The sequence below is a fragment of the Plecotus auritus genome, assembly GCF_963455305.1.
Source record: "Plecotus auritus genome assembly, chromosome: 1".
In the NCBI taxonomy this organism is placed as follows: Eukaryota; Metazoa; Chordata; class Mammalia; order Chiroptera; family Vespertilionidae; genus Plecotus; species Plecotus auritus.
In genome coordinates this window covers 149,561,995-149,634,083 of record NC_137770.1, presented here as the reverse complement: position 1 = coordinate 149,634,083, position 72,089 = coordinate 149,561,995, and the positions used below count along the sequence as shown (strand labels likewise).

Here is a 72,089-nt window from a genome sequence, read left to right as displayed (position 1 = left end):
CTAGAAGAAGGATGGCCTTGAATAAGTTGCTTTAACCTCTGTGAACTTGAGACAATTTACCAGTAAAGTGAGATTATGGCACTATATTATGTCTGTCATTAAAATAGCAATTAGAGAAGGTTTTATATACCTAAGACTGATCCTATAATTTTAATACTCCCACACACAGTAATATGGCTTTATGTATAATTCCATTATATTTTAAAATCTGTTTTCTCTTTCTATTAACAGTAATGGAAAAAAGCTGCATATCAACCTCAAGTAGATGCCCTAATGATATTATTATGTTCAGTTCAAGGAACTGAATGTGTATTAACATCTTAATAATTCTAATGCCTATAAGCTTCCAAATGTACCCAAACTATCACATTTTTTAAGTCAAAAACATAACTTATTTTTAAAAAGTCTTACATTCTGTTCTGCCCATGAATAAATAAATTGTGGAAGAATGTCACTCTTGACAACTGCTTCTGCTTGGTCGTCATTATAACTAGCCAGTCTCCCAAGAGCCCAAGCAGCCGTCTGTTGAATTGTTGCGACCATGTCCAGAAGAGGCCTCAGCAAAGACATTACACCTGTGTGAAATTATGAAAGCACACACACCAGCAAAACTTAAATTAAAAAGCAAACCCTACAATTCAGTATATATGCAAATAAGACAATTAAGGGAAACAATGAGCAAAAATAATTAGTTACTAAAAACTAATGGGATATTTAGAAGCATATAATTGGCCAAGACACAGAATAATATAACCTGTAATTATCAAAGCAGCAGCATAGTGTGGAAATAAGAATGGCTGTGGGGCTAGAGAGGATTTTAAATGCCTGATTGGTAAATACTAGCTATGTGACCTGACAGGGCAGTCAGGAAGAATGAGGAATGAAAAGAAAGGTTGGGAAGCACACAGTAAAATGCCTAGCACCTGGTGGGGGAGGGGGCTGATTCCTGGAAGTCCACCCCAGCCTTTGCAAATCCTATCTTTCAGGGCTCAGTTCAGATCCTTTCCTCTCAATGAAGTTTTTCTTTTTGTTTTTTTCTCTGACCCTAACTGTTGGGATTTTTCTCTAATTCCAAATGAACTTAAGAGTTTATTACAGAAATTTATCAGGAACTATCTCAGGACCAGGGGAGCAGGAGGGCCATTTGGCTAGGACCTAACATTCATGAAGGGCTGCAAATCATATTTCTGACATTATCTCCAAAAAATAAAATCTTTGATATAAGAAATTGTATCGTATTATCAGGTCTCAAAAACATTCATTTTAAAATTGAATACAGAGTAGGAAAATCAATAAACGTGATATATCACATAACCAAACTAAGAGACAAAAATCACATAATCTTATCAAGTGATGCAGAAAAGGCATTTGAAAAAATCCAACACCCTTTCCTGATAAAAATTCTCAGCAAAGTGGGAATAGAGGGATCATACCTCAACATAATAAAAGCTTTATATGACAAACCTACAGCCAACATCAATGGGCAAAAACTAAAACCATTTTCCCTAAGAACAGGAACAAGACAGGAACAAGACAGGGATGCCCCTTTTAAACACTCCTGTTTAACAGAGTACTGGAAGTACTAGCCATAGCAATCAGATAAGAAAAAGAAATAAAAGTTATCCAAATTGGAAAAAAAGAAGTAAAATTGTCATTACTCGCATATGACATGAGATTGTACATAGAAAATCCTAAAGACTCCATAAAAAACTACTAGAATTAATAAATGAATTAGGCAATGTAGCAGGATACAAAATTAACATCCAGAAATTTATACCTTTTTTATACACCAATAATGAACTCACAGAAAGAAAACTAAAAAAAATAAAATAAAAAATCCCATTTACCATTGCAACAACAACAACAAAAAAGATACCTAGGAATAAATTTAACCAAGGAGGTAAAGAATCTGTACTCAGAAAATTACAGGACGGTGAAAAAAGAGATAGAGGAAGACATAGACAAATGGAAGAATATACCATGTTCATGGATTGGTAGAATCAACATCAATAAAATGTCCATACTACCCAAAGCAATCTATAGATTCAATGCAATACCCATTAAAATACCAATAGCATATTTCAAAGACTTAGAGCAAACTCTCCAAAAATTCATCTGGAATAAAAAAAGACTCTGAATAGCTGCAGCAATCTTGAGAAAGAACAAAGTTGGAGGGATCACAATACCAGATCAAGCTATATTACAAAGCCACTGTTCTCAAAACTGCCTACTACTGGCACAAGAACAGATATATAGACCAATGGAAAAAACCAGAGAACCCAGAAATCAATCCAAGCCATTATGCTCAATTAATATTTGACAAAGGAAGTGAGAGCATGCAATGAAGTCAAGACAGTCTCTTTAATAAATGGTGTTGGGAAAACTGGACAGATGCATGCAAAAAAATGAAAATAGACCACCAACTTACACCATACACAAAAATAAACTCAAAATGGATAAAGGACTTAAATGTAAGAAGGGAAACCATAAAAATACTAGAGGAATCCACAGGCAGCAAAATCTCAGACATATACTGAAGCATTATCTTTACCGATAACAGCTCCTAGGGCAGTGATTCTCAACCTTTCTAATGCCGCAACCCTTTAATACAGTTCCTCATGGTGTAGTGACCCCCAATCATAAAATTATTTTCACTGCCACTTCGTAACTGTAATTTTGCTACTGTTAATGAATCGTAATGTAAATATCTGTGTTTTCTGATGGTCTTAGGCCAGTGGTTGGCAAACTGCGGCTCACGAGCCACGGTTTGCCGCTCTGTTGACTAATGAGTTTGTTGACCACTGTCTTTTTTTTTTTTTTTTTTTAAATATATTTTATTGATTTTTTACAGAGAGGAAGAGAGAGGGATAGAAAGTTAGAAACATCGATGAGAGAGACATCGATCAGCTGCCTCCTGCACACCCCCTACTGGGGATGTGCCCGCAACCAAGGTACATGCCCTTGACCGGAATCGAACCCGGGACCCTTCAGTCCGCAGGCCGACGCTCTATCCACTGAGCCAAACCGGTTAGGGCGACCACTGTCTTATACGACCCTACTAGCATTTCTCAACCTGTGGGTCATGACCCACAGGTTGAGAACCACTGCTGTAGAGCCTAACCATCGGAAAACACAGATATTTACATTACGATTCATTAAAAGTAGCAAAATTACAGTTATGAAATAGCAACGAAAATAATTTTATGGTTGGGGGTCACCACAACATGAGGAACTGTATTAAAGGGTTGCGGCATTAAAAAGGTTGAGAACCACTGTCCTAGGGCAATGGAAACCAAAGAGAAATAAACAAATGGGACTACATCAAAATAAAAAGCTTCTGCACAGCAAAAGAAACCATCTAACAAAACAAGAAAGCCCACTGTGTGGGAGAACATATTTCCCAATGTTATCTCCAATAAGGGTTTAATCTCCAACATTCACAGGGAACTCATACAACTTGACAAAAGTAAGATAAATGACACGACCCTGTAAAAAAATGGGCAACGGACCTAAATAGACACATTTAGAAAGAGGACATAAGGAAGGCCAAGAGACATATGGAAACATGCTCAAAGTTACTAATCACCGGAGAGATGCAAATCAAAATGACAATGCAGTACCATCTCACACCTGTCAGAATGGCTATCATCAACAAATCAACAAATGACAAGTGCTGGTGAGGATACGGAGAAAAAGGAACCCTCATGCACCGCTGATGGGAATGCAAACTGAGGCAGCCACTGTGGAGAACAGTATGGAATTTCCTCAAAAAACTAAAAACTGAAATCCCATTTGACCCAGTGATCCCACTTCTAGGAATATATCCCAAAAACTAGAAACACCAATCAGAAAGAATATATGCACCCCTATGTTCATAGCAGCACAATTTACCATAGATAAGATTTGGAAACAGCCTAAGTGCCCAACAGCAGATGAGTGGATTAAAAACCCTTGGCAATGGGGGGATAATGACACATGTGTAATACCTTAATCAATAAAGAAAACAAACAAACAAACAAAAAAATATATATATATATATACTAGAGGCCCGGTGCACCCGGGGGTGGGGTGTCCCTCAGCCCAGCCTTCACCCTTTCCAATCTGGGACACCTTGAGGGATGTCCAACCACCCGTTTAGGCATGATCCCAGGGGGACATCCCTCTCACAATACAGGACTGCTGGCTCCCAACCGCTCGCCTGCCTCTGCCTGATTGCCCCTAACCGCTTCTGCCTGCCAGCCTGATCACCCCCTAACCACTCCCCTACCAGCCTGATCAACCTAACTGCTCCCTGGCTGCCCCGATTGCCCCTAACTGCCCTCCCCTGCTTGCCTGGTCACCCCTAATTTCCCTCCCCTGCAGGCTTGGTCACCCCTAACTGCCCACAACTGCCCTCCCCTGCAGGCCATCATGTGGCAGCCATCTTGTGTCCACATGGGGGCAGCCATCTTGTGTCCACATGGGGCAGCCATCTTTGACCACATGGGGGCGACCATCGTGTGTCTTGGAGTGACGGTCAATTTGCATATTACTCTTTTATTAGATAGGATATAAAAAGAATGAACCATTTGGCCATGGCTGGTGTGTTCAGTGGTTAGAGTTTCAGCCCATACACTGATGGTTGAAGGTTCAATCCTCAGCCCTGCTGGAGTCAACTAATCAATGTCTTTCATGTCTTTCACATCAAAGTCTCTCTCTCTCTTTCTCTCTCTCTCTCTCTCTCTCTCTCTGTGTGTGTGTTTTTTTCTCTCTCCCCCTCCCTCCTTTCCATTGTCTCTAAAAATCAATGGAAAAAATATCCTTGGATGAGGATTAACAACAACAACAAAAGAATAAACCATTTGAATGTTTAACTTAATTGACTATTAAGAAAAGTTTTCATAATAAAGCTTACAGGTTACTTTTTTAATTAAAAGAATAAATATATTGCAATATTCATTATCTGCCTCAATTCATATATAACTAAAGAAGTGCTTAAATTAATTAAAAGAACAAATACATTGCAATATTCATTATCTGCCTCAATTCATATATAACTAAAGAAGTGCTTAAATTTAATGTAGATAACATGAAATATCTTCACTAATAAAAGAGAAAGATGCAAATTGACCGTACCTTCATGACACCCACCAGCCAATCAGGAGTGAGTATGCAAATTAGCCCAACAAAAATGGTGGGTTAATTTGCATACACCGGTGCTGACCGCCCCAGTCGCTCGGGGCCTCTGGGCAGTGTGGCAAGGTGGAAACCTGGCTCTGGCCATAGCAAAGGTGGTGCTGGCAGCCAGGGGAAGGAAGGCCCATTCTTGCACTAATTTTCATGCATCAGGCCTCTAGTTTTAAAATAAACTAAGGAATAGAAAAACCTTAGTGTTCCCTCAAGATATTATTAAAGTGCAGATAACTTTAGGATATATTTATATTCCTTTTGTTTTACATTCCTTCATGAATGGAAATAGGTGGCTGTATAAAATGTCATATCAGCCCTGGCTTGAGTAGCTCAGTAGGCCATTGGTCGGAAAACTGTGGCTCACGAGCTACATGCGGCTCGCGAGACGCAGTTTGGTGCTCTGTTGACTAACGAGTTTGCGGACCACTGGGTTAGACCATTGTCCCAATGGCCAACCTTGTGGGTTCCATCCCTGGTCAGGGCACATACAAGAATCAACTTATGAATGCATAAATAAGTGGAACAACAATTCGACATTCCTCTCTCTCCCCTTTCTTCTCTTTCTGAATTTAATAAATAAAAATTAAAAATAAAATGCATATCTAAGTCACTTATACTTGAGAGATCACTTTGCCTATTAGGATTGATTACATTCCATACAATATTCTACACTGTCCACCTATGGAAAGAGAAAACCTGCCACTATTATACTAAAACATGATATTCTTTATTTTAAGGGTTATCTATACTTCCACATTTATGTATCAAATTATTAATATAATGTCAATCAGATTCCCCTTTTTAAAATGTCTTACTTTAGCTGTATATTGTCCCAAAACTAAAATTTATAAATAGCAAGTGTCCATTCACAAAGGGCATGAAGAGGACTGAGAGAAGAAAAAACACATAAAAAATAAGTGCATTTTAAAAATGTAATATGCTCTAATAAAATTTAACTAATCAGTCAGTACACATGGGTTCTGAATTTAATCAGAAGGAAGTCATTCTCCTAAAAACACCAGAACCAACCAATACTACATCCTGAACCTAATCAGTTCATTTAACTGTCAGTTGTGAATTTGATACCATCAGAGATGAAAGTTTGTAAAACTATAAATATAGTGACCTGAGGTAAATGTACTTAATCAGTAACCTAACTGAGATAATACACTCTAAATCACCTGAAAAGTATTTTTGTGTTACTTTTTCTGCCAAATAACTAATTTGATCTTTACTTCTTGAGATGAAATCCTAATAATGCACTTAACTGAAAACTGGTCTTTTGCCCTGTGAAAAATATAGGCTATTACATGGTAATCAATGACTTAAGCAACATTCTATAAAAACATAATTACAAAAAATGGTGGTGGAGTAAGTGGATTCTACACAGACATGCTCCCAGGACCAAACTGGAATTACAACTCAAATTAAAAAAGAAAAAGAAAAACACCACCTTGAGAAATCAACTGAAGACTAGCTGGAGAGAACCCTGATAACCAAGGACAGAAAGTGGAGACCGCATAGAGACTGGTAGGAAGGGTAGAGGGGTGACGGGGCTGGCTGGGCTCTCACAGACAGCAGCTGAAGATCCAGAGAGATATCTCAGCTGTGGAGGCGGGGAGGTTGCCCCTGAGAATTCTGGTGTCTAAACCCCAAACTGGGCCCCCCAGGTGAGAGCACCAGAACAGAGAAAGGTGCCCACATAACATCTGGCTATAAAATGCAGAAGGGTTGTTATCTCTCAAGGAGATATGGCAAGAAATGCAGGCACCCTCTTAAAGGGCCATCACACAAAATATCGTGAGCAGCCACTCAAATTGGGTTTCAGAAGAGAAAGGCCAGAGTGGACTGGAGCTGTGTGAGCAGAAGCCAGAGTTGGGGGCTCTGGGGTTAGAGTTCAGAAGGCAGACACATTGATTTCCCATGCTGAGTAATTCCATCACACTCCTAAGGATATCTTTCTCTGGCAGACCTTTGCTATCCAGGGGATTTTGCCTGGGGGAAGGCAGTTGCCTCATTCTATTGGAAAGAGCCTTCCTCCACACTGTGGAGTTTCTCAGGCCCATTAAGAGACTGAGAATAACAATTAGCCTCCAGACAGAAGCAATTGCCTGAGTCTGCTGAAAAAGCTCTCACCCCCACCTGTGGGTGAGAGCCTAAGGCTACTCATAATTGAATACAATTAGTCTGAGGCAGAAGTGGGTCTCTGAAGGCTTTGAGTCTTTGCCTGATTTAATTAGTCAGAAATAGCTTTTGACACTGTCCTACAATAGAGATTGGGAGGGGTAGTGGATCTACCTAACATATAGTCACAAAACCAACAGGCATCCAAAATGGAGACAGAAAACAACAACAACACCCAAATGAAAGAACAAGAGAATTCTCCAGAAGAAAAGCTAAATGAAATGGAGAAAAGAAATTTATAAGCCATAGAGTTCAAAATAATGATGGCAAAGATGCTCACAAGCATTAGAAAAGACATAGTTAACTATGAAGAATCATATAGCACAAATAAAGAACACAGGGGAATGAATATACAGCAAATTACAAGAAGCCAAGGATTGGGTCAGTGAATTAGAAAACAGGGTAAAAAAAATCAATCAATCAGAGAACCAAAATGAAAAAACAAATAAAAAACAGGAGGTCAGGTTAAGGGGGCTGTGGGACAACATGAAATATAACACTATTCATATAATAGTGCCGGAGGCTAAGACGAACAGTAGTTAGCATATCAATGCGATATTCAGCAGGGCTGAAAATCAGCATAATATTGCCCTGCTGTTGGCAAATGGCTCAAGGCAATCCCCCCCGAACCTGATAATCCTTTTACTGTTTACCAAAATTTTACCTTTGATATGCCTGTATGCATTCCTAAAGGGCAAAGTGTATTCAAGTGAATAAAAGCAAATTGGACTGAGAAGTCAGGGAGCTTCGCCACTAGACAGAGGTTTCCAGCCTGGCCCACCCAGCCTTCTAAATTTATATTTCTTGTCTAGTGCATTTGTTTGTGCATCAGCCCCTTCTCCAGATCCTGAATCCTTGCTGCAAAAGGTTGCGGAATAGATGTGTCATCAGGAGAAGAAAGTGAGTAAGGGATACAGAATGTGTTTGAAGAGCCAAAACCGGTTTGGCTCAGTGGATAGAGCGTCGGCCTGCGGACTGAAAGGTCCCGGGTTCGATTCCGGTCAAGGGCATGTACCTTGGTTGCGGGCACATCCTCAGTGGGAGGTGTGCAGGAGGCAGCTGATCGATGTTTCTCTCTCATCGATGTTTCTAGCTCTCTATCCCTCTCCCTTCCTCTCTGTGAAATATCAATAAAATATATTTAAAAAAAAAAAAAAAAAGAATGTGTTTGAAGAAATAATGGCAGAAAATTTCCCTAACCTGGTAAAGGAAAAAGTCAAAAGTCCAGGAGGCACAGACTCCCAAGCAAGAAGAATCCAAACAGGCCCACACCCAGACACATCATAATTAAAATGACAAAAATTAAAGTCAAGGAGAGAATCTTAAAGGCAGAAAGAGTAAAGCAATTTGTTACTTTCAAAGGAGCTCCCATAAGGCTGTCAGCTGATTTTTCATCAGAAATTCTATAGGCTAGAAGGGAATGGCATAGAGTACACAGGTAATGAAAAGCAAGAATATGCAACAAAGATTACTATATTCAGCAAAGCTGTCATTCAAAATAGATGGTGAAATAGTTTCACAGACAAAAGACAAAAGGAGTTTGTCACCACCAAACCAGCACTGCAAAGAAATGCTAAAGGGACTCTGTCATGAGAAGAAATAGAGAGAGAAACAGGCATACAGAATTAAAGTGGCAATAAATAAGTACCTGTCAATAATAACCTTAAATGTAACTGCATTAAATGCTCCAATCAAAAGACATATGGTAGCTGAATAGATTAAAAAATATGACCCAATTATATGCTGTCTATAAGAGACTCACCTCAGAGCAAAAGAATCACATAGGGTGACAGTGAAGGAATGGGAAAAGAATATTCTATACAAATGGAATTGAAGAAAAAATAAAAACACAACAACCTGGATTGGTAATAGTCATATCTGACTAAAGAGACTTCAAAATGAAGGCCATCACCAGAGACAACAAAGGTCACTACATAATACTAAAGGGATCGATCCAACAAGAGGGTATAACCATAAACATATATGCACCCAATATAGGAGCACCTAAATATATAAAAAATACTTCTGGGGGACTTTAATTGGAGACATCGATAACAATATAGTCATAGTAGGAGAATTTAACACCCCACTGACTTCACTGGATAGATTTCCTAGAAAAAAATTAACAAGGAAATAGTGACTCTAAGTGACACACTGGATCAGATGGATATAATTACCATTTATAGAATATTTTACCCAAAAGCTACAGAATATACATTCTTCTCAAGTGCACATAGGACATTCCCAAAGACAGACCACATGTTAGAACACAAACAAGTCTCTAGTTCAAGAAGACTGAAATCATATCAAGTATCTTCTCAGATAACAATGGAATGAAATTAGAAATCAACTACAGTAAAAACAGCCCAAAGCATTCAAACACATGGAGACCAAATAGCATGTTATTAAACAATGATTGGCTCACCAATGAGATCAAGAAAGAAATCAAAAACTTCCTGGAAACAAATGAAAATGAACACACAACCACCCCAAATCTTTGGGACATGGCAAAAGCAGTCCTGAAAGGGAAGTTCATAGCACTATAGCCCTGTCTCAAAAAACAACAAAAATTAACAATAAACTATTTAACCTCACTACTTAAATTAGCAAGAAAAAAAAGAAAAGCCCAGAGTAAGTAGAATGAAGGAAATAATAGATTCAAGCAGAAAGATGACACAGAGACTAAAAAACAATACAAAAAAAATCAATGAAAATAAGAGCTGGTTCTTTGAAAAGATAAACAAGATTGATGACCTGTTAGCCAGACTCATCAGGAAACAAAGAGAGGACCTAAATAAATAAAATCAGATACAAAAGAGGCGATACACTGGTAACAATGGACAGCACAGAAATACAAAGGATTGTAAGAAAATACTATGAACAACTATATGCCAACAAGCTGCACAATGTGCATGAAATTGACAAATTCCTAGAAAAACACAATCTCCCGAAACTGAATCTGGAAGAATCAGAAAACCTGAATAGGCCAATAAGAACTGATGAAATAAAGCAGTAGTCAAAAAACTCCCAGCAAATAAAATCCCAGGCCCAGATGGCTTCACAGGGGAGTTTTACCAAACATTCAAAGAAGAACAAACACCTATATTTTTCAAACTATCCAAGAGGAAGGAACACTTCTATGCTCTTTTTATGAGGCCAGCATTATCCTAATTCCAAAACCAGACAAAGACACTACAAAGAAAGAGAATTACAGACCAATATCCCTAATGAACACAGTTGCTAAAATCCTTAACAAAATATTAGCAAATTGGATCCAGCAATATATTAAAAAGGTCATACACCATGACCAAGTGGGATTTATTCCAGGATGTCCACTTTCACCACTCTTATTCAACACTAAAGGTCCGGTGAACGAAATTCGTGCATGGGGGTATGTGTCCCTCAGCCCAGCGTGCACCCTCTCCAATCTGGGACCCCTCAAAGGATGGCTGACTGCCTGTTTAGGCCCGATCCCACCGGGGAGTTGGACATCACTCTCACAATCCAGGACTACTGGCTCCCAACTGCTTGCCTGCCTGCCTGCCTGATTGCCCCTAACTGCTACTGCCTGCCAGCCTGATCTCCCTCTAATCACTCCCCTGCTGGCCCGATTTCCCCTAACTGACCTCCCCTGCCAGCCTGGTCACCATTAACTGCCCTCCCCTGTTGTCCTGGTTCCCCTTAACTGCCCTCCCTTGCAGGCCTGGTCACCCCTAACTGCTCTCCCCTGCTGACCCTCCCCTGCAGGCCTGGTTGCCCCCAACTGCCTTCTGCTGCAGGCCTTGTCCCTCTCAACTGCCCCCCCTACAGGCCTGGTCCCCCCTAACTGCCCTCCCCTGCAGGCCTGGTTGCCCCCAACTGCCCTCTGCTGCAGGCCTTGTCCCTCCTAACTGCCCCCCCCCGCAGGCCTGGTCCCCCCTAACTGCCCTCCCCTGCAGGCCTGGTTCCCCCCAACTGATCTCCCCTGCTGTCCTGGTTCCCCCCCAACTGCCTTCTCCTGCTGGACTGGTCATCCCTAATTGCCCTCCCTTGCCAGCCTGGTCACCCCTAACTGCCCTCTCCTGTAGGCCTGGTTCCCCCTAACTGCCATCCCCTACAAGCCTAGGTCTCCCCCAGCTGTCCTCCCCTGCAGGCCTGGGTCCCCTCCAACTACCCTCCCCTGCAGGCCTGGGTTCCCTGTAACTGCCCTCCCCTGCAGGCCTGGTCATCCCCAACTGCCCTCCCTTGCCGGCCCAGTCAACCCTAACTGCCCTCCCCTGCAGTCCTGGACCCTCCCACCTGCCCTCCCCTGCTGGCCATCTTGTGTCCACATGGGGGCAGCCATCTTGTGTGTTGGAGTGATGGTCAATTTGCATATTACCTGTTTATTATATAAGATAGTACTGGAAGTCCTATCCATAGCTATTAGAGAAGAAGAAGTAATAAAAAGAATCCAAATTAAAAAGGATGAAGTAAAAGTCTCATTATTTGTAGATGACATGATATTGTACATAGAAAACCCTAAATACTCCACCAAAAAACTACTAGATTTAATAAATGAATTTGGCAAGATAGCAGGATACAAAATTAACATCCAAAATCAACAGTTTTTTTTTTATATACCAATAATGAATTCTCAGAAAGAGAAACTAAACAAACAATCCCATTTACCATTGCAACAAAAAAAATTAAGATACTTAGGAATAAACTTAAACATAGAGGTAAATTTACTCAGAAAACTACTGGAGAAAAAGAGATAGAGGAAGATATTAACAAGTGAAAGAATATACTGTGTTCATGGATTGGTGCAATAAACATAATTAAAATGTCCGTACTACCCAAAGCAATCTACAGATTCAATGCAATCCCTATTAAAATACAAACAGCATATTTCACAGGTCTAGAAGAAAAACTCCAGAAATTTATATGGAACCAAAAAAGACCCCAAATAACTACAGCAATCTTGAGAAAGAAGAGCAAAGTTGGAGGAATCATAATACCAAATATCAATTTATACTACAAAGCCACTGTAATCAAAACAGCCTGGTACTAGCACAAGCACAGGCATATAGATCAATGGAACAGAACAGAGACTCTAGAATTTGACCCACACCATTACACTCAATTAATATTTGACAGGGGAAATAAGAGCATACAATGGAGTCAAGATAGTCTCTTCAATAAATGTGTTGGGAAAATTGGACAGATACATGCAAAAGAATGAGACTACATAATACTATACCAACTTACACCAGAATGAACTCAAAATGGATAAAAGACTTAAATATAAGAAATGAAACTATAAAAATCCTAGAAGAAACCATAGGCAGCAAAATCTCAGACATCTCATGAAGCAATATGTTTGCGGATACATCTTCTAGGGCAAAGGAAAGAAGGAGAAGACAAACAAATGGGACTACATTAAAATAAAAAGTTTCTGGCCCAGCTGGCTTGGCTCAGTTGTTGAGCTTCAACCTATGAACCAGAAAGTCACTGTTCAATGCCTTCAGAGCACATGCCTGGCTTGTGATATTGATCACCAGTGTGAGGAGTGTAGGAGGCAGATGATCAATGATTCTCTCTCATCATTGAAGTTTCTATATCTCTCTCCCTCTTTCTTTCTCTCTGAAACCAATATAAAAGATTTTAAAAAATAAATACAAAGCTTCTGCACAGCAAAAGAAACTATCAACAAAATGAAAATGGAGCCCTCTGTATGGGATAACCTATTTGGTAATGATACATCTAATAAAAGGTTAATATCCAAAATATATAAGAAACTCATTCAACTTAACGAAAGGAAGAGAAACAATCCAATTAAAAAATGGGCAAGGGACCAAAATAGACATTTCTCCAAAGTGGACATACAGATGTCAGAGAGACATGAAAAAATGCTCAAAGTCCCTGATCCTCAGAAATTAAAAATGATAATGAGGTATCACCTCACACCTGTCAGAATGGCTACCATCAACAAATGACAAGTGCTGGCAAGGATGTAAAGAAAAGGGAACCTGCTAGGGGAATGCAGACTAGTGTTGCCATTATGGAGTTTCCTCAAAAAATTAAATATGGAAAAACAATTTGACCCAGTGATCCCACTTCTAGGAATATATCCTAAGAAAACTGAAACACCACTCAGAAAAAATGTATGCATCCCTATGTTCAGAGAATCACAATTTACAATAGCTAAGATCTGGAAACAGCCCAGATCAGTAGATGAATGGAAAAAAAGCTGTGATACACTTATCCCATGGAATACTATGCAGCATTAAAAAAAGAAAAATCTCTTACCCTTTAAGACAGCATGGAGGGATCTAGAGAGTATTATGCTAACCAAAATAAACCAGCCAGAGATGGCCAAGTATCACCTGACCTCACTCATATGTGGAATCTAATGAACAAAATAAACTGATGAACAAAATAGACCCAGAGACACAGAAGCATAGAACAGACTGCAGAATCTCAGACAGAAGATGGGGGAGGATGGTGGTTGTGAAAAGACATCAACCAAAGAATTTATATGCATATATGCATAACCCATGGACACAGACATTAGGGTGGTGAAGGCCTGGGGTAGGGGCAGGGGCAGGATAGAAGGGGCCAATGGGGGGAAATATATAATACTTTCAACAATAAAGATTTAATTAAAACATAAAAATAAAAACAGAAAAGAGTTTATCAAGCAAAAAAGAAAAAGTCAGATTACATCCTGTACCTGCAATGCACATCTACAAGGGGCAGTGGAAAAAGATTAAAAAGAAAAAAAGCATAAACCACAATGAAGATAATTATGGTTAGCTGTAGTGAAAAAGTAGAAAAGAGAAAAGGAAACCAATATTCACTTAAAAAGTTAAAGCTATAGGAGACAAAATGGCGGCGGAATAGACAGACGTGTCCTGAGCCTTGTCCCGGAGCAAATAGAGGGAGCAGCTGAAACGAACTGGCGAAGGAGGCGCAGCTGGTGAGACAGTTTGCAGCCGGGAAGGGCAGAGATCCCCCTGATAAAGGTGCAGCAGTGAAAGCTGAGTCTGCCTACCCCATAACTACAGAACTCTGGGCATCACAGTCACGCCTTTCCAGAGCGCAGGCCCCCTGAGACACATTACCCCGACAGACAGTTCCTTGGTGCCACTGTGAGTCGCCACTGGGCACGCGTGATTTCAATTAAGGGTGCAAGACAGCAAAAATTGGGATACTCCCCTCCACGGCTGCTGATTTCTAGAAACCGCAGTTGTGCCTCTCAAGCTCGGAGGCCTACATCAAGAGAACCCAAATAGCTCAAGTAGGGAGCTACACTAGATTACCAAGCCCAGGAGAACTGAGAGATTACACCAGTAGCACCATCACCAAAAGAAACTGGGTAGCAAAGCAATGGGATCTACAATTAAAACATTACAGGAAAACAAGGGGAGACAAAAAAGCAATTCCCAAAGGAAAGAAAAAGAGGAATCACCAGAAAGGGAGTTAAATGAAATTGAGGCTAGCAGCTTAACAGAGAAAGAATTCAGAGTAATGGTTATAATGATGTTTAAACAGATGGATGACAAATACACACAACTCAATGACAAATACAAACAACTCAATGAGAACTATAAGGAGCTGAATGAGAATGTCACCAACATGAAAAGAAACCAAGAGGAGATGAAGAACAACATAGTTGCAATAAAGAACACATTGGAAGGTTTAAACAGTAGACTAGAAGAGGCTGAGGACCGCATCAGCGAATTAGAAGACAAGGTAGGAAAAAACACAAAAACACAGCAGCAACTGGAAAGAAGACTTAAAAAGCAAGAGGAGAGCCTAAGGGAGCTTTGGGACAACACAAAATGAAACAATATTCGAATAATGGGGATACCAGAAGGAGAGGAAGAGAAGCCAGGAATAGAAAACCTGTTTGAAGAAAATAATGACAGAAAACTTCCCTGATATTGGCAAGAAAAAAAATATGCAAGTCCAAGAAGTACATAGAGTCCCAAACAAGTTGAAACCCAAAAGACCAACACCAAGACACATAATTAAATTGACAAACACTAACGACAAAGTAAGAATCTTAAAGGCTGCCAGAGAGAGAAAGAAAGTTACCTACAAGGGATCTCCTATTAGAATATCAACTGATTTCTCAACAGAAACACACCAGGCCAGAAGGGAATGGAAGGAAATATGCAAAGTGATGCAAAGCAAGGGTCTGAATCCAAGAATACTATACCCAGCAAGGCTATCATTCAAAATTGAAGGTGGAATCAGGAGCTTCACAGACAAAAAAGGGCTAAGAGAGTTTATCACTACCAAGCCAGCAATGCAAGAAATGCTAAAGGGACTGCTGTAAAAAGAAGAAAGAGAAAGGCAAAAAGAAACACAAACACTAAGGAAAAATATGACAACAAACATGTACTTGTCAATAATAACATTAAAAGTAAATGAATTAAATGCACCAATCAAAAGACATAGGGTAGCTGAATGGATAAGAAAACATGACCCATATATTTGCTGTCTACAAGAGACCCACCTCAGAGCAAAGGATTCACACAGACTGAGAGTGAAGGGATGGAAAAACATTTTTCAGGCAAATGGAAATGAGAAAAAAGCTGGGGTTGCAATACTTATATCTGATAAAATAGACCTCAAAGTAAAGGCCATAACAAGAGATAAGGAAGGCCACTACATAATACTAAAGGGAGCAATTCAACAAGAAGATATAACTCTGGTAAACATATATGCACCCAATGCAGAATCACCCAAACACATAAAAAACTCCTGGAAGATATCAAGGGAGAGATCGACAACAATACAATCATAGTAGGAGACTTTAATACACCATTGACATCACTGGATAAATCCTCTAGACAAAAACTCAGCATAGAAACGGCAATTCTAAATGATGCACTAGATCAAATGGACCTAACTGATATCTTCAGGGCATTTCACCCCAAAGCCACGGAATATACGTTCTTCTCAGGTGCACATGGGATATTTTCAAAAACAGACCACATATTGGGTCACAAGCAAATTCTCCCCAAATTCAAAAAGACTGAAATCATATCAAGCATTTTCTCAGACCACAATGGCATAATATTAGAAATAAACTATAATAAAAACATTCCAAAAAAATTCAAACAGTTGGAAGCTGAATAGCATGCTAGTAAACAATGATTGGGTGATCAATGAGATCAAAGAAGAAATTAAAAACATCCTGGAGACAAATGACAATAAAAACACAACAATGCAAATGCTATGGGACACAATGAAAGCAGTCCTGAGAGGGAAGTTTATAGCTCTACAGGCCTACCTCAAAAAACAAGAAAAAATGGTAATAAATCATCTAACTCAACAACTCAAAGAATTAGAAAGAGAGCAACAAAAAAAGCCCACAGTGAGCAGAAGGAAGGACATAATAAAGATCAGAGCAGAAATGAATGACATAGAGACCAAAAAAACAATACAAAAGATCAACAAAACCAAGAGCTGGTTCTTTGAAAGGATAAACAATATTGATGAACCTCTAGCCAGGCTCACCAAGAAGCAAAGGGAGAGGACCCAAATAAACAAAATCAGAAATGAAAGAGGTGAAATAACAACAGACCCCACAGAAATACAAAGGATTGTTAAAAAATACTATGAACAACTCTATTCTAACAAACTACACAACCTGGAGGAAATGGACACATTCCTAGAAAATTACAACCTTCCAAAACTCACTCAGGAAGATTCTAAATATCTCAATAGGCTGATAACTATGGAAGAAATTGAAGCAGTCATGAAAAAGCTTGCAGCAAACAAAAGCCCGGGGCCAGACAGCTTCACAGGGGAGTTTTACCAAACATTCAAGCAAGAATTAAAACCTATCCTCCTCAGACTATTCCAAAAAATTCGAAAGGAAGGAACACTTCCAAGCTCCTTCTATGAAGCCAGCATCACCCTAATACCAAAACCAGATAAAGATAACACAATGAAAGAGAATTACAGGCCAATATCCCTCATGAACATAGATGCCAAAATCCTCAACAAAATTCTAGCAAATCGAATCCAGCAGTACATCAGAAAGATCATACACCATGACCAAGTAGGATTTATCCTGGGGATGCAAGGATGGTACAATATCCTCAAATCAATAAACGTGATACATCACGTAAACAAATTGAGAGATAAAAACCACATAGTCATATCATTTGATGCAGAAAAAGCATTTGACAAAATCCAACACCCTTTCTTGATAAAAACTCTCAGCAAGGTGGGAACAGAAGGATCATACTTCAACATAATAAAAGCCATATATGACAAACCCACAGCCAACATCATACTCAATGGGCAAAAACTAAAACCATTTCCCCTAAGAACAGGAACAAAACAGGGATGCCCAATCTCACCACTCCTGTTCAATATAGTGCTGGAAGTACTAGCCATTGTGATCGGACAAGAAGAAGAAATAAAAGGCATCTAAATTGGAAAAGAAGAAGTAAAACTGTCCTTATTCGCAGATGACGTGATACTCTACATAGAAAACCCTAAAGACTCCATCAAAAAATTACTAGACTTAATAAATGAATTCGGCAATGTAGCAGGATACAAAATTAACGCTAATAAATCTATGGCATTTCTATACACCAATAATGAACTTACAGAAAGAGAGACTAAAAAAGCAATCCCATTTACCATCGCACCAAAAAAATTAAGATACCTAGGAATAAACTTAACTAAGGAGGCAAAAGACCTATACGTGGAAAACTACACGACACTGAAAAAAGAGATAGAGGAAGACATAAACAGATGGAAGAACATACCATGTTCATGGATTGGTAGAATCAACATCATCAAAATGTCCATACTATCCAAAGCAATCTATAAATTCAATGCACTTCCTATTAAAATACCAATGACATATTTCACAGACTTAGAACGAACTTTCCAAAAATTTATCTGGAATAAAAAAAGACCCCGAATAGCTGCAGCAATCCTGAGAAAGAATACAAAGTAGGTGGGATCTCAATACCAGATATCAAGCTGTATTACAAAGCCACTGTTCTTAAAACAGCCTGGTACTGGCACAAGAACAGACATATAGATCAATAGAATAGAATAGAGAACCCAGAAATCGACCCAAATCACTATGCTCAATTAACATTTGACAAAGGAGGCACGAACATACAATGGAGTCAAGACAGTCTCTTCAATAAATGGTGTTGGGAAATTTGGACAGATACATGCAAAAAAATGAAGCTAGATCACCAACTTACACCATACACAAAAATAAACTCAAAATGGATAAAGGACTTAAACATAAGACGGGAAACCTTAAAAATACTAGAGGAATTCACAGGCAGAAAAATCTCAGACATATGCCCAAGGAACTTCTTCACTGATACTGCCCCTAGGGCAAGAGAAGCTAAAGAGAAAATAAACAAATGGGACTACATGAAAATAAAAAGCTTTTGCACAGCAAAGGAAACCTTCAATAAAACAACAAGAAAGCCCACTGCATGGGAGAACATATTTGCCAATGATATCAACGATAAGGGCCTAATCTCCAACATTTACAGGGAACTCATGCAGCTTAACAAAAAGAAGATAAACAACCTAATCAAAAAATGGGCAACTGATCTAAATAGACACTTTTCGAAAGAAGACAGAAGGAAGGCCAAGAGACATATGAAAACCTGCTCAAAGTCACTAATCATCAGAGAGATGCCAATCAAAACAACAATGCGGTACCATCTTACACCTGTCAGAAGGGCTATCATCAATGAATCAACAAACGATAAGTGTTGGCGAGGATGCGGAGAAAAAGGAACTCTTTTGCACTGTTGGTGGGAATGCAGAATGGTGCAGCCACTGTGGAGAACAGTATGGAGTTTCCTCAGAAAACTAAAAATGGAACTCCCATTTGACCCAGTGATCCCACGTCTAGGAATATATCCCAAGAAACTAGAAACACGAATCAGAAAGGATATATGCACCCCTATGTTCATAGCAGCACAATTCACCATAGCTAAGATTTGGAAACAGCCTAAATGCCCATCAGCAGATGAGTGGATTAAAAAACTGTGGTATATCTACACAATGGAATACTACACTGTGGTAAAAAAGAAGGAGTTTCTACCATTTGCAACAACATGGATGAAGATGGAGAGTATTATGTTAAGTGAAAAAAGCCAGGCAGAAATAAATAAATATCACATGATCTCACTCATTTGTGGAATATAATGAAAGGCATAGACTGATGAACAAGAACAGATCCAGAGACTGACGTCGATCAGCACATTATACCTCAGGGAAGGTAGGGGAGGGTGGGGGTAAGGTGGCGAGATCAACCAAGGGACTTGTGTGCATGCATATGAGCCTAATCAATGGACACAGACAACAAGGAGGTGGGGCATAAGTGGAGGATGGGGGGTTAAGGAGGAATAAGGACACATATGTAAAAAATAACAATTAAAAATTTTAAAAAAATTATTAAAAAATAAAATAAAATAAAAGTAAAATATTAAATCTAATCCATACTAGTGGTCACCATAACCTTAAGAGAAATTGTTTCATGTGACCAAGATTTTTAAATGAAACTCTCTGTAGCCCGAAAATTATTTTGGAAGGAAGCAAAGAGAAGTTTCCTTCAAAAGTCGTAAGGATTGTAATTGAAAGTCAATATATTTGGCCTCTTGAACTAAAGTAAGTAATTTGTGTTTTGGCCTCCCTGACAAAGTTTATATAAAGTTACAAAAAGAAATTGACAGCCAATTTGAAATTGAATTGCCATAGCCTAGAGCAAAGAATATCCTTACATGATATTATTCTACAATGTCATTATAATTTTAGATATTTTACAACAGCATATTGTACAATTACCCCAAACAAACTTACAAACTAATTCTTTGAATGTTTGGCAGCAATTTAAAAAAGGACATGAAAGGACTTAATCCCTTTCAGAAAGAATTAAGGCACTGGGAAGGCACTTGAGCATTCTATATTGGCCCCTCTTGCCTTTGTGCCAAGAGGGACCCTCTTCTCACAATCCAATTGCCCTCAGCTGTTGCCTGAGCTTTCTGTTCATGCTGAGCTTGAAGCCTCATGGTGGCTGGTACCATGGATCTGTCCCTCGCCCAATCGTGTGAGCTGGGCCCTCCCTGGAGAAGAAACCTGAGTTCCCCGAGATATGTGATCAGTGTTGGGGCCCTGCCAGCAGGCCAGGGGATCCCAAGGCAGGTGCTGGGCATGGAGCCATGGGGGCATAGGCTACCAAGGAGACAGAACTGAACCTCACATCACCCTGCTTGGCCCTGGAGGATTACTGGTTAGCCAGAGACGGGTAAGATTCCTCAGGGAAGGAACAACCTAAGACAGGCACAGTTGCAAAGCCGCCATCAGGAGAGAACTTGGGGGTCAACAGAGGTGGGGCACAGACCCTCACCCCCCGACCTTGCAGGGGCCTGAACCCTCACCCCATCTGAGGGAGGTCTCCTGCCCCCATGGCTGCTTTGCTTCCCACGCCCAGCTCAGATCGGGACACAGGTGACAGACAGTGACTTGGCCCAGCTCAGATTGAGACCCAGGTAACAGACAGAGACTTGGCCGACAGCAGCTGCCCTATATCTAAATCCAGCCTAGCACCAGGAATGCTCAGGGCCTACTCAAAAATGCAAATAATCCTTTCCACTAATATTTACAGGGTTAACTAAGATTGTTGGTAGAGTATTAAATTTGACAGTAAAATAATAATCAAGTTTTCAGATTAATTTAAATAGGCTAATTGAAATAAGTGAATATTCTAGAAAATTTAATTGTACTGAACAAAAAGCTGTTCCTAAAGTGGTAACTAAAATTTCTATTGGTAGTTCATCTCATGGTAAAATTCCTGAACATGCAATGAAACTAAAGCAGTCATATTTTTGTGCAAAAAATTAAAATTTAAAGTTATCAAGACTGCATTATAAAATTTACAAAAGCCTCCATTAATCAAAAAAAAGGGGGGATAGTAGGATATTATCATGTAAGGAAAAATATCCTGTAAGTAAATTACATCTAGAAAATTTTTACTTTACAAAATTAATTTTCATTTGTAATGCTAACAGCAAGACACCCATGAAAAACACACATGGTGTCTAAGTAAGACAAAGGAAAATCGTTTGGGCAAAAATAAAAAGGATCCCAAATCAATTATATAGAAAAGATTCCTTTATTAACTTTTGGTAGAGAATATGTTTGTATATTTTCAGAAAACAACTCCAAGACCATGTGGATTCCTGCAACAGAGAGGAATTGACAGGTCTGCTCCAACCACGAAGACAAGAGGAGAAACAGTCCAGAGATGGAAGACGCTGACGACGCCTTGCCATGCTAGTAGTCAGCTGCTGTGCGTTGAAGCAAGTTGCCTAGGACCAAACCAGAGAGGGTCAGACCTGCATTGCCACCATGTGCCCACCATCCAGATATCATTGCTGACATGTACACATAAGGAACTGTTTGACATTGAAACGGGGACTCAAACATTTTTTGTTATTATATGTTTATTTCTAGTCTGCAGAGGCAAGATTTTTTAAAGGAAAGAAATGGGGAAAAAATAGATACAGAGGCAGAGAAGCATTGAACAGACTGTCAAACTACAGCGGGAAAGGAGGGGAGGTTACAGGGGGCGCTGTAAGAGATCAACTGAAGGACTTGTACGCATGATATAAGCATAACCAATGGATACAAGATACTGGAGGGGGGGCAGGTAAAGACATGTATTGGGGGGTAGGGAAGGTCTGGGGGGAGGTCAATGGGGAAAAAAAAGGAGACATATGTACTACTATTTGTAATACTTCAAACAATAAAACAATATTTTATTAGTAAAAAAAAAAAAAGTTAAAGCTGTTGGGTGTTTGACAGGTTAAATTATCTTAGGGAAAATGAGTATTTAAAGGAGAAAACTAAAAACTTTCTCCATAACAGCTAAACAGTAAAGGTTATTGGAAAACACAATACAGGATAGATATCAGAACTACCTTCTTTTTTCACTGCGGTGACAACTTTCTGAGTTTCTGACCATGATTCCACAATCTCCTTGCATATGTTAAGAAGGGAACCTTCTTCCTGGTTGGAAAAGAAGATCAATTAATTAATTTCCTAGAGAGCCCTCAACCTGAACAAAGCCTATGCAGAGGGCACAGCTGGTGATGAGAAGAAACCAGGAAGAGGGTTTGAGAGCCACACAACAGAGAGTATGTTTCCCATTTGGAGGCTCTGGATGCAGAAGTAATCCTGTGTGTGAGTCCCAGAATCCATACCTACTAGGTCAAAAGCGCCCACTCCATCCTGACAAGATCCGGAGGAAAGGATTCCCACCAACTCAGGGCAGTCTTCCTCATTCTTTTGGAGCAACAACCTGTTGCCTACGTCAAAACCCTTCTCCTCTGTGAACTCTTCTTGGGTCGATATACTCAACTCAGTATGTTCTCCAAGGTTTATCACTTTCATGTCAAGAGACTGTTAATAGTCTAAGGCAAATTCATGCCTGTCTTGATCAGCAGACATACAGCTCCAAATAATGACACCATGAAAAACAGGTCAAGGAGTTGGTACCAATGGATACCCACGTTACATCAACTTCTTTTTCATAGAGTATTTAGAAACTTCCCAGCTGGAAATAAAAACGAACTGAAAATGCTTACATCCTACTCTTTCCCTTTACAACCTATAATGCCAGGGTCCAAAAAAAGAATTGATCCTACTGTGTTGTATTTCCACTGAACTTATGAGCTACATCACAAGCTGTGTTAAGGCTTTCCCAAAAATAAGCCAATCTCACCTGAGCACGTTCTGGGGGCCCTTGCCAGGAGGTCCTGGGACAGCGGCATTAGTATTATATTGCAACCATGTACCTGATCAATAAGCTACCCTTTCACCATGTAAGTGTTAGTGGAGATGAAGGCAGCAGAAATGATGAGGAAAAACAGACAATTTGGTGACCTACTACTTAAACACAGCTTAAAGTACACATTTCTGAATTCTTGAATCTGCCTCTAAGAGGCTAAGTGCCAAGTTTATCTTTCTTTTTTAAAACTCTGATCTCTTATTCCTACCCCCCCCCCCACACACACACAGCAATGACTACTGCATTTGTGAATCCTATTCTATCCTATCTTATCCTATCGTACATAATAAAACCCTAATATGCCAATCAACCGAAAGGCAAAATTACCAGTCGCTATGACGCACTCTGACCACCAGGGGGCAGACGCTCAATGCAGGAGCTGCCCCCTGGTGGTCAGTGCACTCTCAGGGCTGGCCAGCGCAGCAGTGGTGGTGGAAGGAGCACCAACTGATGGCTGGCAGTCAGACATCTCCCCAGGGCTCCTGGACTGTGAGAGGGCACAGGCCGAGCTGAGGGCCCCTCCCTCTCCGCTCCCCTCCTCCCCCAGTTCATGAATCTTGTGCATCGGGCCTCTAGTAAAGGTTAAAACAATATGCGCTTCAGTTCTGCCTAGGCATGAAAAGACCTCTACCGGGCTTACCTCTTTGGACTCCTACCTCCAAAGTAGGAACCGAGAGGCTTTTGTCCTGGGAAGCCCTGGCACTGCCTCTTCCAGGACAGAGACCTCCCCTGCACTCTATCCCCCTCCGCCACTGTCAGCGGGTGGGAATGAGATTGGGCGTTAGACTTTTGTGGTAAACTCCCACGTATACATTTCAAGAGCATCGAGTGCCTTGTCCTCAGGAATACCGAAAGCCAGTCCTCTCTGTGCACCAACAACCTTCCTGCTTCCCCAAACCCTGAGAGGGCGGAACGCCTTTCCCCAGGCCCAGGACTCAGGAAGAGTACTCTTCTCCAGGAAAGGCCGCTTATCCTCTGGAACACTGGGTAGGGGATGGGGGTAAAGACCTGACAGGAGCTGGCCAGAGGCTCAAGAAATGGGTTCCGCCCGGCTTCTCACCAGGAAAGCAGAGGCAATGCCCTGCAGAGCTTCTCTTCCTCCTCCTCCTCCTCCTCCTCCTCCTCCTGCAGAAGGATGTAGGCGCCTCCAACCATCCATCCACCCAGCATACACAGCTGCTACCCTCGCCGCACCATCACCCTCTCCAAGACAGGGGCATTCACTTCACTGGGCGCCGCCATCTTGGGGTCAGGGTCCTGCCAGCCTCCAGGGCGCCTACCGCAGTGCCTGATAGGCCGGGCCGCGGGTGCCCTGCGCATGCTCACAGAGGAAACCCAGGCTCCCGCGGGTGGAGCTTAGACCCTGCAGTTCCATAGCGACTCAGGTTGGAGTTTTGCAGCTTCTACCAAGAGAGCATCTCTGCCTATGCAGGATCACGTGGTCTCTCTAGAACCCTGGCAGGCAGGTATTCTTAACAGACTTTTTTACATTTGGAAGAGTCCAGAGAGCTTCAGTCACTTGGCCAAAGTCACGTGGCTAATAACTAAACAGGACTGGAATTCAACTTGGATTCCAGAGGTTGGGCCACCTCATCCCACTGTGTACATTCCTACACAGCTTTCAAGAGGAGCCTGCTGACTGTGTCCAGAATACCGCCTTTCCAAGCTGCACTCCTAACAATACTCAGCTTTCAGGAAACCTTCCCTAATTCCCTGCCACCTGTGTGAAGACCACGCCAGTGTGTTGCGATTGCTTCTCTGCAGAACCCAAAATATAGTAGGTGCTCAATAAATGAACAGGCAACCTCAAGTCATTTCTTTCCGTCATTCTACAGTTTATCCTTTGCCAGATACTCCGCTAAGAGCTTTTGGTGCATTATCTCTTTTTTTTTTTTTAATAAATTTTATTGATTCTTTACAGAGAGGAAGGGAGAGAGACAGAGAGTTAGAAACATCGATGAGAGAGAAACATCGATCAGCTGCCTCCTGCACACCTCCTACTGGGGATATGCCTGCAACCAAGGTACATGCCCTTGACTGGAATCGAACCTGGGACCCTTCAGTCCGCAGGCCGACGCTCTATCCACTGAGCCAAACCAGTCAGGGCGGTGCATTATCTCTTGTAATCCTTCCAAAAGAGTCCTGAAGAGATGCTTTTATAAACCAGAATTGAAGACAAGGAATCTGAGACACAGGGAGTCACACAACAGAGCCCTCCTGACTCTGCAAAACCCCTGGCTCTGGGCTGAAATGAATTACAGGAACCTGGGCTGCCGTCCCCTGAACTGCACAGGAGGCAGGCAGGTGACTGGCCTGACTCCTTCATTCACTAAATATCATTGGTTACTCACAGCATGTCATTGCTTTTAGGCATTGGAATACCAAAATGAATGTCACAAAAACCTCTGCTCTCAAAGGTTCTTCAGTCAAGAAGGAATAGCCGTGTTTAAACTAGTAATGACAACATATTGAGATAAATGTGCTAATGGAGCTTTTTCTAATGGAGGTTTCAGTAGGATGCCTAGAAGAAGACTTGGTTAAATTTGCCTGTTAAAGTAGGGTTGATAGCTGTGAAAGTGTGGGATCCAGAAAGGCTTGCTAGTGGAGATAGTGAAGCATAGTAGTCCCTCCTTTGAAAAAAACTGCTGTTTAAAACTGCTGTTTGAACTACTCTGTTATTCTTAGTCTCTTATTCTGTAGGTCAACTCTGTTATTTTTAGACTGTAAAATAACTTTGTTTTCAGCTTGAATAATAGAAAAGATAAACTTAATTGTCTGACCTTGCAAGCTAGCCATCTAACTGATATGCTGATATTGATGCCAGGTGTCTGTATAGATGTGATACTCAAGGTTACAGGTGTCTGTATAAATATGAAATGTACTCAAGGTTACAGGTGTTTGTTAGATATGATATGTACTCAAGGTTGCAAATTGTCTGTAAAAATAACTTACACAAGGACCCAAAAAGATACAAAAAGAGAATGCTTCCTTCTTTGGCTGTTCAAAATTTGACAGAGGTAATCTGCTCTGAACCTGCATGCAATAAAGATGACTCCAAACTAATTGGTTCATTAAGGTATCTTGTCCAGCTCGCTGATTTGCGATACAACATTTGGAGGCACCAGCAAGATAAGAGACAGGTGCGTATCGACGCCTCGGACAGACGGCCTCCCCTGCCTGGCTGCCAGGCCCTGAGGATCTCTAGTGGGAAGTACCACCTGACTAAGCTTTCCAGGGCCCCAGAGATGCTTCTCAGTGGTCTTGACAGCCAGACAGAGGACACTTGACATGCCCTTGCGTTCTTTTGGAGTCATCGGAAAGAAAGCCCCCGGAGGTGAGTGAATTCAAATTCGATTAAGGAATTTTGAGTTCACTTTGCTGTTTGTTTGCTTGGGACTATCCAATTTGCTACCGAGAAGGGGCACTGGACACAATCTTAACTCCTCTGGTAGGTTCTCACTGAGACGTTGGTCGAGAATTTTGTTCTGGGGCATGGGTGCCGGGAGTGCCCCCACGTCCATTTGGGGAGTTGGGCAGTGCTTCGGTTATCTGCTCAGCTCCTGTTCGGGCTAGTCTACTGAGAGAGTGTGAGTACGGATGTTTGTCTGTCTTGGCATAATTTTCTGTTCATTAACTGGTTTATAAATATAAGTGTGAGAGCCTGTGTAAAAGCGAAAGCTAGTTTGATTTATTCTGCGCTTCTGTTGATTCGTCTGGCTAAAACGTTTGATTTACTTAAGGCTGGGTGCTCTGGCAGACTGCAAAAACCCCCAAGCAGCTGCTGGGATCTCCTTTTTCCCAGGGTTGTTTTTTTTCTTTTTCTTTTTTTTTTCTCTCTGTCAGAGAGGGAATCAGCCCCACTTAGCTAATGAAATTTCTGTCTATGTTTGTATAAGTAAGGGTTTCAGTTTGCTCTTCCCTGATTTGTGAATTTGCTGTATTAGGTTGAAATTTTAGACTTCTAGGGCAGATTTAAAGGCAAGAGAAAAGTCTTTTCAAGTTAACTATTTGCAACAAAGTAGTAAATTTCAAAGAAGTAAAATTTTTATCTCCCCTCTGGCTGACGGAGGTTTCCAAGAAAAAAAATTTGTCCCCCAGCCTGGTAGGGCAGGGCTACTGGGTGCTTCTTGGGCTGCATTGGAATGGTTAAGCAGAGAAACTTTGAAATATAATATTTTATTGGCCGCATTAAAAGGAATTAATTCTACCAAATCCTTAATGTTACAACTGGTTTAAGTTTTAATAATCTTTAGATTAAATATATTTAACAGCTCTTCCGAATGTAATACTTAAAGAATTTAACTAAAAGGCAGTTTTATGGGATATCAAGGGCCCTGAGATAACGCAAAAATCTGTCTCTCTCTCTCAAAAGAAATATTTTTGAACTAAATTAGACCGATACAATATACTTGAAATTACATAAGGAAAAATATAGCAGTTTTTACTAGACAAGTTTTAATTTACCTGCTCTTAGTTTTATCACAGAAGGTCTAGTTATCTTTTCTTGAAAAAGTACATTTAAAGTGTGTTCATAAATATTAATCTAAAAAATGATGGCTGTTACTTTTTGATAATTATTGCTAAAAGTAAAGAATTCTAATACATTTTAAAGAATAAAAGAAATAAAAGGTCTACAAGTTCCTGATAGTGTGACAGAAAAAAAAATAAAGATACTTAATAGAAAGTCTAAGGTATAGTTAAGCATTTTTGAAGAACATAGAAAAAAATTTTGAAGGCTAATTTGAAAGTATGAAATTTATAAATATTATGTATATAATAAAAAGAACAGAGTAAGGTTTTAATAGGAAGAGAAAAAAAGCAGTCAAGACAGGGGAAGGCATGACTTGGGAAAAAAAGAAAAAAACAACTAAACTCCCAGGAAGAGACAGAGTTGAAGTCCGCAGCCGCCCTGGTGATTTAGAGCTGGTTACTAGGCAGACTCAGCCCCCGACAGCCAGGAGAAGGAAGGAGAGGAGAGGCTGGGCCTGCAGCCATGGGAAGAAACAGCAGCAGCAGCAGTTTCTGGTATTACAAGGGATTAACAGGAAACAAAAAATTCCCTGAGTTAAAGGGCTTCCAGTGCCTTGAACTGTCCCAGAGAAGCTGAAAGATTTAACCCCTTAGACCAGTGGTCAGCAAACTCATTAGTCAACAGAGCGGCAAACCACGGCTCGCGAGCCGCATGTGGCTTGCAAGCCGCAGTTTCCCGACCACTGCCTTAGACTAAGGGGTTGGCCAAGACACCTGGTTTGTGGTGGGGGTGGGGGGGGGAGGGGGCAGATGCCCTGTTCTTAATTACACAGAAGCCTGTGGGAAAGGTCAAGGTCCCTGCCAGGAAAGAGGACAGGTGGGAAGGCAAGGGCCTGATGCCCAAGCCCTCACGGGAGCAGCTTTGCTGTGTACAAACTTGTCTCTCCCTGCAGCCCCGGCTGTGTTTGGCTTGCCACTAGGAACCAAGCAGTGGTGAGAGACAGGGATGGCAAGGCCCTGTAACTGATACACAGGGTTAACAGGAGAGGGTAAAGTGAAGGCACTTTCCATGGACCAGAGAGCCTTCAGGATTTTCAGACTCTCCTAGAGAGGAGGAGTCTGACTGACAGACTGGCCGAGACCCCACTGGGTTAAAAGGACTGGATGCTGCATATTGAACTTATAGACTGCAGTTTGCTAGACAGAGGTCCAAGCCCAGTTGTATAGGGATTAAGCTGCCTGTGTACAGCAAAACAACTTTCTCTTGTGCCAGAATACATTTTAGGGAAATTCGAAACAATGTGTTTGTGACTAGAAAGAAGAATCGGCCACGACGCACAGCCTTGACAGTGGCCTGCAGAAAACTGTATAATAGACTTAGATGATGCCTGTGTCTTCATAGATATGACTCCAGAGAGACAAGGATAGTTTTGCTTTTTGTGGGAAGGTCAAGAATAGACTTTAGTCACCTTCCTAAGATGTTTGTATAGCCCTACCATGTGTCATGTTGGTAGCAGATGATTTAGCTGCCAGAAGCGGCCGCAGTGCCAATGTTATTCTTCATTATGTAAATATATTATATTAACCTTTAATTCTCTTGCAGATTTGAATGCAGTTGCCAAAAGGGCAGGTGCCCAAATGGGCAAAGAAAAATACCCATCAGGTTTTGGTCTCTATTGAGAGACAGTGGCAGCCTATATACTGCCTTGCAGGCCTGTATGGGGTGCACCCCATGTCAGGGGTGGCACAAACCTCAACTTTAGGAAACTGGAGGAGGCCTACTTGGAACAGAGGGAAATAGTGAATATCAGCCCTCTGTTATAGGAATTACAGACCCTGTGAAGTCCTGTGACATATGAGACCCTGCAAAGGGATAAAGCTCTTGTGGAAGAGCTACTCCCTTAGTCCGTTCTGAGAGGACATGTCACCCTTCCTGGAAACCATATGTAGTTTGAGCACAAGTCAAATAGGGGGAACCCTACTACAGGGACAGCTGTGACTATTTAAGTGTAGACACATTTTAAATTGCTTCTTGCCATTTAAAGACAGTTACTGTTTTGTTATCATACTAAATATTACTCTAAGAGAGTCCATAGACAGGACTGGCAAGGAAAATCAGAAAATCTTAGACAGGTCAGTATATTTTTCTCTATATATAATTCCTCCAAAATTTGGCAATGCTTAACAAATCATGTCAATACATTTCTTTGCAAAAATTCAATAAGACCGGTTTCCAATAGTGGTTTTATTGACCAAAAACTTTGACTAGAGTGTCATGTTTTAAAAAGCCCTGTCTGAACTCTGAATACTTGAAGCTAACAAGAGTGTCATGAAGAAATCCTGGTATCCTGCTTGGGAGCCCTAAAAATAGCTCGTGTTGGAGTGTCAAGCCCATACCCTACCATCGCTGGTGGTTGGTCAGAGTAGAAGGGGAGCAATAAGGGCGCCTCTGCATCCCTGCGGGACCCCCACACACTCTAGGCCGCAAGGAGTAGGAGGGCTACTGAAATGGGCCTTAAAGCCTAGGGCATGGGCCCGGGTAGAGCCACTGCAGGTGAGGAATTGACCCATCTCAGCAGATACTACAGGCAGGCCTGACGGCAGCTGGATGGCTTGGCTTCCTGGCCCTACGGGGCACATTAAGATTCAATCATGAAATTCTGGCAAAGATAGTCAGTTACTATTCTTATTGTGTTTATGCAAACAATCAGGCCAAATTGAATACAATATATAAATTAGTCTTAATTTAGCTCTATTAATAAACATAGGGGTAATTTTAAGAAGAAAAATTCTATTTCAATAGAAATTATTAAAACTGAAATGTTTTCTTTCCCTTCCACCAGACCATTTGTTGTAACTTTTGCTATTCTAATTGCTCAATAATACTAAATTTTTTAATACAGTGTGTCTCCACCAGGTCACAAGCCCACCTCTTTCTGTGCCCAGGCCTCTTCGTCCCTCTGACATACAGCAAGGATCTCTTGGCTCTGAAAGAAAACTCCATTCCCCTTTATCACGGAAGTAGTCAGAGGACCCTGAAAGAATTCAGAGCCAAGATCCTGGAGGTAATATATTAGGTAGTAAGACAGACATGAGCAGAGCAAGGATGATGAGCCAACTAGCGCTACCAAATGTAACTAAGCCTTTCCACGTCTACCTATGTGAGACAAGGGGACTCCCCCAGAAGCAAGAGGAAACTAGGCTGCAGATAAAGCAGCCCAGGAGGCTGCCCTAAAACCAGTGGGGCCTCTACAGATTCTAGTGACTCTTCCAGACTCTACCCACCTCACCAGCTTACACAGAAACCCAATCTAGAAAAGCTGAAATCCATAACCAATCTTTACTCAAGTTCTTACAGGCTTTACAGTCTACCCAGAAAGCAATCCAGAAGCACGTCCGAGACACTCGGCCTGTACCAACTTCTGATCTGGTTCATCCCTTCCACCCTGGTGACTCTGTTTGGGTAAAGAAATTTACCACCCAAGAACTGAATCCTACCTGAAGAGGACCACACACCGTCATCTTGACCACCCCCATGGCAGTCAAGATCGCTGAAATCCCAACGTGGCTTCATCACACTCGGCTTAAGGCAGCACTGGCAAAATGGAGAATTCAGGACTCTTTATCAGACCCACTAAAGCTAAGACTCTCTCGCATGTACTCCTGGCCCTCATTCTGGGCCCCTGTCTTATAAACTGGTTTATTAACTTTATTCAACAGAAAAATTAATTCCATCAAGCTGATGGTCCTCAGGGGTCGATATAATCCCCTCCTCAACAGTGACCCACAAGAGTCAATGATTTAACTCGGTACATAAAACCAGTGGGGAATGAAGCATAATGGTCCCTCCTTTGGAAAAAAACTGCTGTTTAAAACTGCTGTTTGAACTACTCTGTTATTCTTAGTCTCTTATTCTGTAGGTCAACTCTGTTATTTTTAGACTGTAAAATAACTTTGTTTTTAGCTTGAATAATAGAAAAAATAAACTTAATTGTCTGACCTTACAAGCTGGCCATCTAACAGATACGCTGATATTGATGCCAGGTGCCTGTATAGATATGATACTCAAGGTTACAGGTGTCTGTATAAATATGATATGTATCAAGGTTACAGGTGTTTGTTAGATATGATATGTACTCAAGGTTGCAAATTGTCTGTAAAAATAACTTACACAAAGACCCAAAAAGATATAAAAGAAGAATGCTTCCTTCTTTGGGTGTTCAAAATTTGACAGGTAATCTGCTCTGAACCTACACGCAATAAAGATGACTCCAAACTAATTGGTTCATTAAGGCGTCTTGTCCAGCTTGCTGATTTGCGATACAATAGGAGATGATGTGTACATTTTTTTGAAGAATAAGAGTTCTTTAGACAAAAATACTGGAAGAGGAAGGAAGCAGATCCAGATGCAGGGAGCTGTGTGCAAAGGTTTTTTAGGTGGCCTCCAGAGAATCATGTGTGGCTTGAGCAACAGAGTTCAGATAGAAGCTGTTCAAGGGATGGCAATAGAAAGAAAGGGACGGGCTTGACTACCTTGAAAAGGGCCTCTTGAGAGAGTTCTCTCCTTGTATTATCATTGGTATAATGGAAATGAATGGACATGGGACATTGCAATTCAGTAGAAATACAGGAGGGAGCATTTAACTTGTTGCTTCCTGGCATTGTTGTTAATTTTGGCTCAAGTAAACTTAGAAAAATTCTCTAATGAAAGAAAACAAAAGAAATAGAGGATAGTATTAATATTAGCCCCATGACATCTGTGTGCTCACTGAGTTAAAATGTGATAGTAATAGAGTAAGAAGCCAGAGTTAGTCCTCAAAGATGTGTCCCTGTTTCAAGTCTTCAGATGTTTCTAGATCTACTAACCCAGTGGCTGTCTCACAAGTGGGACTTGTCAGTTGACAGGCCTAGGAACCATCATAGCTCAAGGATCATGGTTGAGGTCAGTGCACAGCCCCCACAACTACAAAACTTGCACAACATTTCAGTTAGTGTTTTTTTTTTTTTTACTTTTTATTTATAAACTGGGGCCCAGTGCATGAATTCGTGCACCTTGAAAGGAATTGTGGGCCACAAGGCTGCAGTGGGCACAAGAATGGGTCTTGGCCCATCCTCTGCACCCCCGCCCGGCCCCTCATGCCACGGTCCTTGGATCCCCTGTATGCCAGCAGCCCAGCTCCCGCCACCGCCGCTCCCACTCGCTGATGGCACTAGCCCCACTTGCACCCACTGACAGCACGAAGTGACTGGATCTGGCGCCAGCAGCGGATGTAAGCGGGGCCTGCACCTTCAGCAGGTAAAAGCAGCAGCTGGTGCCCTGATCACCCCTTAGGAGCAGGGGGAGGTGGAGAAGCCCTCGGGGGCTATTGGGGCTGGCAGCTGCCACTTGCACCCACTGACAGCGCCAAGCGATCAGGACCAGTGCTGGGTGCCAGCAGTGGGTGCAAGTGGGGCCAGTGCCAGCAGCAGATACGAACACCAGGCAGGACTGTGGCTTGCGGGTGCAAAGAATTTTCAGTAACCACCAGAGGCTCGCCCCAATGACAGCGACCAGCACCCAGCCTTGGTCTGACACCTCCGCTCACCTGATCCACCATCCCACCGCAGCCGACGCCTGCCATGTTCCATGCTCTGCCACCTGCTGCTGATGCCCACCATGTTCTGCGTGTGCCCCCTGGTAGTTAGTGCACATTATAGCGGACGATTGTTCAGTTGTTCGGTTGTTCTGCCTGTTGGGTCTATTTGAATATTAGGGTTTTATATATATGGATAAGTGCAGACTCACTGGAAGTTGCAAAAATAATACATAGAGACCTGTGCACCTTCACCCTGTTTCCCCCAGTGGTAATATATTACGTAACTATAGTATAATATCAAAATCAGGAAACTGATATTGCTACAATGCACAAAGTGTTTTTGAAGGCATCACAAGCTTCTCACAAACTTGAGTGAAGGCTCTCCAGTCCCTGCATTAAAAACAATCCTTGTTGGCTATTTTACTATAAAAAATAATTGCTCATGGTTCAGAAAAAGTCATACAAATGGATGAATGACAGAAAGCTTAAAGGAAAAATCAAAATGGCTTTTTACACAATAAAGAGGTGCTGTCACATTTATAATTTTAAAATATGCAAATTAAACTTCCGATGAGATACCATTTTTGCTTCTCAGCTCAAAATCTTATAGGGAAATGTTGGAACAAGAAATAAATCAGCATGATCTTGTTGGAGGGCAATTTGAAAAGACCCAGCATTTCTACCTCTCTGAATTTATTATAATACATATGTCTGTGAGGAATGACATATTTATAAGGATATTCATTGCAGTGATGCTTATTGTGGTAAAAGGACAGAAATAGTCTACATTCTATCTATAGGAGACTGGCTCAAAAATCCACAGAATGTACATATTGCGCAGCTGTAAAAATGGAGGAACTGCTTATGTACTGATGTGTACACATATATACCCCTGGACTACAAGGCTTCAATGGGCAACACGTTATTTGCCGCCCCCCCCCCCACCATGTGGGGAGGCTGAATGTCCTTGTAATAAATTTTCCATAAATTTATTAAATCTTTTGCGTAAATCTTCTGCTCTGTGACTTCATTCTTCGGCTTTGCAAGACACTACCCCAGGAAAAACCTCGGGTTGCCATTCCGGTTATCAAGACAGATCAGGTTTACTCCTCTTCTCAGAATCCCACAATGGGCCTCAATTTGACTCTGAGTAAAGCTAACGAGTTTTAAATGGCCTACGAGACCCTATGTGATCTGCTACCTCTTCACCTTCCTCTTACCTCTCCAGCCACATCTCCTTCCTGCTCACTTACCTTCAGCCTCATGGGCCTCTGTGTCTCCCAAATACACCAGGCATGCCCCTGCCTTACAGCCTTGGCACTGGCTGTTTCCTCTGCTTAGAACAGTTCCCTCAGGGAGCCTCTTAACTCCTTCAGACCTTTGGTCAAATCTTATCTTCTCCAAGAGACCAAGCCTTACCAACTTCTATAATATTGGAACTCTATTTCGGTCCACCTTTGTCTTTGTTACAGCACTTTTTAATTACTAACATCTATATTATTTACTCATTTGTTATGGTTATTGAGTATTGTCTGTGCCTCCTCACTAGAATATAAGCTCCACAAATGCAGAGATCTTTGTCTCTTCTGTTTACAACATGTCCCATGCATCTGGAATAGTACTTGGCAAATATCTTTGGAATGATCAAATCATATTTAAAGTATAAATCTAAGTACTATGGAAAAAGTAGCAGTTCCTAAATTTCATGTTCTTTATTACACTTAAAAGTCAGAGTTATAGTTATCACACTTACAGTTATCCAGTGATGAGTCTTAGTCACTTCATTAATGACTAAGATACTACTAAGTATTTCCATGGTACATAACTTTAACCATGCATACTCTACTTTGTTTTTATGCTATTTAAGTTAAAATAAGTTGTCTTTATGTAATAGGACGTTCTATTTATGACAATGCCAAGTGTAAGCAGAGATTCTAATTCCAAGTGCCAATGTACTCTAATTTCCAGTTTAACATGTTTGCATATGCATGTATATGCTCTCTAAGTGCTTTCCAAAAAGCCAGCACATTCAGAATAATGGTTATGTCTAGAGAAAAAAAGAGTAATACTATTGAGAGAAGGTCAGAAGATGTATTTGATAATTTTTTACTTTTTAAGCTGGGTGATAGATATACAGATATTGGCTTTATTATTTGTTTTAATTTATATATATATATCATACATCATATTTTATATATGAAATATCTATACTAATAAAAGAGTAATATGTTAATTAGACCAGGAGACCTTCCTGAGACCTTCCAGATGTCCTTCCGGACAAAGCCGGGGGCTTGGCCGGCCTGCAAACGGCCCTCAGCCCCTCTCTGGGCTGGCCCCGCCCCTCAGCAAGCAGTTAGGGATGATCAGGTAGGCAGGCCAGTGGTTGGGGGCGATGAGGCAGGCAGGCAGGCAGGCAGGCAGGCAGAGCCCCGTGATTGATCGCCTCAAAGAGGGAGACTCAGGCCACAGCCTGTGGGAGGGATGCTGAGCTGCAAAGGGAGGTGCTGATGGCAGTGGACGCTGCAGGGCGGGGCTGGTGCCAAGGCGGCTCCTGAGGGGGCATGGCGCCTGCAGCCTGGCCCAGGCCCCAGGGTCGCAGCCTCCCTCCCCACCCCCACGGCTTCTGCAGGGCTGGACTGCCTCTCCTCCTGCTATGATGCCTGGGCAGATCCCAGACCCTTCCATAACTGCAGCCTCTCTGCCAGGGCTCGGCCCCCTGACTGCAGAGGAGCTGAAATACCCTGACATCCACAACACTGGGACCATGATGGCCCGTTTGCACTTCCTGGAGGTGAACCTGGGCAAGAGGCCTCAACCTGTGAAAAGTGAGCTAGATGAGGAAGAGGAGCGGAGGAAAAGGCGCCAGGAAAAGAACAAAGTGGCGGCAGCCCCATGCCGAACAAGAAGGAGCAGAAGGAGTTTCTGCAGCGGGAATCTCAGTGGCTGGAGCTCATGAATGTGGAGCTGAAAACCCAGATGGAGGAGCTGAAGCAGGAGTGGCAGCCGCTCATCCTGATGCTCAACCGGCATCGTCAGGACCAACAGCGTTAAGACTCCCGGCTCCAGAAGACAACCCACTGCTGGAGCAGCTGGAGAAGAAGTGGCCATGGGCTGGGAGGAGGAAAAGGAGGAGGAAATGAGAGGAGGGAGAAGGAGGAGGGTCCCAGAGGGCTCTTCCTTGCTCCATGAAAAACTCTACAATGAGGCTCAGCACAGCCAGCATCGGCCAGGCTTTTTTGTGAAACTCAGATCAGCCACACCAGGGGAAGAAACCCAGGCTGATGAAACCCAGGACCAAGCGCTGAGACCACAGTAGTCCTGACGGGGGGGGGGGGGGGGGGGGCTGTTCTGCCTGGGGCCAGGCTTGCAGGAGGCAGGACAGAGGCTCTGGGCCGGAGAGACGCCCAAGCAGGCAGCTGTAGGCACTTCTCCGGCCTTTCTGCCAGGGCACCCACCCAAAGGACCTCCAAGCAGCCAGGAAAAGCCATGAGTTGCAACCAAAAGTAGGCTGAGTATGGAATTCAGAGTGAAACTGTAATCTGCCTGCCCCCAGACCTGACCCTGACCTTGACCCTGATCCTGATGCAAGGCTGGAGAAGGGCACAGTGCCAGGCCCTGCTGTACCCACCCACCATGGTCCAGCTCAGTCCTGCCCGGAGTGGCAGCCGGGGCTCACCCTCGCCGGTCCTGCTGGAATTGCTGTGGGCAGGAGACATGGATGCCCTTCCAAAGCACATACTCACTGAATGTTTACAGAATGGCTGTCCTGGCAGGGCTTTCACATGTTTTTTATACTTTTTTTGGTAAAAAAGATTTTTTACAAAAAAAAAAAAGATTTTATACAATCAATATATAAATGGATTTCTATAATCACTCGATTTGATACAGTATAAATATGCTATGGTTTGTTTGTTACAAACAGATATTCAGCAGTTATGGCCATTGCGTGTAACTTCTCAGTACTGTAGTCTCTGGGTGTTGGGGGTGGCAAGGGCAGGTTGCAGTGCATTCCCATCCTGATAAATCCTTCCTAGTACTCAGTTCGGTATTGCTCAGTAAACATTACTCTTACTTAAAAAAAAAAAAAAAAAAAGAAAGAGGGAGGCCCAGGCCAGCGGCCAGCGACGCTGTGGCAGGTGTGCGGCTGGCCAGCGATTGCCCCGCAGAGGGAGGCCCAGGCCAGCCAAGCCATCGCACCGCACACCTGTCGCCTTCAGAGGGAAGTGTCCGGTGGCAGGGGAGGGAGGGGCAGCACTGCACAGCTGGCAAGCGGTGGCACTGGGCGGGGGGGGGGGAAGGGGAGGGCCAGCTGCCCTTGTGACATTGATAGTCCCTGATCTCAGGCTAGGCCTAGGGACCGTACCCAAGGGGTACCAGATTGTGAGAGGGTACGGGCTGGGCTGACGGACCCCTCGAGTGCATGAATTTGTCTATAATAATAAAAGCATAATATGCTAATTTGACCAGACATCCTTCCGGACATCCTTCTAGGTGAACTTCTGGATGAAGCCAGGGCTGTGAGGGAAGCTCGGGTCCAGGGTGCCAGAGGGAAGCCAGCTGACAGCTGGGGGAAAGAAGGCCTACTCTTGCATGAATTTCGTGCATTGGGCCTCTAGTTTCATAATAAAAAAGGAAGAAAGAATAAATGTAGTCTACTGTTTACTTGTTCTACTACCAACCTTTTTTTTTTTTTAACCCTCACCCAATTATATTTTTCCATTGATTTTTTTAGAGAGAGTGGAAGAAAGAGGGAAAGACAAAAAGAAATATTGATGTGAGAGAAACACATTGATTGGTTGCCTCCTGCACGTGCCCTGACTAGGGCCCAGAAGATACTTGCCCTTGGGAGGTGGGGGAGGTCAATTGGGGAAAAAGAAGATATGTGTAAAACTTTAGACAATAAAAAAAAAAAAAAAAAAAAGATACTTGCCCTGACCAGAATTGAACCCGGGACCCTTTGGACCACAGGCTGATGCTCTATCCACTGAGCCAAACCAGCTAGGGCTACTACCAGTCTTTATTTTCTCTTCAGTTTGATATAATTCTCTGGACATAATACTTCTAGCCCAGGGGTAGGCAAACTTTTTGACTCGAGGGCCACAATAGGTTCTTAAACTGGACCGGAGGGCCGGAACAAAAGCATGGATGGAGTGTTTGTGTGAACTAATATAAATTCAAAGTAAAGGAGCGGAGGAGAGAGCAAGAGAACCGGATAGAACAGCCAGATCCGGCCCGCGGGCCATAGTTTGCCCACAGCTGTTCTAGCCAGTTTGTGGAAACACAAATGCTGTGTGAGGGAGCATTTATCCTCCCTCCCTTCCCACAACCATGTCACTGATGAGTCTGTGATATGAAATTAAATCAGAAAGATCCCCAGTAGAATTAGAAAAAATAATTATACTCACTGTTTTGATTTACTCAACCTTGCAAGCTAGCGAGAGGGATTAGAATAATGATAAAAATGAAAACACAAAATTTCTGCCAAAGAAGATTATTTTTTCAAAAAACATATTAAAAGATAATAACCTCACAAGTGATTATACTGTCTTGTCTTCCCACTAAGAAAAACCTAACTAAACTAAGCAACTAACAAGGAGCCCTGACTAGTGTGGCTCAGTTGGTTAGAGTATCAACCCATGCAATGAAAGGGCTAAGGTTGGATTCAGGGTCAGGGCACATACCCAGTCAATGTTCATGAAATGTTTGGAAACTGGGTGATGAATTCAAGCTTCAGAAGACACACGGAGAAGGAGTGGAGCTTTGGAGTGGTGTGTCACCTCTGCCTGCTCATGTCTCAGGGTTGGTGCCCACAGGGCCAGCTGCCCTTGTGACATTTGGATGGGACAGCCCAGAGGTGGAACTGACACAGTTTCTGTACTTTCAGCAAACACTTTTGGAGTCCTAACTCTGGTGCCAGGAACGTGGCGAGGCAATAAGGAAGCAGTGGTGGCAGGTCACATCCTCTAGTCCTAGAAGCTCTCCTCAGGCCCTGACTTGTCACATCTCATGTACAGTCTAGCTCCTTAAACTGTTTGTAGGTCATTTAATGCCATACCTTAGTGCTGCTATCCTTTCTTCTCAAAAGAAATCTAATTGGTGCTTTTCTAAATATATAGCAGTTTCCTCTAAAAGCCGTGCATCTTGCCCTAGCTGGTTTGGCTCAGTGACTAGAGCGTCAGACTGAGGACTGAAGGGTCCTGGGTTCGATTCCAGTCAAGGGCATGTACCTTGGTTGCTGGTACATCCCCAGTAAGGGGTGTGCAGGAGGTAGCTGATCAATGTTTCTCTCTCATCGATGTTTCTAACTCTCTATCCCTCTCCCTTCCTCTCTGTAAAAAATCAATAAAATATATTTAAAAAAATAAAAATAAAATAAATAAAAGCCATGCATCTCATAATTATTATAACTCTAATACATATAAACCAATCTACTATAAAACCAATATACCAATGCCTTAAATCCTGGCATTTATTACTCAAATTTGTAACAAATGCTTAAACTTTAAGTTACTTGCCAGTTAAGGTGACAAGGCTAATGTAAAATATGTATATATGTTCCATACTAAAGTATTAATCATGTTAATAAGAATTGTTCTGTTTTCAGGGACAATTACTAAGATAATTCTATTAGCTATAAAAATAAACTGATGAGGTTCTATAAAATTGATTTTGTTTTACTAGAATATAAAATTCAAACTTAGTTTATTATAAGATTTGTGGAATCACTAAAAGTGTTAGGTATAAAAATAATTAAAATAAGGTTGAAGATGATTAGAAGTACATGAAAATAATAATGCTTTTCCAAGGTAGGATGGTTTAAAAAAATTAAAAGAGGCATATTAAACAGTAATTTATAACAATCATTTTATAAAAAGCTTATTGGAAGAATAATATGAAAATATCCAGAAAATTTTATTTTAATTGAAAAAAGGCAAAAAAAAAAAAAAAGAATGGGTAATTAGTATACATCCTTGGGATATAAAAACACAAAAAATGTAATGGATACTATCATCACTTAGTAAGTATTGTGTTTAAGATTTAAAGCAACTAAATCCTAGTCATCCATATTACAAAGTTATATTTCTGGAGAAATAACAATTGAAGAATTTTGAAACCTAATATTGACCTGCCCGAACTTGGGCGCATCAACCCAATTTTTCAACAGTGTGGACATTTGCCATGTATAGGCCAGAAATTGACTGTATTCAGAGAAACAAAAAACCTCTAAAGTATTGATAGTTCAGAATCTAACAAAATCTGTCATCATTATTATTTTCTCCACTCTTTTTGGTTAGTAATCAGCAATTCTAACTTTATCGGCATTCCAGACAGAACAAATTCAAAGAATTATAGCAATTGCCTAATTGCTATTGTAATGACAGACATAATGTAGTGCAATAATCTCACTTTACTGGTAAATTGTGTCAGGTCCAGAGAGGTTAAAGCAACTTACTCAAGGCCATCCTTCTTCTAGTTAAAGGCAGAGATGAACCCAAGTCTCCCAAATACCTAGAAAAGACACAAATATTTAATAATATTGTAAAAATTATTACATACTGATGGTCTGAAGATTATGTTAAGTTTCTTTGACCTTTCACGCAGGAAATACCATCTGGAAAACATGACAGATATCTTAGTGGAACCTCGGTTAATTTTGCCACCCGGAATTACTGTGCCATTCCAGTATTTCAGTGAGGCCAGAGGAAAATTGCCACTGGGGCTTATGCAAGGGGCAAAGGCTCTCTTCCTGAAATTTCCATTCAAAGGCCTAGACTTTAAAGTTAGAAGTAGCCTAGCACCCTGGACTTGTTTAAGCCACGTTATACCACCAGGAACAATACGCTGGGGAGTAATAAACTCATGTGCCCTTTCCCTCCATGTTACTTACTTTCCTCTTTCTCTAACAGTCACATTACATGTTCTTTTTGAACCACTTTGCTGTGAATGTCTAGGAAACAGCACAGTTAGCCTTCCACATGGTATGAATAATAAGAAACCCCTCCCCAGAGGAAAATGAGAGGTACACTGAGCAAAGTTTTCAGTGGGGCCAATGCTGAAACCCTCCAGGATATAAGGCATCTTACTAATTCCCTTCATGCTATAAAACCACACTCTGGACATTAATTTCCAAGCCACATTACAAACCTCCGCCTGGTGTCCATATTTTCCCTCTACCTTACTTTAAGATGAAAGGGACAATAATTCGGAAGAAATTTTGTTTTTAAAAAGAAGAAACAGTTGTCTGAAAGTTTTCAAGGAAGGACCTCAAATTCTACAGGACTTGCATTTAATCTACAGCGCCCAGAAATGCCCCAGGAATCCCTTCCAGTCGGCCGGGCTTCTGGATCTGGTGGACAGGCAGCGGTTCCTCTTGGTTCCTCATGGGAACTTGTAGCAATTTTCTGGGCAGGAAATCAGTCAAATCTGATGAAACCGGGTGCAGGGAAGGCCAGCCTCAGCCTCAAACACCCATGGAGCTGGGTCAAGTGCGGACACCAGTGGTGGGACCTTGGGAAGCGGGTCTAAGACAGCCGTGGGCAAACTACGGCCCGCAGGCTGGATCTGGCCCATTCGGCTGTTCTATCCAGCCGCAGAGCCGAAAGAGCAGAGGGTTCTCTTGCTCTCCCCTCCGCTCCTTCACCAGCAGCAGTGTTAACATGGCAACGTCGGGAAACACGGCCGCAGCTCCTTCTTCTGAGTGGGCGGATTTATATCCGCCCATTCAGTACAAGGAACAACCTCTCAGTCTTCCAGAGGCTCCTTGTAATGCCCGCGGACGCGTCCCCCGACATCACCCTGGGAATGCGTAGACACACTATCGTGGTGATGTAGGGAGACACGCCCCTGGAGAGCACAGTATCGGAGCATTAGCTAAAAAGGAGACCAACAACACTGTTCCCACTGAAGTTGATGTTTTAAAGACCAAAAACCTTTCAACCCAGTCTACATTGCCATCTACATCTACGTCCCGGACATAATTTGGAAGTTCCACTAAAGAAAATGTTTAATTTACTGTTTACACATTTTGTTCTTTTCTATTTGTTTTAGTTTTAAATTATTTTATTATATTTAAGTTTAATTTGAAAGGCTTTTGTACCTTTCCTTTGTTAGGCAATTTTATTTTGCCTTTGCCATCTTCAATATAAGGTATGTTATTGTGCTATGATTCCTCCATTTTTTGAAGTTTCAAATTATAATAATTAGTGTTTACATTCTTCTTGTTAAAATGTTTGAAATGAATAAAACTATTGAAATAAAAAAAAAAGAGACCGTACCCTTTTATGTAATGATGTTTACTTTGAATTGATATTAGTTCACACAAACACTCCATCCATGCTTTTGTTCCGGCCCTCCGGTCCAGTTTAAGAACCCATTGTGGCCCTCGAGTCAAAAAGTTTGCCCACCCCTGGTCTAAGAGGAGGTGGGGGCGCATGTTCCTCTGAAACGCTATGTGACGCCTGGGACCCCAGGGGCTTGACCCAAGTTGAGGGGACAGCCCAGGGTGTTGGCTGCAGCTCCCATTGCTCCCAGGCCTGCCTGCAGTGCTTACATCCAAGGCTGTCAGGGGACCTGGTGGGGGTGCAGGCAGGGTGCTAGTTGGCCTAGGGACTCCTGCTGGGTAGGCAAAGAGGTGGATGGACTAGGCTGCACCCGGCTGAGATCCCTGCCCCGGGGAGAAAGTGGTGTCAGCGCTGCATCTCATCCTGGTACAAGGGGGACACCTGGTTGGAGACACACCAGGAGAAACGCAGATGGAGAACCACTGGGAAAAATCAGAGCTGATCTGCCCTCCTCAGTGGATTTGTACCTATTTCCTCTTACTTGCCCCCTCTACACCACAACCTTGATAACCTTGAAGAAAAGAGGTGTTTTATTCTTGTTTGTTTGTTTGTTGTTTTAAAAGTCTAGTAAAAGTTGTGCCTTCCTGGCTCATCCCTCCCTTACTTGCGCCAAGTACCCCCTTCTCTCAGGAGTGACCCCTGGTGAATTGCCCTTCTTTGTCACCTCAATATATTAGTGGAAAATGGCAAAGGGATTTGGGGCCAGAAGATGGTTTGACCACAGCCTGAGGACCAGATTTCTTTCTAAAGTGTCTTTCTAAGTGTTTACTTCAGCCCTTTCTGTGCTTCCTCAGTCTGCCAGTTGTGCAAATGCCCCTTCCTGGCTGTGCGCATCCCACTGGGGCAGGCAGCATCAGAGTGGGGAGGGGAGCGGCCCATGCATTCCACCTGTGAACAGGGTGGGGACTCACCTGCTGTTCCTCTGCCCTCTGTTTGGAGTTCAGTTTGCCCTTGTGGGAACCCAGGAGTGGGTGGAGGAATTGGAGTAGGGGTGGGGACAGGTGCACTCAGCAGAGGTCATTATTTAAGGATCAGATTGACAACCTTCTCACCTCCAAAGCTTAACCACACTCAGATGGCAGGTGAGGCTGTAGCCTCTCACACATTTGGTGGAAATCCAAAATGGTAATGGCATGAGCACTGTGGGTGGAGGTGGAGGGATTGGGGGTTGGGATGGAGTGGTGTTAGGCAATAGCTATTTAATTTACATATGGACTTACCCTTTGACTCAGAGATCACATTTCTAAGAATGTATTCCAAAGAATAAGTAATGAAGAGAATAATGCACATGCACAGGGCCTTTCTGGGCCCTCCTATTTTTAATAGCCAAGGACTGACTGGAATAACCCCAGTGGCCTTGGGGAGGGGAGTCTCCTGAGAGAACATGGGGAGATCTGAAAATATAGCAGTGAAAATCCATTACCATTTGTAAATAAGGTACAAATCCCCTATACAGCTGCCTTCAAGTATTTCTATGTGGAGAGGTGGTGGATACATAAATATATAAATTAGAAATATAAGTTAGGCAATTTCATAGTTCAGTCATTTAGTTAATGAGAAACTATTAAGCATCTACTCTTCTGAAAGCAATGAAGATAAATAGTGAAGAAAATAATTACTTTTCTCACGGATGGCACATTCTAGTTGGGAGAAAGTAGACAATAAAAAAATATTTAACAGGTCAAGTGTGAACAAAAAAGTGACCACATACTAAACCTGACAATCTCATGGGAGGTGCACAGCAGGCCTTACAAACTCTGAGACCTAAAGTAACCACACACTGTTATCAGTGGAAGTGGGTTATCCACCCGTGGAAGTGGGTATCCGCTCCCCCACTGGGTGCTTGACTTGGGTCCTTACAATATCTGGAGAAAAATAAATTTCTGAGACTCACACAGGAGGAGGAGTGATTTACATCCCTGGGTTTGCAAAGTCCCATTTCCCTTCATCCAGGCCTGCAAAATGTGCAGCTGGGGACTCAGCGGAGCTTGAAGCAGAGCCAGTGCCCAGAGTTTGCTTTCCATGGTGGAGCTGGGTCCTGCATAACATCAGGCTACTTGCAGTCCATTAGTCCATTGTGTGTGGGGTCCACATGGCCTTGGCCTATGTGGGCAAATGCAGGAGCATGAGAATCCACAGGCCAGGAGCGTGGGCCTGGCAAGAGAGAGAACTCCTTTATTTAGGAAGTCAGTGTCTCAAATCTTACACTTGCTGTGGCCACAACTATTGTAACCAATGACCTGTTCCCAGGTGTTACTGACAGTCAAGCACCTTCCCTATTTCACTGAGACATGCATCTATTCCTCCCCTGTGCAGTCCCCCCGCTGCCATCTGCAGGGAATAGCCCTGGGAGAGTTAAATTACAGTTTCCTGGCACAGCTGCACAAATGACATGCCTATAAAATTTGGCCTCCCCAGTTATTTATACTGGGTTTATTACAGCGGTATCACTGATGCAAAAAGAAGCCGACCACTTATGGATGAGAACAGAAAACTTCAAAACCAAATACATAAACTGAGAATTTAATGCACAGGAAAGTGACATTTTAAATTAGGCGAGAAAAGGTGGTCTGTGACAGGTGAATAGCCCTTTATTAAGAAAAAGTTCTTAAATGTGAACACCATGCTCCAAAATAAATCTTTGATTGATTAAACATTTATTTTGGTGAAACAAAACGTAAGTGTAAGAGGTGAGCCAAAGAGGAGATAAGAGGAATGTAGAAAGGGGTTTCATTTCATCAGGAGAACAGGCACTGGTTTCTCATAAATTTACACTTGCAGACATATATTGCCATAATCTCTGAAGCCATGAAAACATCCTTCTGTTCTTGCATCAGGTACATTCCCTGGAGCTTGGCTAAGGCACAGAGGGATAAGGAAGAGAAATAAACTGAGTCACAAGGAGATTTAGAGATGTTTTTAAAGGGAGTTTGCTGGGGGACCAGACCTTGAGCATCCTGAAGTTCCACACCACCCTAGGCCTGGTCTTAGGTAAAGACTGCTTTTTCACTGGGGTGAGTAACCTTTGTAAGCGTCTGGAAACACTTAGCCAACTCCCAGGGATGTTTGAACAGAACCCACACCTGCCCACAGGCAGTTCCTGAGATTTGAGAGGCTTGGGCCTTGGGCATGGGCTCTGGCTGCCCTTGACCACAAGGCTCTGTGCACATGCGCAGTTATGTCAGAGGCTGTTGCTTGGTTACTATGACTCGGAACTGGGAGATGCTAAACTTCCAAACTGCCAAACTGCCGAACTGCTGAACTGCCGAACTGCCCTGCTTGAATGCTGTGGCGTGAGGTGGTGGTTGGCTATAGAGCTAGTTTTGGACTCAGGCAGCGCGACAAGCGGAGGGAAGGTAAAGCTTCTCTAAAGCCTGGACTCTCCACCAGGAAAAAGATGTTTTTTTTCCAGAGGAGAGCCAGCGGGGAGACCATAGTCACCCCTACCAGCGGGGCCAAGGTCTCCCCTGCCAGTGGGACTAAGGTCTCCTCTACCAGCGGGGCCAAGGTCTCCTCTACCAGCGGGGCCATGGTCTCCTCTACCAGCGGGGCCAAGGTCTCCTCTACCAGCGGGGCCAAGGTCTCCTCTACCAGTGGGGCCAAGGTCTCCCCTACCAGCGGGGCCAAGGTCTCCCCTACCAGCGGGACCAAGGTATCCTCTACCAGCGAGACCAAGGTCTCCGCTACGAGTGGGACCAAGGTCTCCCCTACCAGCCGGACCAAGGTCTCCTCTACCAGCGGGACCAAGGTCTGCCCTGCCAGCGGGGCCATGGTCTCCCATACCAGCGGGAACATGGTCTCCCCTACCAAGCGGACCAAGATCTCCATTACCAGCGGAGCCAAGGTCTGTCCTACCAGCGGGGCCATGGTCTCAGATATCAGTGGGAATGTGGTCTCCCCTACCAGCGAGACCATGGTCTCCCATACCAGCGGGACCATGGTCTCCCCTACCAGCGCGGCCATGGTCTCCCCTACCAGCAGGGCGATGGTCTCCCATACTAGTGGGACCATGGTCTCCCATACCAGCCAAACCAGGATCTCCATTACCAGCGGGGCCAAGGTCTGTCCTACCAGCGGGGCCATGGTCTCCGATATCAGTGAGAACGTGGTCTCCCCTACCAGCGAGGCCATGGTCTCCCATACCAGCGGGACCATGGTCTCCCCTACCAGCAGGGCGATGGTCTCCCATACTAGTGGGACCATGGTCTCCCATACCAGCCAGACCAGGATCTCCATTACCAGCGGGGCCAAGGTCTGTCCTACCAGCAGGGCCATGGTCTCCGATATCAGTGGGAAGGTGGAATCCCCTACAGGCCAGGCCATGGTCTCCCCTACCAGTGGGGCCATGGTCTCCCCTACCAGTGGGGCCATGGTCTCCCTTACCAGCGGGAACGTGGTCTCCCCTACCAAGCGGACCAAGATCTCCATTACCAGCGGGGCCAAGGTCTGCCCTACGAGCGGGGCCATGGTCTCCCATACCAGCGGGAACTTGGGCTCCCCTACCAAGCGGACCAAGTTCTCCATTACCAACGGGGCCAAGGTCTGTCCTACCAGTGGGGCCATGGTCTCCGATATCAGTGGGAACATGGTCTCCCCTACCAACGAGGCCATGGTCTCCCATACCAGCGGGACCATGATCTCCCCTACCAGCGGGACCATGGACTCCCCTACCAGTGGGGCCATGGTCTCCCATACCAGCGGGACCATGGTCTCCCCTACCAGCCAGACCAAGACCTCCATTACCAGTGGGGCCAAGGTCTGTCCTACCAGCGGGGCCATGGTCTCTGATATGAGTGGGAACGTGGTCTCCCCTACCAGCGAGGCCATGGTCTCCCATACCAGCGGGACCATGGTCTCCGATATCAGTGGGAACGTGGTCTCCCCTACCAGCGGGGCCACAGTCTCCCCTACCAGCGGTGCCATGGTCTCCCATACCAGCGGGAACGTGGTCTCCCCTACCAAGCGGACCAAGATCTCCATTACCAGCGGGGCCGAGGTCTGCCCTACCAGCGGGGCCATGGTCTCCCATACCAGCGGGAACGTGGTCTCTCCTACCAAGCGGACCAAGATCTCCATTACCAGCGGGGCCAAGGTCTGTCCTACCAGCGGGGCCATGGTCTCCCATACCAGTGGGAACATGGTCTCCCCTACCAGCCAGGCCATGGTCTCCAGTACCAGCGGGACCAAGGTCTGCCCTACCATTGGGACCACAGTCTCCCCTACCAGCGGGGCCAAGGTCTGTCCTACCAACAGGGCCATGATCTCCCCTACTAGCCAGACCAAGATCTCCCCTACCAGCGGTGCCATGGTCTCCCCTACCAACGGGGCCAAGGTCTGCCCTACCAGTGAGACCACGGTCTCCCCTACCAGCGGGAACGTAGTCTCTCCTACCAAGCGGACCAAGACCTCCATTACCAGTGGGGCCAAGGTCTGTCCTACCAGCGGGGCCATGGTCTCTGATATCAGTGGGAACGTGGTCTCCCCTACCAGCGAGGCCATGGTCTCCCATACCAGTGGGACCATGGTCTCCGATATCAGTGGGAACGTGGTCTCCCCTACTAGCGGGACCATGGTCTCCCATACCAGCGCAGCCATGGTCTCCCCTACCAGCCAGACCAAGATCTCCATTACCAGCGGGGCCAAGGTCTGTCCTACCAGCGGGGCCATGGTCTCTGATATCAGTGGGAACGTGGTCTCCCCTACCAGCGAGGCCATGGTCTCCCATACCAGCGGGACCAAGGTCTGCCCTACCAGCGGTGCCATGGTCTCCCATACCAGCGGGAACGTGGTCTCCCCTACCAAGCGGACCAAGATCTCCATTACCAGCGGGGCCGAGGTCTGCCCTACCAGCGGGGCCAAGGTCTGCACTACCAGCGGGGCCAAGGTCTCCCCTAGCAGCGGGACCATGGTCTCCTCTACCAGCGGGGCCAAGGTCTGCCCTACCAGCGGGGCCATAGGCTCCCATACCAGCGGTAACGTGGTCCCCCCTACCAAGCGGACCAAGATCTCCATTACCAGTGGGGCCAAGGTCTGTCCTACCAGCGGGGCCATGGTCTCCGATATCAGTGGGAACATGGTCTCCCCTACCAGCGGGGCCGCGGTCTCCCCTACCAGCGGAGCCACGGTCTCCCCTTCCAGTGGGGCCAAGGTCTGCCCTACCAGCGGGGCCATGGTCACCCATACCAGCGGGGCCAAGGTCTCCCCTACCAGTCCTGCCATGGTCTCCCCTACCAGCCAGGGGAGCAGTGGCATGGAAGCCATAAGGCCCAACTTTGGAGACAAAAATATGAATGCGATCCACAAAGCTGTCAAAGAGGGTAACCGGTGGATGGTGAAGCAAATCCTCTTTTTCGGGATAAGTGACCTGAATGCAAGAGATAAGATGAGCAGGTAATAGGGGCTACAAGGCTGGGCACCCGGTGTCCACTGGGATGAGGCGGGTGGGTCTGGGAGAGGTGTACCCTTGCCTGGCTCAGCAGTTGGAGAGCAGCATCCTGTCAGCCAGGGCTATGGGCTAACTTTCCTCCTGGGGTCCCGCAGCACCTCCCTGGTGGACACCTGACCTGGGATCTAGCGCTTTGACCAACTTCATGAGCAGCAAAAACAAAAACATAAGGACCCACTCACAATTCCTCCTACAGAACACTTTACTTACAACTTTTTAAAAAATATATATTTTATTGATTTTTTTACAGAGAGGAAGGGAGAGGGATAGTTAGAAACATCGATGAGAGAGAAACATCAATCAGCTGCCTTCTGCACACCCCCTACTGGGGATGTGCCTGCAACCAAGGCACATGCCCTTGATGGGAATTGAACCCGGGACCCTTCAGTCCACAGGCTGATGCTCTATCCACTGAGCCAAACTGGTTAGGGCTTTACTGACAACTTTTAAGTGATTTAACTACATATTAATAATTGAAATTAAATTGAGTATATCCAGCATTTTATATTTGATGTACACATTTTTAAACCATAATGTTACACACTATAGAAAATTGAATAATGAGAGAGATAATTCCCATAATAGATTAACTTCTAGGCTAAGAGTTCTTTGGATAAAATCCAATAACCACTTTATATCAGTGTACACCTATGTTCTTTATTAAAAATATTTTTATTGATTTCAGAAAGGAAGGGAGAGAGATAGAAACATCACTGTTGAGAGAGAATCATTCATTGGCTGCCTCCTACATGCTCCACACTGGGGATTGAACCCACAACCCAGACCTGTGCCCTGTCCTGAATCAAACCATGACCTCCTGGTTCACAGGTCGACGCTCACCTACCGAGCTACATCAGGGCTCACCTATGTTCTTTATTGAGGGACCTCAGAAGGAATTTGAAGTGGGAAGATGGCTGTGGTCCTGATTAGGAAGATTCAATTTCTGAAAATGTGTGCTCTTCTTATGTTTATTAATTTTACAACCAAATAGATATGGTTTAAAATTTTTCAAGTTACATGTTATTATTTATCGTTGTGATGAGAATAAGAAAATTTTTGTATAGTAGGAAAATTTTTGTACATTTTTGTAGGAAAAGGTCAGTGACAAAAGGTGGAGAAATATCTGTTGAGTATTTGGAAAAAACTAGCTAGGTTTTGATCACCTCCAAATAAATTCCAGATTAAAAATTTTAAATATACAAAATGAGAAAAGTACCAGAAGAAAACACAAATGCCTATTTATCCTTTTTTTCTTTTTTTAAATATTTTTATTGATTTCAGAGAGGAAGAGAGAGGGTGAGAGATAGAAACATCAATGATGAGAGAGAATCATTGATTGGCTGCCTCCTGTACGCCCCTCCCCCGCCCCCACTGGGAATTGAGCCTGCAACCCAGGCATGTGCCCTTGACCAGAATCGAACCCAGGACCCTTCAGTGCCCAGGCTGATGCCCTGTCCACTGAGCCAAAGCAGCCAGGGCTATTTATACTTTTTTTTTTTAATGATTACAAACATGTCAAAAGCAAGATTTCTGGAGGTTGATTGAGCAATATAAAAAATTCAAACCCTCTGTCTGTCAGAAAATAATATTAGCAGGGTGAAAGAAAAAGTACTAGCAAAATATTTGCAATGTATGTGTATCAGAAAAAAAATGTCTTCATGTTACAGAGAAGTTTTTGAAATCAACAAGAAAAAACTAATTTGAAAGTGGACAAAGTACTTTTTGCATATGTACAAGTGTCCAGTGGACAAAGGAAAAAATATTTAGTGTCCTCGGTAGGAAAAGAAATTTAAGTTAAAAGAGAAAAATAGTATTTTCCATCCACAAGGTTTGTGAAAATGGCCAGTGATTATCCTTATACTGTGGTTGAAGTTTAAGTTGCTTTTGACTTTTCCATGGGCAATTTGGTGCTGAGTACCACATTTAAAAATATATTTATATTCCCTATACCCATCAATTCTATTTATGCTAAAATATCTTTATGAAATAATTAGACAAATTACATAGTTTGTTTTATTCAGCACTGCTTAAAATAGCAATATAATAATAAGAAAAAGGTCAGTTTGGATATACATACACACAAACAGACTATGATCTTGTGTTAGCCAAGAATAGGTACAAAATGTGATAAAGTTTATTTCTGAGCATTTGTATTAAAAATGAGCATTTCTTCAAAAAATCTGATTTCTGCAATGAACCTGTACAAAAATTTTAGTAAATATTATTATGAATGAAATAATCCTGGGGAAGAGCAATGATATGAATCCTGCGCAGATAAAATTGATGGCTCACTTCCTGTTTTTTTGGACTTATTTTTGAATTTTTTTTTGAAGATTGGTATCTTCAGAAGGAAAGGGAATCTTTTTTTATGTTTATTTTTTTTGTTGACACTGTTACAGATGTCCCCCATTCTCCTCCCCGCTCTTAGTGCCTTTCCACCCTGCCCGCTTCAGCCTTCACTTCATAGTCCATGGGCTATGCACATGCATATGTGTTCTTTGGCTAATCTCTTTGAGTTCCCCAGTTCCCTCCCTCTGGGATCTGTCAGGCTGTTCCATGTATCCATGTCTCTGGTCCTATTTTGTTTGTTAGTTTATTTTGATCCACATGTACATGAGATCATATGGTATTGTCTTTCTCTGACTGGCTTATTTTGCTCAGATAATAATCTCCAGGTCCATCCACACTGTCCACAAAGGGTATAAGAGTTCCTTCTTTTTTACAGCAGCGTAGTATTCCATGGTGTAAATGTACTACATCTTTATCTATTCTGCTGATGGGCACTTGGGCTGCTTTTTATCTGTGCATATATCTATTTACACACATATATATTTTACTTTATATAGATTTACTACATATAACATGTAAAGGATTATAGATTAACCATTTTAGTTGTGTGCTTATGAAAATAAATAATTAAAAATAGCGCCCAGTATAGCTCAGTTGGTTGGAGTGTTGTCTGGCACTCCTCCTATGCACTGAAAGGTTGCAGGTTCATTTCAGGTCAGGACACATATCTAGATTGTGGGTTTGATCCCTGGTCGGGGTTCCTACCGGAGGGAACAGATAGATGCTTTTCCCTCACATTGATGTTTTTCTCTCTCTCATTCTCCCCTTCTTCTTCCCTCTTTCTCTAGAATTAATTAAAAATAATTTTTTAAACTTAAATAATTTCTTTTTGTCTTGTTTTTGACAGTATGACAGATGTCTCCTATTTGTTCCATTTTTGTCCCCCCTCAACCTAGCCTCCACCCCACCACATACTATTGTCTGTGTCCACGGGTTATGCATACATGTATATATGTTCTTTGGTTAATCTCTTCCTGTTCCCCCATCCCCACCCTGAGATCTGTTATTCTATTCCATGCATCCATACCTCTGGACATATTTTGTTCGTTAGATTCCACATATAAGTGAGATAAGTGATATTTGTCTTTCTCTAACTGGCTTATTTCTTTAAAAAATAGAATATATAAGTGATTATTCCTATGCCAGAAGTATCATTTTAACTTACAAAAGTTTTCTTTAAAAATATTGGACTCTCCCACTATGTTTATTCATTCTTTCAATCCATCTGTACATGAAACATAACCTGAATATCTAATATGTAGCAGACATAGTCTACTCAGGACCCTTTCAGTCTATCTCCCAGAACTATTTTCATTCTTAAAATGTTCATGTTGGCCAATATGAGCAAAATGAGAAATTAAAAATGGAAGTATTAGGACTTAACCACAGTTGAAGCTTTTTTCTCCCTGCTTTCAAACAAAAGTATTTCTGAAGGTAGGAAATTATAAAAGATAACCTTTACCTGCCCTTTGGAAAAGTATAATAGTATTAAATAATATTGATCATTGGGAACATCTGTTTTCCATACAATCTATACATCCAAATATTGGACAAAATGAATCATCCTGTTTATTTAAATCCTGCATTTCTTTAGGCTTAAGTTTTCTCGGAAATCAAAGTAAGAATTACTTTAAAAATTATTATTTTGCTTTTCAGTCCTCTTTCCCCCATAAGGTTTTTAAGAACTAAAACTTATTTAAATGCCAACCATTGATTAGAACTGCAAGAGCTCTGTTGTACTCACCATTATTTCTCTTAACGTAAGGCACCATGGATGGAATGATGCCAGTATTTTACATATCACTAAAATTTTTTAAATTCTGCCAATAATAGTTGTAACACATTCTGAATTAAAAACTGGATTCCAGTGTCAGAGATGTTAAAGTGTGAGAAAATAAGCATTTTTGAATCATTGAAATACTGTGTTCTTTCTGATCCTTAAAACAGGTCTGCAGAGTAGGTATAATGATATCATTTGGCTTCATTGAAATGTTGTCTTTATAAAGTGGTAGTGACAGTAATAACGATACTAATATTATCTAACAATTATTGAGCTGGTTTTTTGTGTGTGCTAGGAACTATAGTAAACACTTTACATAGATTCTCATTTAAGCAACAGTGGTGTCCTGGGAGATAATTATTATTTTTGTCTCCATTTTGTTGATGAGGAAATTGAGGTCAAGTGACAGCTAATAAGTGACAGTTAAAATAGGATCAGACCCAAGTTGAGCTGAATTCCCAGGTCATCCTCTCTCTATTCAAATAGGCTGTTCCTTTATTAATGTGGTGAGTAACAAGGACTAATAAATATTGTACAGTTTCCAGAAGAAAATGAAATGTTTGTTTCGAAGTCATAGGGATAAATGTTTACAATTACATGGATAATGTATGTTTTGAGATAGTGCCCTCTATGTTCCTAAAGAGTCCTCTGACTTCCATAGGACTGCTCTCCATGTGGCCTGTGCCTATGGCCGTCCACGGATGGTGAGACTCCTATTAAAGAGACACTGCCTATTGGACCTCTCTGACATTGAGAAAAAGACAGCTCTGATTCAGGTATGCACTCGCCAACTATGTCAACATGAGATGGGGTTGATTTAACTAAGAATAAAAATGGATTTATCTAATTGACTATATGTCATTGGTGAAAGACATGAGATGGGTTTGATTTAAATACTTAGAATAAAAATCAATTCATCTCATTTAGCTAAAAGTCATTGGTGAAACTTGTGGAATGTTTATTTTGATTCCTAGAACTTATAATCTATTTCTTGGCATAATACTGACAGGCCCTACAATACCAGCGTACGAAATGTGCAACTCTTCTGCTAGACTCTGGTGCCGATCCAAATATAATGGACAACGATGGCAACACTGCTCTGCACTATGCTGTCCTTGGTCACAATGAAGCTATAGTGGAAAAGCTGCTTTCGTGCAAGGCAAATATTGAAGTGAGAAACAAGGTATAGCTCAAGTAACCTTATTTATTAAATATTTGATATACATGGTTTTAGTTTATTAAATATTTGATATACATGGTTTTAGTTAAGTTACAAGCATTTTTTTTTTAAAAAATATGTTTGTATTGAGAGAAGAAGGAAGAGGGAGAGAGAAACATCAATGATGAGAGAGAATCACCCATTGGCTGCCTCCTGCATTTTAAAATGGAGGGCATTTTAAAGGGAAGAACAGCCAGTGACTGCACAGGGGTGAGAAGAAAGGGGCTCCTCTTTTTTTAATCCTCACCAGAGGATAGTTTTCCCCATTGATTTTAGAGAGAGTGGAGGGAGGGAACAGATGAGAGAGAGAAAGAGAGAGAGAAAGATCTATGTGAGAGAGAGACATTGATTGGGTGCCCCCCCATGGACCCCCTCTGGGGCTGGAGATCCAATCTGTAACCCAGGGACTTGCCTTTGAATGGGAATCTAATTCTCCACCCTTCCATGTGCAGGCTGACACTCCAGCCATTGCATAACACTAGCCAGGGCAAAAGGGGCTACTTTTTATTTATTTTCTATATTATACGTGTAAGTTCAGAGTATCTTTCATAATTTTTAATATCCAATTTGGATATATGTAATTTCTTAAATTAGAAATTGTCTTTGCTGCTTTACAGAGTGACCTCACACCACTTGCACTTGCTAAACTTGCAAACAATGAGAAAATGGTGGAATTATTAGTAAGCAGAGGTGCCAAAGATGATCAGAGGTACAATATTTTGTTCTTTTTAAAATTTATTTGGAGAGTACATTTATTAAAGCTGGGGACAGTGAAACAGGAAGAGCTTTGGATAGAAGAAGCGGGTGTTAGTTGGAACCATCCTTAGCTGCCAGAGATTCAAATAATGCCGCAGGAAAAAAACAGACGTTCCTTGCTCCTTTGTTACCAGGTCTGTACTCCAAGGTCACTCTCTATCCCGTGGAGCATCTTTCTTTAGGGACTGGAAGGTCCCATAATGCCTTTTCAGACTAGTAAGCACCAGCTTGCCTGAGGCTCCATAATTGAGGTTGGCCCCTCAAGTGATCTCTTTGCCATAACAGTGAAACTTTACCTCAGGTTTCAAAATTTAAATTATGCCTCACATGGAAGCCAGTCAACAGAAGCTCTGAATCAAAATTACGTTATTGGTCCCTAAAATTGCTAAGGGCCCAGCCATGACTCATCAGTATCCATGGGTGACCAGTAGGCTTGCATCTTCCAAGCCAGTTGGGGTGGACAGGGAGAGTAAGCGTCATTCTCATAAAGATCTGCTGGCTCACAGTGCGAGCAGGTAGAGAAGGAACAGCCGTCCTGGCTTCTGTTAGTTTCCTTTCTGCTGCTGGTGATTCACTGCAGAAATACAGGGAGCACAGTGCTGTCTCATTGCAGGAGGCGATGTGTTTGTACAGACACTCAGTTGCCAGTTACATAGCTTCTGAGATGCCCTGAGATACAGACCACCACGTGAGGACAGGTGACAACCAGAATTCATAACATCTTCTGAAAACCGCAACATTTGAATGTTAGAAACCATGAATAGCCCACACTGGGGTTGATTTGGGATTCCAAAATAGTTTCAACAAATAAAGTTCATAACTAGATTTTTTTTCTTTGTTTCACTATTTTTTGAGCATATCATTTTGCTGTATTATGTCATTTCATCCTCCTAGCAACCTTTTTAAATAAGGTAGTAAGATTCTTATTTTGTAGCGGAGGACCTTGAGCCAAAGAAAAATGACTCGTTTGAGAACAAATGGCCGTGGGTTATAGAATTAGGATGTGTGAGTTCAAGACATTTGTGATACGTCAAACTAACTCTAATTGATTCACTGAACTATACTGCCCTCAAATCATGACTGTTACACCTTATTTTTTTTAATTACCTGCTTCATAAAACAGTTGTAGAATTTATAAATTTAAAGTGTATGGTATAATTAAAGTTTTAATATTAGTTCTGATATTATGTGAAATATTCTATTAATTTAGTATATTTGAAAAATATTTTTGTGTTAATATTAAGAAAGTAATTTTATCACCAATTTTTGTACATAGGAAGCAACAATTAACATCTGAATATAAAGAAAAAAGAAGACACCAAACATCTCAAAGTAGCAATCTTGGTAAGACTTCAGATAGTGAATTACTCTTGGCGCCCCTACCATATTTGAAGTGAGAGTAGGGAAGTTTTGATAATGAAAGAACACTGAAAAAAACACCAAACAATGTGTAGGTTGCATATATAGTTTTTCTCATTCTCTTTCTTACAGCATAGTGTTCAGTATTATTAACTAAGTTAATTGTAGGTAATTTAAAATCTGGGGCAATATTATTTGAAAGGAAGTTCATTTATTTAGACCTGACCCTTAAAATCCTGTATTTATGTAAAAAAGATGATAATTTAGGATGTTGTATGTTTCTACTATATTCACATGATAACAAAATGAACTTGTTCTAAAAATGGATCTTAGCTTTAGTATTTATAGTGAATGGATTACATTTAGTAAATGAATACTTGGTATTACATAGTGATTTGTCTCACTAAAAAAATAACTAAAACTAGGAACGCAGGAATACTTTCCAGTACCACAAAAGAACGGCAAACCATAAGAGTTACAGCAGTCAGCCAGGGTGCAACATCCCAATGAGATTGTTTCTTAAAGATTTCTGCCCATAGTACTGAAGTCAGAAAGGCAAGGCCTGTTGAGAAGCATGGCGGATTTGACATAGTATACCAACAAGGTCTCACTATTATCAGCTTCATTGCTCAGAAGTCAAAACAGAATGAAATATGTTGACTTCATTAGTTGGATAATTGTAACTTCTTTAGAATATACGATGCTCTGTTGCCATTGGCCAGAAGGTAATCATAATAACTATTCCAAGAGCCCAACTTGGGACTCAGAAATTGTAATAAAAGTACAAAGGTGTTTCACAATAACAAAAGTGCCAGTGTGCTACCCAGATGTGGCACCTAGTTTGTTGTGTAATCGGAACTGTTTGAGGACATCTTGGACTTAGTAGACCGTTATGAGAGGACTTGTGTATGTTGGTTTGCAAGTTATAGGAAATATAAGGATGGAATAGCACTTTGACCTTGGAGTCTCTCATAAAAAGAGAGTTGTCCCCTGGTTTATTTCTGTGGTTTTTTAAAACAAAAATTGCAAAGAAAATGTAAAAAATAAGTCAATCATTTGTCCACTTAATAATGGTCTGCTATTTAACCCTCAGGTGACTTTTAGGTGCTAAGTGTTATTCTGATGTTGCAGAACGGAAACTGTTTAACAACCCAGTCCTTCCCCTCTAAGAGCTTGTTAGTATAATTGTCATTTTTATTATTTACCTTACTTTATTCAGTGCCACTAGGTGCCAGAGCACACTAGAAGCTTATAATTATCCTTGTTTATTCTTTTGTATTGGTGTGTAGTGTGTGCCAGCCTCTTTAAGTCCATGATGAGAATTAGAGTTTTAAAACTGTGGGTGAGGCCTTTGCCAGATAGTTTAGTTGCTTAAACCACTGACCCTGATAAGCCAAGGTTGTGGTGTTGCTGCCTGGTCAGGGCACATACCAGAATCTCCCAAAGAATGCACAAATAAGTGGAATCAATACCCACTTCTCTAATGAATTTCTTAAAAATTGAAAAGAAATAAAAAATGTGGGTGTGTTTTAAAGTAAGCATGCAGAGTGAAATAAGTTTGCCAAGCAATTCAATCCTGTTAAGTGGGAGGAATTGTCAGTGTGATGTTTTCATTTTCTTTATTGGAACGTTCATGCTATAGAACCTGTTGTCACTCATCAGGATTCTGTATTTTCTATTCTGGGTCAATAGGATTGTTGCTTGTTTCATATTATTTTCTGACATCATTGTTTCATTTATCCCTTTCCTGCCTTTATTCCAATAGCTACAGATCTACAGGAATCTCCAAAGTCAGCACAAATGAAAAAATCAAAGACAGGTATTTTGTGAAATCAGCTTCTGATTGTAATCCTGTATAACACATCAACCCAAATAATAACAATTTCACATAATGCAATTTTGTTAGAGGTTCCTTAACCCACACCTAGGTTTGCTTATTCACTAGAAAAATGTTCAGGACTCAGCATATAGTTGTGTTCATACCTGAGATTTATTACAGTAAAAGGCCAAAGTAAAATCCCCAAAGAGAAAAGGTGTGTGTGACAAAGGGTGGAGGACTCCAGGCACAAGCTTCCAAGAGTCCTCTCCCTGTGGAGCTGGCAGGAGGTGCTTAGTAACTCCAGTGTCAAATTCTGACAACACACGTGATACATGTCATCTACCAGTCTGGTTAGACTCAGTGCCAAGGTTTTTACGGCATGCTAGTCACATGGGCATCTTCCCCATAGCCTGGACCTCAATTCTAGATTCCCAGAAGGAAAGCAAGTGTTTAGCACAAACCCCATCGGTTGTACAAAGTGTTTTGGCACAGGGGGCCACTCCTCTCAGTTAGGGAAAGGTGGAAACCCTCCCCAGATTCAGGTTTTCAGACACCAACTGAAGGGCAGCCATTTAAGCAGGAATTTCTAAGGATCGCAGTCTTAGTCCTGCTGCATGAAAATGTTCTGCACAGCAGTTATAGCAGTGACTGCATTTTTGGAATTGACTTAACATTTTATTTTTAAAGCAAGTAATATTGTAATATAACATGGCACTGGTTTCAGTTGTATCATCCATTATTGCTTGCAATGCTGGTTACTGTTATTACTCTTGGTGAGTATTTAATAGGTATTTGTACATAAACTACTAGTGCAATATCAGGCAATTATAAACTTTCCTTTTTATCCAATTGATGTTTCAAGGTAACTTTTAGATAAAATCTGCATGATAATTTCTGGCTTAACATTAGAATAAAAAGTATCTTTTAATTACATAAATGATTCATTTTATATTGCACTAAATCCCCACTTATTATTATAAAACAAGATATTCAACCATATTTATCAGTTATTTTCTTGCCCTAGTATACAATTAAAATTATTGGCTTTATTTATGTCTTTCCATATACTTCACTTTATTGTGGGGATAATAGCCCATATTCTTTTTTTTTTCTCAAATCTTTATTGTTTAAAGTGTTACATATGCCTCCTTTTCTCCCATTGACCTCTCCCTCTCCGCTCCTGCCCCCATCATGTGCCCTCACCCCCCTATTGTCTGTGTTCATTGGTTATGTTTATATGCATGCATACAAGTCCTCTGGTTCATCTCTTAGGCCTTCCCTTCACCCTCCCTAGTTTCCTCTGTTGTTTGAAGGTCTGTTTTATGTTTCTATGTCTCTTAATACCCATATTCTGATACTTGGATCTTTATATTAATTTCTAAGGTGACTATGTCTTAAAAATAACCTTTATACATATGTTAATAACAGTTTCAGCAAATACCTATTTTTAAAGAAAAATTCATAATTCTTAGTTTTTAGATGAGTTTTAGGTTCACAGCAATAGAGTACTGAGAGTTCCCATAAACTCCACATTCCCTACACAAACAGCCTCGCTCATTTTTACATCCTACAATAGAGAGGTATATCAACAAAAGTCCGTGGTTTACGTTAAGGATCACTCTTAGTGTTGTATATTCCTTGGATTTTGACAAATGTTTGATCACACGAATCCCCCATTACGGTATCATATACAATCTTTTCACACCCTTAAAAATCCTCTGTGCTCTGCTTATTCATCCATCCCTTCTCCCTAACCACTGGTACCAGTGATGGTTTTCCTTTTTCCTGAATGTTGTATAGTTGGCATCATGCCGTAGGTATCTTTTGAGTGTTTAAAAAATTAAAATTCCAAGGTAATGGGATGTATTTATCCAATATGTTCTTTGTCCTTTGTGGTTTGCTGTTGTTGTTTATCAGCTTAGGCTCTGATGACATGTGCCATATACACTCCAGAAGAATGATTTCTCTAGGCATTTGCCACCTAATGGGGAGGGTGAGAAAAATGACCTCACACACTACTGCAGAGCACTCACTGGTTGGACCATCCTGCTCTATGAGGTGGGCCCAGAGAGACTTTCACAATGCAAGGAGACACTCTGAAGTAGTTCTACTTTATACAGTTGGAATACAAAGGTCTCTCCTACTTATTTTGCAATTGGAAATGGGGCATAAAGAGTTTGGTTTGGTTCCTATGTTTTGCTGTGCTGCAAAATGTAGGGCCTATCAGCCAAGCTTCGTTGTGATGGATTATTTCATCCGAAACTGGCTAGGCTTCGCTGAAGAGCTGGAGAAGCTGTACGTGTTAGGACAAAATAAATGTACTCTCTTCCAACTGCTCTAAATGGAGGGAGTCCAGAAAACTCATGCTAGTTACGTTTGACATTGTTACTCTATGATTCTTTTTGCACTAACAATACCATTTTCTGTCTGTCTGATGGGGTTTGGTTAGGATTATATTCATGGTACATAGCAGTTTAAAGGTAGGTATCAAATTTTGATAGATCCCATTCTTTTTTCCCTTGCATTTGGTGTATTTAAAAAGAGAAAGTAAATGTTCTTAATGTATTAATGGCCTACCAATACTATGATTAATGTTCATTCTAGTACAGTCTTCAGGTGTGATCCCAAAGGAATACTTTCCAACAAAATATTAGTCGGGTACTTTTAAATTCCTGCATTTTTTATTATTGTTTCAAAATGTATTTTATGTTTTTCTTTAATAGTGGATGAGATATCTGCAGATGGCTCTTTAAACAGGTAAAATTTTATGGATTTTTAAAAATTTATGTTAACTGAGGCAATGCTGAGAAAAGAAGCTACTGTTTCTAGAGTGTTCTACTGTGGACTAGACCATATTTTATGTAATGAACCTGTGTAATATAGTCATCATAATAGCCCTGCAAAGTAGGTGTGCTATTTAGCCTATTTTTTATTAATGAGGCAACTGTAGTTCAGGGAGGTGGATGCATTGACCGATGATTCCATAGTTTTCAAGTTGCTGGCCCATGATTTGACTGTCAACTAGCTTGGCTTCCAAATCTACTCTCTTGTCCCTCAACATACACTGATAAGTTCCTGTGTACCACTAGCATTGAGATACGTATGAGAATCAGATCAACTCAGTGAAATCTGATTGTGTCTTAACTCTGATATAGGGTTTTTCTGAGAGGCCAGATTAGTCCAAGCATTTATCTTACAATCCTTGACAATTGCAGTGGTAAATAGGACCTTGTTCTTCTCAACAAACCTTTGAGGGCTCATTTCATTTAGCTATGGCCACAGAAGCAAAGGTTCTACCTATGTAAGGCCTAATCAGGCAAGCGTTTTTATGTAAAATTATATCTATTCTTCTTGAGATGAATTATTTATCTGTAGGTAAAGAATATCTATGTGTAGACCATGTTATGTTAATTTAATTCAGCATGTATTTAGAGGATGCTTCTAACTGATTTCTCTTATTTACTGACTTCCCAGTCTGGTTTCTTTTCAGGCTGGTACCTTTGCCTAGTTGTGTGAAGTTTTCTCTTTTTTCCTAGTCCTTTTTTCCCTCTTCCATGACTTTTATTGATTTTACTTCTTCTCTGTTTTTTGGTGTTTTTTTTGTGTGTGTTTCTTTCATTGTGTTATTTTTTTTTCTACTTCTGCAAGGTACAGGGTTCTCCATTTATCTATATTCAGAATCAAAGGCATATAGAATTTCAAGAGTTGAAGGAAGCCCAGCAATCCACAATAATAAAAGCATAATATGCTAATTAGACTGGACAGCCAAACAACTTCCCAGACATCATTCTGGATGTCCTTCCGGATGAAGCCATGGCGGCTGGGGCTGAGGCAGTGGCTGTTAGGGACAATCAGGCAGGCAGGCTGAGTGTTTAGGGGCAATCAGGCAGGCAGGCAGCCAAGCAATTAGGGGTGATCAGGCAGGCAGGCAAGTGGTTAGGGGTGATGAGGCAGGCAGGCAGAGGGTTAGAGGAGATCTGGCAGGCAGGCAAGTGGTTAGGGGCAATCAGGCAGGCAGGGGAGCAGTTAGGGGCATCAGTCAGGCATGCAGGCAGGCTGCCAGAGTAGTTAGGGTAATCAGGCAGGCAGGCAGAGTGGTTAGGGATGATCTGACAGGCAGGCAGGTGAGCAGTTAGGAGTCAGCATTCCCGGAATGCAAGAGGGTGCAGGGGCAACCCTCCCGCATGTACGAATTTCGTGCACTGGGCCTCTAATTATTTAATAAAAACATCTCTAGTAAGTCATCCTTTGTTTAACATCCTGGCCCATTAAATCTTTCCCTATTTCAGACTAGTGACCTCAGCATAGTTTATTTTCTGTTAGACTTTCCATTAGCAATACGCAAGTGGGGCAAGGGGCATCCATTTTGTCCCTTCATTTTAGCCTTTGAGGTAACCCACAAAGATGAACACTTCAGCATGTAAATGGGCAACTCTAAATACACAAATAGGGCATTAACTTGGGTAGTATACCAAATTAGCTGTTGAAATAATTAGCTGTATTGAAGATGCTGAGGGGGAAGTGATCTCTGTGTTATATGCACAGCCCTCATGCTTGCTAGAAATGATGAGTCCACAAATACAATCAGGTTTCTTCTTCAGTAAGGTACTGATGTCTTTTTTCAAGATAACTGTGGGTAGACTCTCAAAGAACATGCTTTTGTGAGTGGTGCTAATTTGTGTTTGTTTTAAAATGGTGGTTATGACCAAACAGGTTTAAATTAGTTTCACTGTTTCTTTTTATGTACCAGGTGAGATTTCATAGTTCAGTTCAGGCAGTTTGGGAATAGTAGTGGGTTAGTGTCATCTTCATCCAGAAACCAAGCAAAGGCTTGACTAGTCAGGATGAACAATGGGCCAGATGCTTTATCTCAGAACTTTTAAGATCTTTATCCATTTCATTCCAGGTAGAACCTCTATGCATGTGATTACAAATAAAGTCTCATCTCTGATTTTTCTAATTCGTTATGTGGGATCTTGAAGTGTCCCTTTTAGTAGAAAAATCTGTGTTTTCTGGAGGTTATCACCTATCCTCTTCCCCTAGAATTCTTCAGGAATATAAAGGATTCCCTAAGTCGAAGGGAGACAATTTCTTTCACACATCAGATGCAGAGGTAAAAAGAGGACATTCTACTCTTTCCGTTATTTCCTTTGATCTTATTGCTTCAGACTTGCCACTGAAACTGGTCCTGTAGTCATGATTGATCTTTGCTCCTAGGTTGGCCTTGCTGATCCAGATTCCTGAGTCTTCATGTTGATTCTCTCTTGGATTTGAGGGTCACAGCTTTTTATTAGTTTACATACATATGCTGTTATGCTCAGCCACTATTCCAATTACCACCATCTTATATTGGTAGCTGAGCCTCCTAGCTTTAGCACTCAAAGTCTCCCCAAAACACACACACACACACACACATACTCAGACACACACACACACACACACACACACACACACACACACTCTTGAAAGCCTACATGGTGTTTGCTTCTTTGCCGAAACCTTTGTGGACTATTTACCTTTGAGCTTCTTGTCTGTATTTTTCTGCTTGCATATGTTAGTTGGACCCGTTCTAAGCTGTCAGAGAGGTTCAAATAAAGCTTCAGGAAAAGATCAGACATTCCTTTCTCCTTTGTTACCAGTTCTGTACCCCAGGTTCACTTTAAATCCTACAGAGCATCTTTGTTCAGATAGTGGAAGGTCTCATGTCATGATTCCCATAGTAGTGGGCACCAACCTGCCTGGGATTCCATAACTGAGGTTGGCCCCTCAAGTGATCTCTTTACCATAACAGGAAACTACCCAACTGACTTGAATTTACCTCAGGTTTCAAAATATTTTAAATCATGCCTCACATGGAAGGCAGAAAGCTCTAATTCAAAAGTAGGTTATTGGTCATTACAATTGCAAAGGCCCCATCCATTACTTATCAGTATCCAAGTGTGACCAGTAGGATTCTATCTCCCAAGCCAATGAGGGAAGACTGGGAGATTAAGCCTAATTCTCATAAACATCTGCTGGTTGACAGTGTGAGTAGGTAGAGAAGGGGTAGTGGTAGTACAGGCCAGGTCCTGACTCTGATTAGGTTTCTTTCTGCCCTTGGTATGATTCACTGAAAAATTAAGGGAGCATTGTGTTATCAGACTTCATGAGGAAATACATTTTTACATAAATTTAGTTGCAAGTTATATAATGCATGAGATACCCTGAATTACAAAACGCAAGAAAAAAAACAGGTAATAACCCAACGTAATAACATTTTCAGGAAACTTCAACATTTGAATGTTAGGGACTATGAAAAAAACCACATTGGGATTTATTTAGGATTCCAAAATAGTTTCAGCAAATAAAGGTCATGTTTCTCTGAGCATTTTTTTTTCTGTGTTATCTCATTTAATCCTTCTAACAACCTTCTAAAATAAGGCACTAAGTTTCTTATTATGTAGCAGAGGACCTTGAGCCAAAGAAAGTCACTCGTTTGAGAATAAATAGCTGTTGGTTATAGAACTAGGATGTCTGAGTTCAAGACACTTGCCATTATGTGAAGCTGACTCTATTTAATTAACTGAACTGTACTGCACTCAAATCATGACTATTTACATTCTTTTTTAAAAATTTCATGGTTCCTAAAAAGTTTGTAGAACGTATAAATTTGAAGTGTATGGTCTAATTAAAGTTTTAATATTAGCTCTGATATTATCTGAAATATCCTAAGAATTTACTATATTTGGAAAATATTTTTACATTCATATTGAGGCAGTAATATTATTTATCCCCATTTATTGTACACAGCAAGCAACAACTAACTTTTGGATATGAAGAAGGAAGAACCCAAACATTGGAAAGTAGGCTTTTTGGTAAGAATTTTGATAGTGAATTAGTCTTGGTGCTCCTACCATAGATGCAGTAAGAGTAAGGGAGTTTTGATAATGAAAGAGCGGTGAAAAACTACCAAACAATGTGTAAGTTGTATGTGTAGTTTTCCTTAATCTCTTTCTTAATAGAATAGTAGCCAGTATGATTAAAAATGTTAATTGTAAGTAATTTAAAATCTGGTGCAATATTATTTGAAATGAAGTTCATTTATGTAGTCCTAACCCCAAAAATCCCATATGATATATTTATGTAAACAAGAAAAAAGATGTTGAGTTAGGATATTGTGTTTCTATTATATTCACATTATACCAAATTGGACTTTTCCTAAAAATGGATCTTTTGCTTAGTTTTTACAGCAAATGGATTACATTTATTAAATGAATACTTGTAACACATAATGTTTTTTCTCACTAAAAAGTAATTAATATTAGGAACTCTACAATACTTTCCTGGTACCAGAAACAAATGGCAAACAATAAGGGTTATATCACTTAGCCAGTGTGCAACAGTCCCAATGAGATTGTGTTTTAAGGATATCTACTCATAGTACAGACGTCAGAAAGGCAATGCCTGTTGAGCAGCACTGGGTATTTTACATATTATACCAACCAGGTCTCAGGGTTATTAACCTCCTTCCTCAGAAGTCAAAAGAGAATAAGATATGTTGACTTTATTAGAACAAGATGTTACCTTCTGTTTCTTGGAAAATTGTAAGGACACTCATTTCATTAGAACAAGATGCTCTATTGCCACTGGTCAAAAGATAATCATAATAAATATTCAAACAGCCCAACTCAGGACTCAACAAATTATAATAAAAGTATAAAATATTTCATAATAACAAAAATGCCAGTGTGCTACCCAGATGTGGCACCTAGTTCACTGCACAATCTGACTTGTATGAGGATACCTAAAACTTATTAGACTTTTTCAAAGGACTTGTGTAAGTTGGTTTTGCAAATTATAGAAAATACAAAGATTAAATATCATTTCGACCTGGTAGGTGCTCATAATATGTGAGAGTTGTCCCTGGTTTATTTCTGCATCCTTTTAAACAGAATTTCAAAGTAAATGTCAAAATAGAGGTATTCATTTTTCGTCTTAATAGTCTGCTATTTAACTCTCAGGTGTCTTTTAGTTCCTGAATGCTATTCTGCTGTTGCAGAATTTTAAAAACACAGTTTCTCCCCTTCAAGAGCTTGTTAGTGTGATTGTCATTTCCATTATTTACTAACTTTATTCCATGCTCACTAGGTGCCAGAGCACACTAGGGGTTATAGTTATCCTTGTTTATTCTTTTGTATTGGTGTGTAGCATGTGTCAGCCTCTTTAAGTCCATGGTGAGGATTAGAGTTTTACAAATCTGGGTGAGGCCTTGGCCAGGTAGCTTAGTTCCTTAACTTGTGCCTGATATGCCAAGGATGTGGTTTTGATCCTGGTCAGGGCACATAACAATATCACCCAATGAATGCATAAGTAAATGGAACCACAAACCAGTGTTTCTCTCTCTGTGTCTCTGTCTCATCAAAATTTAAAAACCTTTTTTTAATAAGTAAACATAAATATATGGATGGGTATAATCATGCAGACCACAAAGAAGTTGTCCAGGTAACGGGGCATAATTGTGATGTTTGACAGGAGGAACAGGTATTGAGATTACACATTTGGCAGCAGGAACAGCAGTGCAAGGGTTGAGATGTAGAAGTGAACTTTTCGGGGTTTATGAGCAGTACCACTTTGATGGTGCAAAATGTGTGCAATAGGAATGGTTGGCAATGAGGTGAGTGACTAGCTAAGGCAGGCTTATGAAAGTCTTTAGTACCACAGTCTCTAGAAAGGACTAGATTGTATTCTCTAGGCCTTGGCAAATTTATCAAGTAGAATGCTTTTTTTTTATTCCTTTATTGATTAAGGTATTATATATATGTCTTATCCCCCACATTGCTCCCCCAAACCCCCACACATGCCCTCACACCCCTATTGTCTGTGTCCATTGGTTAGGCTTATATGCATGCATACAAGTCCTTTGCTTGATCTTTCCCCATTACCCCTACCCTTCCCTACCTTCCCTCTGAGTTTTGATGGTTTGATCGATGCTTCTCTGTCTCGGGATCTGTTTCTGTTCATCAATTTATGTTGTTCATTATATTCCATAAATGAGTGAGATGATGTGATATTTATCTTTCTCTCACTGACTTATTTCGCTTAGCATAATGGTCTCCAGTTCCATCCATGCTGTTGCAAATGGTAAGAATTCCTTCTTTTTTACCGCAGCATAGCATTCCATTGTGTAGATGTACCACAGTTTTTTAATCCACTCATCTGCTGATAGGCACTTAGGCTGTTTCCAAATCTTAGCTATGGTGAATTGTGCCGCTAAGAACATTAGGGTGCATATATCCTTTCTGATTGGTGTTTTTTGGGATATATTCCTAAAGTGGGATCACTGGATCAAATGGGAGTTCCATTTTTAGTTTTTTGAGGAAACTCCATACTATTCTCCACAGTGGCTGCACCAGTCTGCATTCCCACCAGCAGTGCATGAGAGTTCCCCTTTCTCCGAATCCTCGCCAGCACTTGTCTTCTGTTGATGTGTTGATGATAGCCATTCTGACAAGTGTGCGATGGTACTGCATTGTCGTTTTGATTTGCATCTCTCGGATAATTAGTGACTTTGAGCATGTTTTCATATGTCTCTTGGACTTCCTTCTCTCTTCTTTTGAAAAGTTTCTATTTAGGTCCGTTGCCCATTTTTTGATTGGTTTATCTTCCTTTTGTTAAGTTGTATGAGTTCCCTGAAAATGTTGGAGATTAAACCCTTATCAGTGATAACATTGGCCAATATGTTCTCCCATGCAGTGGGGTTTCTTGTTGTTTTGTTGATGTTCCTTTTGCTGTGCAAAAGCTTTTTATTTTGAGGTAGTCCCATTGGTTTATTGTCTCTGTAGTTTCCATTGCCCTAGGAGCGGTATTGGTGAAGAAATTGCTTTGGCATATGTCTGAGATTTTGCTGCCTGTGGATTCCTCTAGTCTTTTTATGGTTTTTGTGTTTGGTGTTAGTTGGTTGTCTAGTTTCATTTTTTTTTTTTTTTGCATGTATCTGTCCAATTTTCCCAACACCATTTATTGAAGAGACTGTCTTGACTCCATTGTATGTTCATGCCTCCTTTGTCAAATATTAATTGAGCATAGTGGTTTGGGTCAATTTCTGGGTTCTCTATTCTATTCCATTGATCTATATGTCTGTTCTTGTGACAGTACCAGGCTGTTTTGAGAACAGTGGCTTTGTAATACAGATTGATATCTGGTATTGAGATCCCACCTACTTTGTTCTTCTTTCTCAGTATTGCTGCAGCTATTCGGGGTCTTTTTTTATTCCAGATGAATTTTGGGAAAGTTCATTCTAGGTCTGTGAAAGATGCCATTTGGTATTTTAATGGGGAGTGCACTGAATCTATAGATTGCTTTGGGTAGTATAGACATTTTAATGATGTTGATTCTACCTGTCCATGAACACAGTATGTTCTTCCATCTGTTTATGTCTTCCTCTATCTCTTTTTTCAGTGTCCTATAGTTTTCTGAGTATAGGTCTTTTACCTCCTTAGTTAAGTTTATTCCTATGTATCTTAATTTTTTTGGTGCGATGGTAAATGGGATTGCTTTTTTAGTGTCTCTTTCTGTAAGTTCGCTATTGGAGTATAGAAATGCCATATATTTCTTGGCATTAATTTTATATCCTGCTACTTTGCCAAATGTATTTATTAAGTTTAATAATTTTTGATGCACTATATAGGGTTTTCTATGGACAGTATCATGTCATCTGCGAATACGAACAGTTTTACTCCTTCTTTTCCAATTTGGATGCCTTTTATTTCTTCTTCTTGTCTAATTGCAATGGCTAATACTTCCAGTAGTATGTCGAACAGGAGTGGTGAGAGTGGGCATCCTTGTCTTGTTCCTGTTCTTAGGGGAAATGGGTTTAGTTTTTGCCCATTGAGTATGATGTTAGCTGTGGGTTTATCATATATAGTTTTATTATGTTGAGGTATGATCCTTCTATTCCCACCTTGTTGAGAGTTTTTAATCAAGCAAGGGTGTTGGAATTTGTCAAATGCTTTTTCTGTATCAATTGATATGACTATGTCATTTTTATCTCTCAATTTGTTTATGTGATCTATCATGTTTATTGATTTGCAGATATTGTACCATCCTTGCATCCCCAGGATAAATCCTACTTGGTCATGGTGTATAATCTTTCTGATGTACTGCTGGATCTGATTTGCTAGAATTTTGTTGAGGATTTTGGCATCTATGTTCATGAGGGATCTTGGCCTGTAGTTCTCTTTTATTGTGTTGTCTTTATCTGGATTTGGTATTAGGGTGATGCTGGCTTCATAGAATGAGCTTGGAAGTGTTCCTTCCTCTTGAAATTTTTGAATAGTCTGAGGAGGATAGGTTTTAGTTCTTCCTTAAATGTTTGGTAAAACTCCCCTGTGAAGCCGTCTGGCCCCAGGCTTTTGTTTGCTGGAAGCTTTTTGATGACTGCTTCAATTTCTTCCATAGTTATCAGCCTATTGAGATTTTTAGATTCTTCCTAATGGAGTTTTGCAAGGTTGTATTTTTCTAGGAATATGTCCTTTAACTCCAGGTTGTCTAGTTTGTTGGAATAGAGTTGTTCATAGTATTTTTTAACAATCCTTTGTATTTCTGTGGTGTCTGTTGTTACTTTGCCTTTTTCATTTGTTTATTTGTGTCCTCTCCCTTTGCTTCTTGGTGAGCCTGGCTAGAGGTTCATCAAGTTTATTTAACCTTTCAAAGAACCAGCTCTTGGTTTCATTGATCTTTTGTGTTATTATTATTATTATTTTTGGTCTCTATGTCATTTATTTCTGCTCTGATCTTTATTATCTCCTCCTTCTGCCCACTCTGGGCTTTTCTTGTTGCTCTCTTTCTAATTCTTTAAGTTGTAGAGTTAGATGACTTACTACCATTTTTTCTTCTTTTTTGAGATAGGCCTGTAAGTTATAAACTTCCCTCTCAGGACTGCTTTAATTGTGTCCCATAGATTTTGAATTGTTGTATTTTTGTTGTCATTAGTTTCCCGGTTGTTTTTAATTTCTTCTTTGATCTCTTTGGTAACCCAATCATTGTTTAATAGCATGCTATATAGCTTCCAAGTGTTTGAATTTTTTGGATTGTGTTTATAGGTAAAATGCTTTTAGCTTCAGATAATAGGTGGCCTAATTAACAGAGGCCGAAACATTAGGAACCAGGATTATTTTAGTGGTTCAATGATGTCATCAGGATCCCAGTTGTCAACCTTTTTCAGCTGTGAGGTTGTCAGTGTTTATTTCTGCTTTCCTGGTCAGCTAATTAGCAATGACTCCAAAGCATCCTATTCTCACATGTCCATATGTAAAGGCCAAAAGGATTGCTTTTCCTTAGGCGTTTCTTTTTCCTCTCTTAAACTTTTTGTTACAGTTGGCATACCTAGCTGGTTTAGCTCAGTGGATAAGGCATTGGCCTGCAGTCCAAAGGGTCCTGGGTTCGATTGTGGACAAGAGCATTTACCTTGGTTGCAGACTCCTCTGGGACTCTGCCCCTGGTCAGGGCTTGTGCAGGAGGCAACCAATTGATACGTTTCTCTCACATCAATATTTCTCTCTGTCTTTCCCTCTCTCTTCCACTCTCTCTAAAAATTAAAAGAAAAATATTCTCAGGTGAGGATTCAAAGAAAAAGTAGAGTTGGCACACATTATATTACTTTCAGGTGTACAACCATAGTGATTGGACATTTACATACCTTAGATGTGTTTACAGGTATTTACAATAATATGTCTAGTAACCATCTGACACCGTGCAAACTTATTACAATACTAGAGGCTCGGAGCACAAAATTTGTGCACTTGGAGGGGGCGGGTGGTCCTTCAGCCCAGCTTGTGCCCTCTTGCAGTCCAGGACCCCTCAGGGAATGTCCAACAGATGGACATCCTTAGTGCTGCCACAGAGGCAGGAGAGGCTCCTGCAAGTGCCGCTGTGCTCGCCAGACGTGTGCTCAAATCAGGGCTTCTGGCTGAGTGGCACTCCCTTTGTGGGAGTGCACTGACCACCAGGAGGCATCTCCTGCATTGAGCATCTGCCTTCTGGTGGTCAGTGTGTGTCATAGCAACTGGTCGCTCCAACGTTCGGTCAATTTACACATTAGCCTTTTATTATATAGGATTTGACACATTCCCTATGCTGTACACTAGATCCCTTTGGCTTATATATTTTATAACTGGAGGTTTGCGCTTCTCATTTATATTCTTCTATTTATTCCATCTCCTCAACTTAATACCCTCTGGCAACTATCAGGTTGTTCTCAGTATCTGGTTCTGTTTTGTTTGTTTTGTTGTTTTAGATTGCACATGTAAGTGAGATTGTATGATATTTGTCTTTCTCTATCTTATTTCATTTAGCATAACACCTTCTCAGTCCATCATTGTTGTCTTAAACAGCAAGAATTTATTGTTCTTTATGTCTCAGTAATATTTCATTTTATTAATATACACATGCTACATCTTCTTAATTCATTTATCTATCGAAGGACACCTACATTACTTCCATATCCTCTCTGCTGTATATAATGCTGAAGTAACATAAGGGTGCATATACCTTTTCAAATTCGTTTTTATGTTTGTGTTGCATAAATACCCAGAAGTGGAATGGCAGTTTTATTTCTAATTTTTTGAGGAATATCCATGCTGCTTTCCAATGTGACTGCACAAATTTACAATCACATGAGCATTCCACGAGGCCTTCTCTTTTCTCCATATCCTTGACAACACTTGTCAGAAATATATGTTTAATCTTTATTGTTGAGAGTATTACAGATGTACCCCTTTTTCCCCCCCATTGCTCCCCTCTACCCAATTCCTACCCTGCCCCAG

General features: G+C 41.4%; 1 long non-coding RNA gene and 1 pseudogene across 2 annotated transcripts; one reads left to right on the top strand and one right to left on the bottom strand.

Moving 5' to 3' along the window:
- Positions 1-21,475: 21,475 nt before the first annotated feature.
- Positions 21,476-24,442, bottom strand: LOC308245751. The gene is made up of 3 exons (XR_013960318.1): positions 24,234-24,442; positions 22,305-22,392; positions 21,476-21,692 (listed from the first exon to the last, which is right to left on the bottom strand). It is a non-coding gene; the product is annotated as an uncharacterized lncRNA (long non-coding RNA).
- An 11,430-nt stretch (positions 24,443-35,872) lies between these two features.
- On the top strand, positions 35,873-36,359 carry LOC308241357 (jun dimerization protein 2-like; annotated as a pseudogene). Its single transcript has one exon. The product of its transcript is annotated as a jun dimerization protein 2-like (transcript).
- The last annotated feature ends 35,730 nt before the right edge of the window (positions 36,360-72,089 follow it).